At 46.0% G+C, this 60,948-nt stretch overlaps 4 protein-coding genes across 12 annotated transcripts; 2 read left to right on the top strand and 2 right to left on the bottom strand.

Annotated features, from left to right (window-relative positions):
* Window positions 1–5,701: 5,701 nt before the first annotated feature.
* On the bottom strand, window positions 5,702–11,588 carry PLPPR2 (phospholipid phosphatase related 2). Of its 5 annotated transcripts, none has more exons than XM_051971567.1 (9): window positions 11,267–11,576; window positions 10,419–10,520; window positions 9,960–10,148; window positions 9,755–9,877; window positions 9,333–9,607; window positions 8,997–9,173; window positions 8,675–8,797; window positions 7,819–7,870; window positions 5,702–7,427 (listed from the first exon to the last, which is right to left on the bottom strand). In XM_051971567.1, exons 1-9 carry the CDS (start codon window positions 11,559–11,561, stop codon window positions 7,093–7,095), a joined length of 1,671 nt encoding a protein of 556 aa, XP_051827527.1. In that variant the 5' UTR covers window positions 11,562–11,576; the 3' UTR covers window positions 5,702–7,092. The 5 variants fall into 5 exon arrangements, with proteins under 5 accessions (XP_051827527.1, XP_051827528.1, XP_051827529.1 ...); XM_051971568.1 differs by having other exon boundaries at window positions 9,960–10,073; XM_051971569.1 differs by having other exon boundaries at window positions 9,742–9,877; window positions 11,267–11,359.
* Window positions 11,589–12,068: 480 nt separating this feature from the next.
* Window positions 12,069–17,232, bottom strand: CCDC159 (coiled-coil domain containing 159). 3 transcript variants are annotated; one of them, XM_051971573.1, is made up of 15 exons: window positions 16,991–17,232; window positions 16,826–16,884; window positions 16,436–16,596; window positions 16,018–16,103; window positions 15,273–15,440; window positions 14,948–14,981; window positions 14,673–14,824; window positions 14,504–14,585; window positions 14,055–14,250; window positions 13,715–13,782; window positions 13,378–13,454; window positions 13,054–13,163; window positions 12,608–12,684; window positions 12,388–12,511; window positions 12,069–12,180 (listed from the first exon to the last, which is right to left on the bottom strand). In XM_051971573.1, the coding sequence occupies exons 1-14, from the start codon at window positions 17,012–17,014 to the stop codon at window positions 12,420–12,422; spliced, it is 1,386 nt and encodes a 461-aa protein (XP_051827533.1). In that variant the 5' UTR covers window positions 17,015–17,232; the 3' UTR covers window positions 12,069–12,180; window positions 12,388–12,419. The 3 variants fall into 3 exon arrangements, with proteins under 3 accessions (XP_051827533.1, XP_051827532.1, XP_051827534.1); XM_051971572.1 differs by having other exon boundaries at window positions 12,069–12,511; window positions 16,991–17,229; XM_051971574.1 differs by lacking the exon at window positions 16,826–16,884 and having other exon boundaries at window positions 12,069–12,511; window positions 16,991–17,226.
* Window positions 17,233–17,373: 141 nt separating this feature from the next.
* On the top strand, window positions 17,374–20,392 carry TMEM205 (transmembrane protein 205). Its single transcript, XM_051971578.1, has 4 exons — window positions 17,374–17,485; window positions 17,809–17,929; window positions 18,890–19,059; window positions 19,736–20,392. The coding sequence occupies exons 2-4, from the start codon at window positions 17,830–17,832 to the stop codon at window positions 20,045–20,047; spliced, it is 582 nt and encodes a 193-aa protein (XP_051827538.1). The 5' UTR covers window positions 17,374–17,485; window positions 17,809–17,829; the 3' UTR covers window positions 20,048–20,392.
* A 2,716-nt stretch (window positions 20,393–23,108) lies between these two features.
* Window positions 23,109–33,865, top strand: RAB3D (RAB3D, member RAS oncogene family). 3 transcript variants are annotated; one of them, XM_051971575.1, is made up of 5 exons: window positions 23,109–23,263; window positions 25,029–25,256; window positions 28,362–28,480; window positions 30,170–30,294; window positions 32,766–33,865. In XM_051971575.1, exons 2-5 carry the CDS (start codon window positions 25,029–25,031, stop codon window positions 32,951–32,953), a joined length of 660 nt encoding a protein of 219 aa, XP_051827535.1. In that variant the 5' UTR covers window positions 23,109–23,263; the 3' UTR covers window positions 32,954–33,865. The 3 variants fall into 3 exon arrangements, with proteins under 3 accessions (XP_051827535.1, XP_051827536.1, XP_051827537.1); XM_051971576.1 differs by having other exon boundaries at window positions 23,171–23,522; XM_051971577.1 differs by lacking the exon at window positions 23,109–23,263 and adding an exon at window positions 23,757–24,359.
* The last annotated feature ends 27,083 nt before the right edge of the window (window positions 33,866–60,948 follow it).

Below are 60,948 nucleotides of genomic sequence, written 5' to 3'. Positions count from 1 at the left end.
TGATATTTATTTAATCCAAGAGATTTCATATATAGATATGTAATTACTATTAGAAAATAGGTGTATTCAGTTCATTAAATATATAATGAACTTTGTTGGGGATTCTGAGCTTGGTTTATTATGTTGTAATTTTGTTAATTAGTGAGAACGTTTTCAAACATACCCCTAGATTAACCTAGAACTCAGGATGAATTCTATAAATTCTATGACTATAGTTATTTAATTGTACTACACTATTTTTAAAAATTTTTTAAATTTTTATTTAATAATTACTTTATATTGACATGTACTACACTATTTAAAAATATATCTTTCTTAGCAACATTTCACTTTTATAGTATGAATTTTGAATCCTATATGTGTATGTGTGTGTGTGTGTGTGTTTTAAGCTATTCTGAAGTCTCAAATGAAGCCTTACAGGCCTACTTAGGGGAGCCTCATTTCCCATGACCACTTGACTGTTGGCTAGAATAGTGTGCCATCTGGTGGGAAAACAACATACTACGTTCTCTCATTTGCTAATTAATAATACCCTGCCTTCCTATAGATTGCAACTAGGTGGCACAGTGGGCTAGAACAACCTGGAGTCAGGAATACCTGAGTTCAAATACAGTCTCAGACATTTACCTCTGGTTGCCTCAGTTCCCTCATCTGTAAAATCGGCATATTAATAGCTACCTAGCAGAGTTGTGATGAGGATCAAATTAGATAATTTATATTAAGTTCTTAGCACAGTCACTGGCACATAGTAGACACTAAATCAACGCTAGTAATAAGATATTATTAAGAAAGCAAAACAAGTGACTTGAGAATTGCTTTAGTACTTCAATGTCCTATGTTACATGGGATGATAACTATGTTCACCTGAGTTATAAAGTTATTAAAGCAATGATTGTGAGAAAGAGAAGCAATGATCATTAAGAGACAGCATAGCTTTATCAAACACAGGTCAAGCCAGACTAACCACATTTCTATTTTTGAGAGGGTTACTAAGCAAGCAGAAAAGGGGAATGCTGTATCTAGATTTCAAGCTGAGCATCTGACAATGTTTCATGCTGACTTTATGGACATAATGGAGAGTTATTGGCTAGAGACTTTTATAATTGGTTGGATTCAGAACTGGTTGAACAACCAGACCCAAAAAATAACCCTTAATGTATTTGTGTTCCAGGGTTCTGTCCTTGGTATTTTGTTATCCAATGCTTTAAATAGTGACTTGTATGAATTCAGAAAATATTTGTGCTGGTAGGGAAATTCCATGTTGGATAACAAAATTAGAATCTCAAAAGATCCCAACAAATTTGGACAAAAGAAATTTCATGTAAAGTCCTAGACTTGGATTTAAAAAATCAAATGCCCAAGAACTGGACAAAAGAAGTATACCTAGGCAACTGTAAAAAAGGAGCTCTATATTGTGAAGAACTAGTCATGAAATAAGACAAAAATATGTCCTACAGACCCCAACACTAAAACAATAGGAGAATGCATGCATAAAGACATAGTGTCTGGGGAAGTAGAGATCTGTTAGACCACATCTGCAGTATTGTTTCCAATTCTGGGATCAATGTACAAATTGAGAGGAGGTAAAGAGATTATAGATTACAACATATACAACTCAGTTGAAGCAACTGGGACTGTTTTGCCTGGAGAAGGAAGACTTGGAGATAATCAAAACTGAATGCAAGTACTTAATGAAAAAGGATTGGATTTATTCACCATTTTGGAATGACTGTCATAGAGAAAATTTCATGTGAGGAACGGATTGAATGAGGAGGTCTCTGAATTCCAACACTGAGTTTCTTCTCTTTTCTTCCTCCTTTTTGTCTTCCCATTCCTCTCTCTGCTCTCTCCCTTTTTTCTTTTCCTTTTCCCACCGGTGGACAAGAATGATTTCTGAGCAGAGTTCTGTCACCAGGGATTCCTTGGCCCATCAGTACCATGGACTGAATGACCTAAATTGGACCTGAGTTTTGCTACTTATTTCACTTCACACAGACACACATATACTTAGAAGCTATTATTTTACAGATGAGAAAACTAAGATCCATGAAGGGCCAGTGGGGCTTTCCCAAGGTCACAAGTAAAAACAGCAGAGCTGGGATTCATGATATGATTTTGAACATATTCTTTCCCTATTCAGTTTCCTCATCTGTAAAATGAGAGGGTGGGACTAGGTGACCCTTAAATTCTCTTCCAGATTCTAATCCTATCATACATGCTAGAGGAACTGTATGGTTTTAGAATTCTTCTGACTTGGGGCACACATATGCATATGTGTAGAGACATAAAAGGGTTTGTCCCAGATATTAATGGTCAGTAAGGCATGTGGGAATAAATGTTTGTGTGTGAGGGTGGTTTTCTAAAACACAAGTTGTTGTTTCAGGCACTGGGAGCAGATGGGAGGAATGTTTTATGTTCCAGAAATCCTAGAGACTGTAGACCACAGACTGGAACAGCACTCCAATGCCCCGGGGAGTGGGAGATGAAAGAGAGATAGGCGAATGGTTTTGGCTCAGCTTCTTTGCCCAGCATCATCCACAGCTTCAGCCTGTCCATCTTCCCTCTGTCAATCACTCCCCAACCCAGCACTATTGCCTGGCAACCACAGAGAGGCTGTTGCTAGGAGATCCCAGGTGGGTGGAGGCTTCTGAGACCAGGAAACAGCAGCGGCGGCGGCAGCAGCAGCAGAGCAGTGGCAACAAAGCACATAAACACATATTCTATCAGGACCCCTCCACAGCCTACAGGCTCAGTACCATTACCACCCCAGCTGCCACTCCATGGACCTTGAGACAGCCTCAGTCCAAAGGCTTTGCTCAGCCTCCCTCCTTCCAACTCCCCTTCACACATGCCCAGTCCTGGGCAACACCCTCAGCCTACAAGCTTAGCTCTCCTCCCCCACCCACATTCCCACAGATACACACCAGTAAAACACCCTTAGCTTCTCAGACATATGTGCTGGGTGGGTTAACAGGGATGTATTAGAGGAAGAAAGGCTCCTTCTCCCCCTTTCTTTCTCCTTTCCCAGAGACTGCTCTTTCTTGATTCATCCCCAGCCATTACAAGGGCTTTTACTCTGAATGGGTGGATAAAGAGGCTAGGATGTGACAGAGAATAATATGTGTGTTGGGAGTGGGAGATGGAAAATGGAAAAGGGGAGGGGGAAATGGAGAGGGAGATATAAAGATTTAGAGAGACATCCCAGCCCACCCCCTAAGTCCCCATTCCCTGACCAGATTCTGTCTTTTTTGGAACAGGTGGGAACTGGGGATTCAGGGGTCGGTGAAGACGCCTCCCCTCGACGACGTGTATTCTCCAGCAATAACAGCGCCATCGGTATTATCTACCAAGAATACCCGTCCTCGTGGGGGTCCGGCCAGGGGGGAGGGCCCAGGCAGGGAGTTCTTGGCCACACTGGTCAGTGGCAACGGCAATAGCAGCCTTGAGCTCCAGCAAGCTTGTGGTCACAAAGCAAGCTGGGTCTGGTCCAAGCCCAGTCTGACCTCAGAGCCCAGACCCCACCTTGGGATCCTCTCTTCTCAGGTGTACTTCAGAACCCTGGCCTCTTAGCCACATCCACAGGCCTCCTGGGTAGCCCAGGCTCACCCCCACCCCTTCCCACCCCCCACCCCCAAGCGATCAGCCAGTGGGGCACTTCGCCCTTGGAATGCTCTTCCAGGCCCCCAGGGACCAACCCCTTCCCTTCCAGTTCCTGAAGCCCCGAGATCCGGAATCTAAAAGTTGGAATGGCCCTCAGAGGAAAGTCAGCCCAACTCATGCCTGAACAGGACCGTCTTTCATCCCCAGAAGCCCTGCAGTGCATCGTTACCTAGTCCTGCTTTTCAGAGTCCCCCTGCCCTCTTCTATCGCCCAAGAGAACTTCTCCAGGACTCTCCAGATCCCCAGGCCCGGGACACCCTGGGGGCGGGGCTGTGAACAAGGGCGGGGCGGTCCCGCAACCCCCTACTCCAGCCTCGGGCCCGGCTTCAGAACCGCGGACAGCGCCCGGCTCCGGCTCCCGCTTCCTGGAGGATCCTGAGGGATCGGACCGGACAGGGGCAGCTGGCCACTGTTCCTGGGCAGGCCAGGCAGACTGGGACTAGTGAGGAGAGGGTAGGAAAGGAGTCCGGGTAATAACTGTGTGGGGGAAGGGAAAGGAGACACGGAGAGCCCCGAAACACTGAGAGGAAAACGGGGTGCAGATGGGGGGGGACAGGCACGGAGATGCGCTTCAGAATAGGGACAGCTTTCACTCCAGCCTTCCGCGGAGTAGGGGGCTCCAGCGGGAAGGCCCCAGCCAGGACCCTGAGGGATTCTGAAACTCCAGTGACTGGGAAGTTCTGAGTTTTGGGAGTCAAGGCCTGGAGGGGGGGTGGTTTCAGCGTTCTGGGGGGTCAAAGGGTCGGTACCTGTGCGAAAAGAGGCCCAAGCCATGGAAAATTGGGGATTCTGAGGGTCAAGGGCCAAGGTTCTGGGAGCGTGGGTCGTGGGTTGGGGTGAGTGGAGGGCCGGGGGCGGACTCACCCTTTGTCTGCGGATCCCGGGAGAATCCTGCGCAGCCCGTGACTCGCCCCTTCCCGGCCCGGCCCAGCTCCCCGCCCTCCCCTCCAGAAATCTCTGTTTCTGGAAAAGCCCCCCCAGGGCCCCCGCCCCGTAGTTGAGGGACTGGAACTGGTCCGGGCGCAGGTGAAGATCACCCAGAGGGCACCTCCCTGGACAGCCCCCATCTGCGGGAAGCCTCCAACCCCAACGGGTTTCTCCCTTCCTCATTCCCACCTCCCCCAAGTCAGCCTGCCCTTAATCATGCTAATCGCGTTCAAAGAAGGGGGCCCGGCCCAGAGCAGCATCAGGAACCCCGACATCACCCGGGCCTGGGGAGGCTACTCTGACCCTAGTTCCACTTATTCCCTCCACCTCCCACCCCTGCTGTGGCCACGCCCCCGCGCCCCCTTTCTGGGGGGGAGGGGGAGAGGAGAAAGGCGATGCACATGGTTTCTAGTTGCACCAGGGTGGCAGGTCAAAGCAACAGGGCCTCAGTCCCTTCCTGCTCCCATCCCAACCCCATCCCTGGGAATGTGGAGTGACCGGACCAAGCATCCCCCCAAAAACCCTGATTCTGTATCTATGACTGTGACCTTTGAGCATGCCCTGGTCTGCATGTGACTAAGAACGACACATACACAGACACAGTGAGACGGGGGCGGGGTGGGATTCCCAAAGGCAGAGACCCTTAACCTCCACCTAACAATCAGAGAGCTTCAGCCTTGGAAGGACCTTGGAGATGGGGCCATTCATTTACAGAAGCCCAGGGTGGTCTACGTCAGAATCTGTGAACAAGTGCGGGGGGCACATCAGTCCTGATGGCAGCCCACCTTAAAGCCCCCGAAGACCCCTACAGAAGCCTGGCTCATTCACTATGGGGACTTAGCTGTAAATTTTGCTTTTGGAGAGCTCCCAGGAAAGGCTGGAGGAGACAGACTCCCGGGCCAGGATAGCAGCGGGTTTCCACATGGCTGAGGGACTGGCTACCCCTGAGGAGTGGTGACGGTCAGGGGGCAGGGGGGCAGTCTCAGGGGCTCAGCTCTGCGTCCAGGCTCTTTGGTTCAGCCATATTCACACACCACATGGGCACCCCGTTGGTCAGAGAGAGAATAGTCACATGGATACTCTTGTAGGCACAGAGGACACAGATGCTGGGGTGTTTCTGATACAAACATCTTTATTAAAGGCTGTGGAACTGGAAGTGGAGGAGAGTCTCTCTGTGGCCCCCTTGGGCAGGGGCAGGCCCGCTGGGAGCACTGTGCTCTGGGACTGGCACAGCCAGTTCAGGAAGGGAAAAGGTCGCTTTTGTGTTTTGTGGGATTTTGATGGAGGCAGAAATGAGGAAGCAGGGCACAAAAGCTATAGTAGTGTGGAGGTCTCCAACACTACCTTCTCTCCCATCTCCATCACAAGACTATGACCTTAGGTCCAAAAAGTGAATCCCCTTCCCCTCAACCCTAACCCTCCAAATCTAGGACCAAGGGAGGGAGGGAGGGGCGCCTGGGACAGAGAAAACCCTGACCTCGGAGACTGCTCCACTACTCCCTTTTCCCCACTTTAGTCCCAGAGCACAGAGTAGAAACAATGGTGGCTAGAGAGGAACTCAGAGTTTAGGGTCACTGGGATGATGGGAATTGAGGGACTCTGGAGGGGAATAAGGTGAAGAACCCAGCCTGGCTGGGAGGATAAGGGAGACTATCAGGGTTGGGTGGGAACTGCCCCATCAAAGGACCTTGCAACGGGAAGAAAATGAGAAACGTGGCTTCAGCAGCAGGACCCTGACAATCCAGTGCCACCCCCCCAGGTCAGATTCCCCGCTTCCTTCCCTTCATCCTGCTGTCTAGAGAGGGCTGTAGTCTTAGAACAGTCAGAAGGGGCTCCCATGGGCTGAACCTGCCTTCCCGGTCCCCATCCCAGCCCCAAGAATGTTCAGATACCTAGGGTCCGTCACTAGGAATTATTACCCATTATTGGCTTCTGAGACATCTAGGGCTCCACCCTGGCAAGCACCAAGATTCCCTGTAATTCTTAGATACCAAGAACACTCAGTTGCCGGTGTCCTGCCTTCCTCCCCATGTCCCCCTTCCCCACTCCCAGGTCTCAGAAACATGGGCTTCCTCATTGGCCGGAATCACACTGTCCCAACCACCCTTCCAATTCTGAGACACGGAGGCCCTCAAGGTACAGTAAGAGGTCAAAGGTTATTTCTATGAACTTTTGTCTAAAAAGGAGAAGCTTCTGCCCCCCCCCAGACCTTGGGACAATGGAGGGTCTCCCGGCTCAGCTTTCCCAGTCCTGGCAATGGAGACACTCCTGGGGCCCAGCCAGCTGGAGGGGGTACCCACTCTGACCTGGACTTTCCTTAAATTCTCTGTCCATCCTCACGCCCATGTGGGACTGACCAGTGGGGACACACGCAGGCGGGCACGCACCCACACCCACACACGCATTCATACACAGGCACACGGGAGACACAAAGACACAGCCTGAGGACATCGGGCTCCAGGGGGTGTCTGGGGCCAGAAGCGCTCAGGACCCAGGAACCTGAGTTCACAGCAGGTGGTCCCGGCTGGCAAACAGGTAGGGGCTGAAGCTGTCCCGGTGGAAGGGGGAGGGATAGAGTCCGCTGAGGGTGTACAGGTCCCGCAGCAGAGGAGTGGGCAGCAGCAGCTTTCGGCCCCGGCCACCCCCACCTCCACCCCCGCCGGCCCCGGATGGTCCAGGGGATGGCGGAGGGCCCTGGCTGGGCCCAGGGGCCATGGCAGGCAATGTCGGCTCAGACCTCACTCGAGCGCGGGGAACACGAGGGGAAGAACACATCGGGGGGGCCCGGGAAGACACACAGCTGGGGATCAGGTGGCCCCGACGGGTACAGCTCTGCAGCTCTGGGAAAACAGGCAAGTACAAGGCTGGGGTAGGAATCTCCAAAGCACAGAAGGCTTAGGGAGCAGGGAATAGGGCTGGGGCTGGCAGCCACTCATAGAAAGAGCTCTAAGATGAGAGGGAGGGGGAATGGTACTTTTCCAGGCTGTTTTCTGACAATTCCTGAACCTATTCAGATTTTAAGCTGGAAAGTATTTTAGGGACCATCCAGAGTGATTCCCAAGTCAGTGCCCTTTGCACGCCATCATTTGAGCCAGTGGAGGCTGGAGGAGGGGGGCACAGAGAGGGAGGGGAGGCTGGTGGGAGGGGGTGGTCCCAGGGAGCAGTTAGGGGGACCAGATCAGCTGGGTGTGTTGGGTAGGTTCTGGGGGAGGGGGAGAGCAGTTCACTCACTGGGTGGGGTGAGTCGGGCAGGCTGCAGCGGGGGTGCAGTGGTCTTGGGCTCCTGAGACAGACAGGCAGAGGGAGCGGGCTAGTGGCCCGGCTGGCCCCAGCCCTGGCCCCTGGCCCTGTCCCGGCGGCTCCTGTTTCTGTTCCTGAGCTGACTGAGGGCCCCCCCCCAGTTAGGGTGGACACCAGGAGGGCAATAATGAAGGGGGTAGAATGGGAAAGGAGGGGGCACATGGAAGAGAAAGAGTTTCCAGCATTAACCATACTTCCCCCCCTTTACCATCCTTCTCAAGGATGGGATCCCAAGTTAGAGGTCACTGGTCATGACCTCCAAATGGGAGCAGGGGTGGGGGTGGGCAAGCAAAAGGCCTTAGAAATCATTCAGTCTAACCCCTTCATTTTACTGAGAGGGAAACCGAGGCCTGATGAGATGAAGTAATTTGCCTCTGGTCAGTTAATAAATAGCAAAGCCAGGATTTGAGTCTGGGACCTCTGACTCTCTCTCCACTATACTATGGCTGTTCCTCCATGGAGAACCCCCCTCCCCACCAGTTTTAGGAGGCTGTTTGGTTAGGACTTCCATAATATAGGAAACGCCCCTTTACCGGATGGAGCATTCCTGGGCCCCCCTCCTCCTACCGTGTTTGTGAGTGACTGGGTGGATGGGCCCATCTCTAGCCCCATCCCAAGCTTCCCTAATGTCACCTGGGGACCCCTACTCTCAAGACCCAGATACTGTCTGCCTCTAGCTTGCCCCTCACCAGGCACCAGGGAAGAAGTCCAAGGTTGTAGTTCACCGGCTGGGTAGAGAAATCAGGAACTGAGAAACGTGGGGGAGGCGCAGTCAGCTGCCCCTTACCTGGGCTGAATTTAACTTTTCAAGGGGGTTCTCGATGGCAGGTACTGTGGCCAGGCCCTCCCATCTGAATGTGCGCTGGCTTAGAGGCACGCGACTCTGGAACTTGTTGACAACACAGGTGACCTGAGGCAGGAATAAAGGGCGGCAGGAATCTTACCTGCCAGAGACCAAAGCCTGGCCCAGACCCACAACTGAAGCTGGGAAATGGGGGCGCTCCCGTCTCCCTCCCGAAGGCTGCATTTTCCCTCTTTTTCTAGGCAATCTACCCTCCTCCCACTTGCATCCCACAGGGGAGGGGGCGGCCCGGCTCGCAGAGACTAACCAGGAAGGTGGCGATGGCTGCCCCCGTCAGGAATCCGGCCAGCACATCGGACCAGTGGTTGCGGTACTCAGCCACACGGACCACCCCCACCAGGAAGGCCGGGCAGAGCAGGGCGAGGCAGAGCGAAGGCTTCACCAGCCTGGAGCCCTTTACCCTGAACACCAGGGTGACATACATCTGGAGGAGGAAAGGAAGAGCATCACGGGGGCACTTTACAGGCCCCTTGCTTTAGGGACTGGAAAATTGAGCCTAATTGAGGGGGCGACCTCCCGGTTTCAAATCCGGCCCAAGTCCGGGGCTTTGTCTCAGCTCCCTCGAGCTGCGGCTCAGACTCACCGCCGTGTAGGTGACCGCAAATGCGCACAGGGCCGCGTCCTTGCAGGGGAAGGCACGTCGCGCAGCTGCAACCAGGGCGGGGTTGCCGGCTGCACAGGCCCCTTGGTCTGTGACATACCGGTCCAGTCCAGGCTTGTCAGTGGCTGGCGGGGGGCAGCCCAGAGCTGTGTAGTTGGGGTGGCAGACCGAGAGGAAGTGCGGGGTGGGATTCCCTGTCACTACTTGCCCGGCGTTGGCAAAGATGGACGTGGTGAAGAGGCCAAAGGAATAGACGCCTGGAAGGGGAGGCGGGAGGGAGATGAGAGCCCAGAGGGGGCCCTGGAACCCTCGCCTCGTCCTTTCCCCCCAGGCCCCTCCAAACTGACCCCCACCTGCCCCCGCCCGCTAAGTGCCCACTCAGACCCCGCACCCAGGAAGCGGACCAGCCTTCGGAGGGCTGGGCTGAAGCGGCAGCAGTCCCCACACACAATGGTCTTCTCTCTCAGGGCCGGCACGGCGGAGGCCGGAGCCGGGAAGAAGGCCCTGGCCAGCTCTCCGAGCAGGATCTGGCAGGAGAGACCGGGGTTGGAGCGGGGGTCCTTCTCCTCCCTCCTCCATGACCCCCGCCCTCACGAGCCGGGGAGTTACCGTGATGGCGGGCCCCGCGGTGACCAGCGGGTAGATGAGAGCCGGCGGGACGCGGCTGGCGGCCTCCGGGCCCGGGTAGGGCTTGGCGTAGGCGCTGTCGTAGCAGAAGAAGCCCTGCAGGTGCACCGGGAACGTGTCTGTGTATTCCAGGCGGTAGGCGAGAAGTACCACAGCCCCCAGGAGCACTGACTGCCGGGCCGGGCCGGGGTCGGGGACAAAACAGCCAGGGGGCAGAGAGGGGCTCCAGGTAAGGGGATTGGGAGGGGGCCGGGGAAGAAAGGACGGACAAAGGGACGGAGGCCGGAAAAGGAAAGAGACGAGACAAAAAGAGAAGTTACAACAACAGAGATGGAGACGTCGCACCCAAGAAGAGAGAACAGAGTGAGTCAAAGGGAGAGCATCTTTTCCCCTTCCAGAAACCTCTCCCCAAACCTCCACGCTGCTCTGCGGGGTCCTCACCTCCACGAAGATGAAGCAGGGTATTATGGAGAAGCTCCTCTTCAGGTCTGGCCGCCCACTCGCCATGGCCGGATCGGGATGAGGGGGACAACTGGCGGGGGCCTGGGAGAGAGGCCCAGTCACGCAGGCCCCCAGACTGCAAGCCCCTAGGACCGCAGGCTCCTCTTCTCCCTCACCCCAAAGGTTTTTAAGGTTTTACTGGGTCTGTTATGTCTAACCAAGCCAGCCACTGGCCCGCTGCCTCAGCCTCTCCCTTAGCCTTCTGCTCGCGGGAAGGGAACCCTCGCGGCCACCGTCAGAACGTGCTCCCAGGAACCTAGCCCCCGCTCCGAACCGCCCCAGATTAAGGCCTGTGTGCTTGGAGAAGGCTGCTGCTAGCAGCTGGGTGCAAAGCCCGAAAAGACTGGGAAGGGCTGGGCCACTTGGCTTCTGTTTTCCCGTCCCAGCCTCTCCTTCCTCCAAGGGGCTGTGACCTGTCCATCCAAAGAGTCAGCACGCCAGGCCCCCTCCCCCGCAGCTCCCCCCGTCTGTACCGGTGGTTCCGGCAGAGTGTGCGCGCGCGCGTGTGTGTGTGCGCGTGTGTGTGTGCGCGTGTGCGCGTGTGTGTGTGTGTGTGTGTGTGTGCGCGTGTGGTTGGGAGGGGAAGCCGGAGCGAGTGGGCGAACACAGACTCGTAGCCTCGCACAGGCGGGCAGACACACACGGTGCCTCCCCCTCCCCCATCACTTCTCCCCAGCGTCACCCCGCGCTCCTAGGTGCCCTTCCCCCATCACCCCAGAGCACGGTTCTCCCGCTCCCGCCCCGCCCGCGGAGACCCCGCATCACGGTCCAATCCCCATCACCGCCACCTGGGTCACGGCCGCTCCATGGCCCGGATCCACGTCCCACGGCGGGGAAGGCCAGCCCCGGGCCCAGCCGGCGGCCTTGGTCCCGGATGTCCCGGTGTGGAGGGCCGAGGAGGGCACAGGCGGACGCGGAGGGCAGCCTAGCCCTGGCTCTGCAGGCGCCGCGGCTCGGGCGGCCGAAGCTCGGGAGCGGAGCCGGAGAGCGGCAGGGAGGATGGAGAGAGGATGGAGGGAGGGGCGGGAGTGCGCCAGCCGTGCGCCGGCTCATTAGCACCGGGCCAGCCCCGGGGCGGGGCATCTGCGAAAGCGCTCCCTGGCCCCCCGCCCCCATCCTGGCCTGGGAGCGCGCGTCCGGCCTCAGGACTGGCCCGGCGCAGGTAGCGGCCCCAGATTTCCTACAGCGGTTGTTTCCTTTGGCCAGGGCGTCCTCGCGCCTAGCCACGTCCCGGCACTAGCCTAAGGAGCGCTTGCGGAACGAAGGAGCGGGAGCTTTGGCTCGGCCGCTGGTTGGGGAAAGGAAGGGGCAGGGCCGTTGTTTTCTGGCCTGAGACGCTCGGCCCGGTGGAGCGGGGTCGGGACGCAGATAAGGCCGCATCTCGGAGCGTGGCTTGGGAACAGTTTGAGCCTGGGCCTGGGGCTCCCCGCGGCTGCGTTCTAACTTGACCAAGGTCACAGACTCACGCTCCCTTTAGCTCTGACTGGGCTATGAACTCATTCCCAAGGCTGGCCGCTGAGGCCAGACCGCCTGAGTTACCCTTTCTAGAGCCAGGAAGAAGGGGCAGGGGCAGCATGAACCCAGACGGTGTTGGGGAAGGGGCCATTCCTATTTTATTTTCTCTCTTAGGGGATTTTGGGGGGCTGAGGCCCCTTCAAGGAGGTCTCCCTTCCCTTGATCAGGCAGGTCCCAGCAGCTCAGCCTGTGGAGACAGATTGGTGAGGGGAAGGGTCAGCGCCTCATCAGGGTTACTCAGAGATGTAGGGGCAATGGCAGGGGCTGGGGTGGAGGCCGGGGCAGGAAGGGTTTGGTGAGAACAAGGGTTGAGGTCAGAGGTCCTGAAGAAGCCCCATCTAGGGCTGAGGGTCGGGGGGATGGTCCAGGGGTTGGAGTTTGTCAGGGTCCATACTGAAGGAGTCTTGCATGGGTCGGGGCTATCGGCTATGGACTGTGAGGTGGGTTGGCATCCGAATCCGAATCTGTTGCCCAGGCTGGTGGTGGCGGTGGAGTCACACATCGTCGTACCCTCCGGCCTGTGCCAGGGAATTCCAGAAGGGGTATTTGGAATGGAGTCTTGGGGGAAGGTATTTTTCTCTTCTCCAGAGTCTCTCCTCCCCCTGGGCACTCACTCCTGAGGACTCCACGGTGCTTCACTCCAGTCAGCGATAAACTCTCAATGGCATTCTGAAGCGTGTTCACAGCTGACCTAGTGAGGGAAAGGGCCGGAATGTGCACCCAGAATCTGGACGGGGCGAACAGGAAGGTGTGGGACCCAGGTCATAATAGAGTTCCAGCCATGGAGTCTTCATCATGTGACCTCCCAACAAGTCTTAGGCTCACAGGAATGTTTCAGAGTTGGAAAAGTTCTTGGCTATCATTTAGCCCAATTAATTCCCTCCGCCCATTTTAGAAATGAGGAAACTGAGACTTGGAGAGAGGGAGTAACTGGCCTTATTTAAAAGTTGGCATTAACTAGGGACTTGGAGGGGATCTGAAGGAATACAAGTCCCTGGAAACCTTATGAAAACCTGGGCTCAAGGAACGGGTCTCTGGACATCCTGAATTTCTTCCTTACCATATGTCATTCAGCTCCTCCTCCAACTCCTCCTGTCCCCACCAGTCCTTGGATTTAGTTTCATCCTCAGATACCACCATGCCCCCTTGCTGTTTCATCTTTGTTAGGACCTGAGGATAGGGCAGTGGGTAAGGGGCCCAGATAAGGCCCTTTCCTCACCTCCTCTCCCCCACAAACATCAGGAATTCTCAGCTCAGCCCTTAGACTTGGCCCAGCTGGAGATAGAAGGGAAATATCATTTCCCAAATAAAGATTTTTGGACATTCTGCTTTCTTCCTCCCTGGTCATCTTCCCTTCCCATCCTCAGAGCCACTTTTCTCTCACCTTTCGACATTTCACCTGATTCTTCTGCATTTTCTTGATATTCACCAGGTTTTTGGTGATTTCTTCTTCCTGTGATTCTGAATAAAGGGATGGGGACAAAAGGATGAAGGAGGCTTCAGGAAATAGTAGTAGGATTCTCCTCCCTCTGAGATCTTGAAGGTATAAGAAGAGAAAAACTGACCCAATATTAATTTCCATTCATTCCTCAGGGATGGAGGGGGGGTCTGAAGGGATGGCTCATCCCCAGAAACTAGAGCCCTCTGACAAAGGGGAGATGGGGATAAAGAGACAGAAGAAGGGGACAAGGGGGTGATAAGTCGGGGTAGGGGGGACATACTGAGTTTCTGTTGGATGTAGGTCACCTCTTCCTGCAGCATTTCTAGCTCCTCCCATAGGAACTTCTTGCTGAAGAGGGGGGGGGGGAGATTGGGGAGAGGGATCAAACAGAGTTACCAACTCAACCTCCCACAGCTTCCTCATCTCTTCCTTCCTTAGCTCTCCTGTTTACTCTAAGGTCTCTCTATTCTCAGAAATCTTTCAGCACACTTCTCTCTCTCTCTCTCTCTCTCTCTCTCTCTCTCTCTCTCTCTCTCTCTTTCTCTCTCTCTCACACACACACACACACACACACACACACACATTCTCTCTCTCTCTCTCTCTCTAGCCAGGATCCACACCTTTCCCGAATCTCCTGGCCCAGCTGTAGTAGAGAACGGGTGGTACGACCCCGCTGGACCTCCTCACTCCCCCGAAGATTTTCCTTCACCTCCTGCAAGCCCCGAGCCAGTGCCCGCCAGAGCTCCTGCCTCCCTAATTCTGCCCCTCGTCTCATGAGGTCATCCTGGGATGGACAGCAAGACAGGCTCATCACTTCTGCCAAGAGAAGGATGGAAAGTGTGATAACTGATCTTAACCTGACCCTTACCTCCTGACCGTAGCCTTCTCTCCGACTCTCCTCCTATAAAGCCCTCTGGGAAGAAAGGGGATCACCCTGTGAAATTCCCTTCAATCCCACACCTAGTTTCTGAAGGGATGGGTATGAAGCCCTGGAAACCCCTCCCCATCCTTAATCTTGAGTCTAAATCCTACAAATCTTAGAGATTTGACTCCTCAGACCCAACCTCACCTTCTAGCGCCTGAATTTTAACTCTCTGATGGCTGCTTTCTTTCTCCAGAAGGGTCACAGAGTGGTTCAAGAACTCAAAGGCCTAGAAACAGGAAGGGTCCAAAAACATGATCAGAAGGTTTAGGGTCAACATCAGAAAGGATAAAAGAGAAGGAGATGTGCTGCTCACCTTGGTCTGGGCTAGAAGCTGACTTTTCAGGCAATCCAAGTCTATCCTTAAGAGCTTTTGTGTGTCAGGAATCATGATGGTAGACACTTTGCTTGGGGGATCAGAGATCACAGTCCCTATTTTCCATCTCATCCCATCAGGCAAGGAAAGTTCTGGAAGGGGAGAGAGCAATCTGAATTTTCCTATTCCACAGGAAAAAAAAAGCCCTTGCTTCCTCCAGTTCTTTAGACTATTGCCCTCATTCTCCCTACTCCAACTGCCCCAGGTTAACTTACCTTGGGCCTTAGAATTGTCAGTTTCCAAGTTCCTCTGAGGACCAGCATGGTAGATCATGGGAGAAAAGGAGAAAAGGTATATTAGATCCTGGGCCCAATTACTCCCCAGGGCTCAACAACCTCTAGGGCCCAACTCTACCCCAATTTTGGTTTCTTCCCTCCCCTAAATCCTGTAAGGTCTCCCCATTCATTCAAGTCACAGGAGGGAAACTGAGGCATGGGGATAGAGAAACTAGGCTGCACTTGAAGAAGCCCATGAGCCATTTATTGGTGTACATATATGGGCACCCATTGGACTCATCCACATATAAAAACATGCATATACCTGGTCACTGGCTTCCATTGGGGGTCTAGGGTTTGGGCTCAGGCTCCTACTCCGACTCCGGTTTCTGTTCCCATTCCCATTCCCATTCCGGCTCCTGGTCGCATTCCCCTTTGAACTGCCATTCAGCTTCTGGTTTGAGGAAACAGTCTCCTCAGAGATCAGCCATTTCTGCAGGGTCAGGATGACACAATCACATCACAGGCCATCACAGCAGCCCCAGTCCTCAAGCCCTATGAAAGGGCCGTGATTTTGCAGGTGTGGGGATGTGCCTTTCCCCAAACAGATCAACAGCCTTTCCCTTCTATAATAGTAATTAAGTCCTAGGAAACTGTCTGAGGTTCATAGAGTGCACTGGCTCAATCAGGTTCAAATAGCTACTAAGAATCAGAGGCAGATTTGAATCCATATCTTTGTGACTCTAAGAGCCCCGATTCTCATCTACTGAATCACGCTGCTTCTAAAATAAGAGCTTTAAAAAAATAAAATAAATGAATAGCTTTGACTTCTCTAGCAGGTTAAAGGTACAAAATGCTTTCTCACAACCTTCTTCAAGGTTGGTCCACATCTCCACCAACCCATGTTACAGATAAAGAAACAGAATGAGCTGAGTGACCAAGGATCGGTCATCCAGATATCATATTAGAGCTGGGATATGAATCAAGCTGTCTCCTGATCTGTCCAGTGCTCCCCCCATTACACTACATGACATGGAAAGTTGGGGACTCTGAGAAAACAAAGGGGTGACCTTGAAACTGAGATGTCCATCCTTCAGGGAGTCCTTCTTATCATTTTTCAGCTTCTGGGAATCTGAGTTGATGTTATGAACCACACCTGTCATGGAGAGATTGGGTTATATCAATGACACTTTAGGGATCACGCCCCTCCTCATCCTTAAGTCAAAGTCAACTCCATAAAGGGGGCCTCAATCATTCTTCCTGAGTCATTGGGAGAAATTGGGCTCCTTCTTTCAAGATGACTCTAAGCCGCCAAGACCTCCATCATTCCAGGCCGCTGGGTGACTCAGCCCCAGCTCCCTGTGCTCCTACCGGCCCACCCCCAAAGTCCTGCCCAGGACATCTCCGCTCTAGTCCCTCAGGCCCAGGGGCCCCATCCCCCGGCTTCGGTCCCCAGGCCTCCAAACTACCGCCTCACCCCCCACTTACCCAAACCCCAAGGCTTCTGAGGGGGAAAGCCAACAACACCCAGCTTATCAGGCTTGGAATGAATCTGCAATGCACATTCCCTTGAGGAGGATGAGCATGGAGAGTGACTGGACACGCCAGAGTTGTCAGGATCCCGAGGAATTCCAGCCAGGACACAATCACTTGGGTGGAGGAGGAGAATACTCAGTGGTGGGTAAGGAGGGTGCCCAAGGCGCCCCCCACCTGCTCTGCCCCCCTTCCCATCCCCCACCAGCCCTACTGACTACATCTGGAAGCACCCCTGGACCCCACAACAGGAATTCTGTCCCCTCCCGCTCTTCCCCGCCCCCGCCCGACCCAGCCATTAAAATGGAACTCGATGCTAGGGATGCCAAGGCCAGATGTTTGCACCTGGGAGAGAACATCTGGAGGGGAGTCGGGTCCATAGAGTCCTCATTGCGTGGCCCCTGCTGGGGGGGGAGTTGGGGGTAAGGCAAAACTGCCCTGGGTTCCTCCTGCTGGGGGCCTAGAACACAGCAGGCACTCAATAAATATTCATAGAATTGAAATACCTACCAGTTGCTCATACTCTAAGCCCATCAGGGACCGCGAAAAAAGTCCCTTGCTGGAGCGATGAAGTTTGATCCAGTGGAGACACCATACAGAGATAAGGTAGGGGTAGACTCTGGTAGAGTCAAGAGTCACAGAGGAGGGGCGGAGCCTTTGTGTGTAGCTCTACCCCCACGGAGGCGATTCCGAAATCCTATTGGTTGCGTTCTTCATCAGTACCTGAGGCGAAAAGTGATTGGATCATCCCTGAGTCGTAGAAGAGATAAGAGGAGGGGCCGTGGGGTAGGAAACAAGGTGGGTGGGTCTTGTATAGATATTCTTCTTACTGATTGGTTAAAAAACAAAGGGGTGGGGTAAACGCTACAGAACTCGCAATGGGACTGGTCCGAAGCTCAGCGAGGAGGCGGGGCGGGAATGCTTGGGCTGAAGCATTAAGGTGGTGGGGAAGGAAGGGCTGCTGCTGCTGAGGCTTGGGGTCCGCTGGGCAGGAGCGGAGCTTAGGTACCGCCTCTCCCGGGACTGGGCGCCCCTCGTGGGGAAGGCGGGGAACATAGAATACAGAACCTGGCTTCGAGCAGCCCGGGACGTCCCAGGTCCCTGCACGCGCAAAACTGGGGAAGGGGCTCCCCGGACCCCAGGCCGGGAGCTCTCTCCTTGTGTCCCACTCGCCAGTCGGCCCGGCTTTTTCCCTTCCCTTTCTCTCGGTACAGGGAGCCGGCCCGCTTGCGTTCTTCCGCCCTGGGATGCCGGGTGCGCCGGCTCTTTCCTGGGAAGGGGGGGCGGGTGGCCTCGGAGCCCAGTTCTTTCTTCTCCCTCCCCCCCAGGTGCGGAGCCAGGGCGGCAGGATGGCTTCCGAGGTGGAGCCGGGAGGCTTGGCCAAGGTGGCCCAGGTGTTGATCCTGTCCGGTGCGTGGGGCATGCAGGTTTGGGTTACCTTCATCTCAGGTACGTACCCCTCCCCCAGAGACCTGGACTCTGCTCTTTGCTGAGGGCCGAGGGCGGGGAGGGAGGAGGAAACTCCGGAGTTCGTGGGATCCCCGCTTAGAGCTGGAAGGGACCGTGGGCATTTGTTAACAGATCTTAATTCCAGTTAGGGAAGAGTCCAAGCGAGGGAAAAGACAACAAAACTTTCCGACCTTGGTAAGGCAGCCTCAGGCCTCCTAGTCCCAACCTAACATTCTGCATTAGAAAGAAAGCAGGTTTTTAAAAAGACGTTAAAAAAAAGTTTAAAAAGAAAAAAAAAGGCAGTTTCCACGGAGGTGTTTAAGTAGTACCTGGATGTGTGATCGTCTACTCGGGATGCTCAAAAGGTCATTAACCCCTGAGGAATCTTTTCCCCTTCTCCCCCCCCTCCTCCCAGGTTCCCTTCTAACTGGAATTTTCCAACAGTTAATCAACTAGAATTTCTTAAGTGCTTACTGGGTGCCAGGTACTATGCTAAGCATCTGGACCACCTTGGTTTTATTCTAATCGGTTCCTTTCATTTATACCTCAGTTGTTTCTGAATATACCCAGCCCTAGTGAGCCTTCCCTTATAATAAAAAGAGCTGTTCAGCAAAAGCTACTGCCTCGGTCTCCTCTGACATTGTTGGCAATAATTCATATCCATGATCCCCCAGCAACCTGAGGCCCAGAGCCTCTGGGATTTTTACCTGTTACCTGCCTAACCTTTCCCTATCCTTGTCTTTCCTGTTTGAGAGCCTGGGTTCTGTGCAAAAGAGCATAATTTCCAGGAATTGAGGCTGATCTGTTCCCTTGTCCAATCCCTTCAATTTAAAGAGGAGGATATGGTCTCAGAGAAAATGACTTGTCCCAATCGCACAAGAACCAAGTTGCAAAGTCAGGATATGTTCGTTATTCTCTCCGACTAGCCTCCTCTGCACTCTTCTCCCCCTCTACCGCTAGGTTTTGTGTTGTTCCGGGGGCTGCCTCGCCACACCTTTGGACTGGTCCAGAGCAAACTCTTCCCCTTCTACTTCCACGTCTCCCTGGTCTGTGCCGCCATCAGCCTGGGTATCTTCCTGTTCCATCACCCATTGGTGAAGCTCAGCTTTACCCTGGCAGAAGCTGGTCAGGTACCAACCAGGAGGCTGTAGGTGGGGCTGGAGACCCGGGAGGCTGAAGATTAGCAAACATGGGCTTGGAGAGACCCCAGGACATTGCAGCCTTTCAAGACATTTGGCTCCCACTTTATGTAGCTTTTATTTCTTGGAGTTGGTCCTGATGACTGAGCCTCGTTTTTGGCTTCTGTTTTTCACTCAGTTCATTGTTCTGAAACCTGCCTGGCTGGGGACTTAAGTCTTTGCAGGAGGGTTTAGGCCTCTCCCTGGGGTAGTGGGTCCCACCCACTGGCTCCTCATTCTCAAGCGCGATGGGAGTGAGGGGGAAATCTGGCTGCTTCCTCTTACGCCTTCTCGATGCCCCAGATATGGGGTGTGCAGAGTGGGAGCCCATCCAAGATAGTACTCCAAATTCCTTTTTGCCGAAGTTACTGTATTTACCTTGCCAGGTATAGGGCACATATTCTCTTAACTTTGCCCCTGGATAATATAATGCTTCTGGAGTGCATAACTAAAATTATGTAAATAATGGCGGTTGGCAGGAACGAGGATTTCACCCTCTCTCTCCTGTCCTGCTGTTTTGAAATCCCCGGAAGACAGCTATTGATCCCCAAGCCTGTCCTCGGCTCCGACCTTGGGCCTTGGCCAGTGTCCCAGGGCCAGCCCCCCACTAACTGTACTTCCCTTCCAGCTGGGCCTGCTGGCTTTGAGCCTGTCTCTGTCGGGCCTGAATGCTCGGTGGCTGGAGCCCAAGACTACAGCTGCTATGTGGGCCCTGCAGGCAATGGAGAAGGAGCGAGGTCTAGGTGGGGAACCCCCAGGACCTCCCCAGGCCCAAGGCCAAGACCCCTATCGGCGGCTCCGAGAGCAAGATCCCAAGTATCGAGCCCTTCGGCAGACCTTCTTCCACTATCATGGCCTCTCCTCCCTCTGCAACTTGGGGAATCTGCTTAGCAATGGCATCTGTCTTGCCTTCCTGGCATTGCACCTCCAAAGCCTGTAGGAAGTAGGACCTCTTCTCGCTGCCCAGAGGAGGGTTCCGGCTCCTTGTGGGCCCAAATCTAACCACATAGACCACATTCACTTGGACTCTGCTCAGCTGACTGTGGATCACACAGCCAAGAAGTAGAGGAGGTCCTGCCTCCTCCCGTATCCTTTGTCTTTCCAGGGCCATGGCTTCGAATTCCTGCCATGCTGCTATTTGCCTTTTCTGATCCAGGACACTCTTCCTCCTTCCCTGGCTGTTCCAGGTGTTGGATGGGGCTCTCGCTACCTGGGCCAGACCGGAGACTTTCTGCCACTGTGATTCTGTATCATGTATTTCCTATTAAACAAGGGTTTCTCACAATTGCCTGTGGTGTGACTAAGATTAGAATTAGGGAAGACAATTGTACCTACAACATCCTCTCCCCTGCAGCAGAACAGCATCTTCTCGCTATCTAATCTGGGTCAGTTGTCCTGGTTGGGATAGAATATGACCAAGCACTAGCCTCACAGAGAGATGGCTCCAATTGACCTAGTCTCTTGATCGTAAGATTTTAGAGCTTAAAGGGATCTTGAAAAAAAGAGTTACAGCTAGAAAGGACTTTAGAGGTCATGTAAGTCCAATCCCCTCATTTTATAGTTAAAGAAACTAAGACACAAAGATACCTAAGTGATTTGTTTGAGGTTACGCGTAGGAAATCTCAAAGGTGGAATCTGAACCCAGGACTTCTGACTTGGCATCTCAAATTATTATTTAAGCCAAGATTCTTTCCACTGGATCAAATCCTATTCATCCTTCAAATTCACTTCCCATTCTTCTGAAGCCTCCAAATATTCAGATACACATTTAATCCAAATGCATTCATTTAACAACTAGACAGACTTGAGGCCTAATTCTCTTCAACCAGCATTTATTAAATGCCTACTCTATGCCAAACACTAAAGCACTGCCTAAGGCTATGGAAAAATTATCTATCCTCAAGGAGATGACATTCTAATAGGGAAAGTGGTACAGTAACTTGTGCACAGATTAATAGAAAAGAGAGATGATTTTGATTTTGGAAAATATGGTGAAGCTCTAACTGGGTGAATTTTTTAAAAGTCCCCATGTAGGACTTTGCACAAATTGAGCTTTGAAGGGAACTTGGGATTCCTAGAGGAGGTGGTGAAGAGAATTGAAGGTAGAAAATCAAAAGGTCATGCATGAGTTTAGGACTGGGAGGGACCCCTTTTCTCTTAAAGAAGTTGTTGAGTCTGTCCCTTTCAGTTGTAGATAAGGAAACTTTAGCTGGGAAAGGTGGTGACTTGCTCAAAAGTTTCACAGCTACAAGTGACAGAAGCAGTATTTGAACCCAGGTCAACAAGAATTTTTTTTAACACCTATTTTATGCCAAGCAGAGAGCGAGAAGGTGGGGATATAAGGGGAAAAAAGCACATGGAGCTTAGATTCTAAGGAAGAGATTGTAGACAAAACATAAAAGATGAACTGGGAGTGGGAGGTAAGGCACTAGCAGCTGGAGGACAGAAGTTCTGAAGGAAGCCAAGGACTCCAAGAGTTAGAGAAGCGCTTATTTCAGACATGGAATAATGGGAGGATGGATAGAGATGGGAGATGAAGTGTACGTTCAGCAAAGACAATCTGACCAAAGAGTTTGTACAAGGAACACAGCATGAATGTGGAAAGGTAAAGGGTTTTGAGCTGTACAAGAAAGAATGAACTAGTGAAGTCTGCTGAGTAGGGGAGATAGGGATAGGGCCAGATCTGCAAGCTCTCCAGGGGATGGTAGGGATAGACAAGGCAGAGAGGTGGACTGTTGTAGGAGTCCCAGTGAGGATGATGGAGGGATGGGCAGAGAGAAGGGAGAATATTCAAGAGATGGGGCAGTAGAAACAGGATTTGGCAACTGGCTGGATATGTTGGGTGAGATTCTCCTAACAGAAATGGGGAAGGGAGGCAGAGAGGATGACAATGAGATCCATTTTTAATTTGAGATGCCAAGATTTGAAGTGTCCAGTAGATTGCTGATGATGACCAAAGCTCAGGAAAGCAAAAAGATACATAAAGCACATATCGAGGATCCACTGATTGGATGCTAAGTACTGAGAATACAACCACGAGCAAGACAGAGTTTCTTTTCTCAAGAAACTTAACATTCTAATATTAGACAAAACAGGATATTGGAAAGGGAGAGGAGGGCAGGGAAGAGCTTTGGGAGAAGATGGGGGAACGTGACTTGGAGGCCTGGTTCTGGGCAAAGTAAAGAAAACCCCACTTATTGGGTCTGGATCCCAGGGCCAGATCCCCCTCAATGAGGGGAGATAAAAGCGGGGGCAGGGATGTAGACAAGATGGCCCAGCTAGACAGCTCTTGACTCGTGGGCACAGAGCAGATGAAGGCTGTAAGGACCACAAGTGAGATTGTGTGGAGAGAAGAGGTTGGGGAATGGGGCCTGGGGCACACCCCAATGACACGGGAGGAGGTCTGGCTGAGGAACCTTACAAGTGGTCAGGACGGACGGACGCGAGTAGCCGGCGGAGAAGGGGACAACGCCGAGGTCCTTGGGCCGAGTCGGTCCGGGCAGAGCGGGGATTAAGGATGGTGCGGATGGGATGCGCAGGGATGAACCGCTTCCCAGGGTCAGGTGAGCGGTAAGGGTGAGGCGGGACAAATCCAGACTGAAGGCCAGAAAGGAAGCTGGGCAGGGTGGTGGAAAAGGAGGCGCCGACTTTTCAGAAGCCCGGGTTCTGGTTCTGGTTTCTGGCTGGGCGTTTAGGCGAGTCACAGCTCTGCGGACCTCAATTTGCTTACCTGTTTATAAAAAAAAAAAAAAAAACTAATAATATTTGTATCCCCCATTTCTTAGTTGTTGTGAACACAATTTCTTGGAAATCTCACCGGGCTTTAGAGCTCACCTAATTACAGTCGGTAGAAATGGATCGGGCCGAGAGCCGGGGAGGCCGGCGCAAGTCACCCCCATCTTGGGGGCCCTTGTGCTTGGCCACCAGGGGGCCTGTCCGGGAGGGCCCTCCCCCGTTCCCCGCCCCCGGCCTCCCCGGCCACCTCTTTCCCGTTTGGGTTGGGTCGGGGCTAGGCGGGGCGGGGCCGGGCCGGGAGCACAGCCGGGATCCGGGAGCAGGCGGCGGCTGCGGAGCTTGGGCTGGCCAGACCGCGCTCCGAGGAGGCGGAGGGAGCGCCCCTAGCCCCGACCCGAGCCCCGACCCGGCCCCCGGAGAGGTGAGGACCCCGCGCCTCCCGCCCCTGCGGTGCCGAGAAACTTTCCGGACTTTCCCCGACAGCCAGCCGGACCGCCGCTAGAACTTGCGGGCGGAGGGGGAGAGGGCAGTTAGACCCTGTGCAAGGTGCCTGGGGCAGGGTCTTCCTCCGCCTGCAGCCGCGCAGAGGGCCGCCAACTGAAACGTCCCGGGGAGAAGGGGCGCGGGGCCGAGGCTCCCTCTTTTCCAGCTCCGCTTGCGCGGGGTACCACCCAGGGATGGTGAGTGGGGGAACCCGGGAACCGGACCGTCTCCGCCCCCGGACTAATGCTAGGGAACCCCCCAGGGCCGCGGCGCAGGCAGGGGGACGAGGACCACGTCTGGAGCGGACACGCTAGTTTCGGGGCGCAGCTGAGGCTGTGAGGCGGGGGCAGGAAGGGTCTGCTCTGGGGGGGCAGGGGAAGGGCAGGAGACGCACTGACTCCAGCCAGACTCTCGGAGCTTTCCTTCTTCCTTCCATCCCCTCCTTTCTCTCTACAAACTGGTTCTTCCAGATGAGAGCAGGTCCTGCCTGGCCCCGGCGGGGCTTGGGCCTGGAGTATTAGTGGCGGGGCCAGGGAGTGGGATGAAGGGCTACAGCTAGCCTCCCTGCCCCGCAGGCTCCCTCGGGACACCCCCCATCTCCACCGCGCAAACAAGCAGCATTTTATTAAGCATCCACGTCCGAGCTTGGGCTGTGCACTGGAGAGGGGAAGACAAAAAAGGAAACCGTCCCTGTCCTCCAGGAGCTTCCATTCCACCCGGGGGAGGGGGATATGTCCACGGCTGCATCGTAATCACTAGGAACTGTACATCACCTGGCCGTCCTTTCATGGCCCAAGAAAAAGTCACCATCCCTCTTTTAAGAACAAGTTCGTCAGGAGCCTCACCTTCTAACCTGGGGAAGAATGGAGCGAAACTTCGGGGAAACTCAGAAATCTTCTTGCCTCCCCCCAAGTTCCCAGCCCCCAACCCAAACCTAGTGCCGGTGGGCAGAGGGGCGGGGGGAAGGGCTTGGACTGGGGAACCCGGCAATCTCCATAACCATGGGTGCCTGGAAGTGCGGTCTCTTCTGAATGGTTAGTAGTGGGCGCTAGCCTTAGCCTTCCCTCGGAGGAGAGAGCTTCTCTAGCTCTGAGAATTCTCCGGGGAAATGAGGGGCTTCTAAAGGAAGTCCTCGTGTCTTCCAGGAAGTCGGAGATGAAAAGGAACAAGCAGCCAGTCTCTGACAAATCCAAGTTGGAGAGTTGGGAAACATGGCTGAGTATGATGCCAGGAAGGACATAGAAAAGGGGGTTTTCAGCAGGAAAAGTAGGGCAAGATAGTGGGGAGGACGGCTGGTGGTGGGGAAGGGGTTAAAGCCCTGGAGAATTTTACCTGGCTGAGGATGGAGAGGCCGGAAGGGCTGCCTAGAACATCGTGGCAGGAGGAGGTGCCAAAGTCAATACTAAGTCTGGCTGCTGACTGGGGGAGACGAGTAGGGGGGAGGGATGGTGAAAGCCAGGTGGCTGGTTCCCTTCCCTTCTCTACACCTTTCCCAGGTAGCAACATCCGGGTCTCTGGGGGCAAAGTCCACGCTGGTCACACCCCCTCCGGGTCCTCTTGTTCCCTGGCCCTCACTGTCCAGATGGGTGCATCTCCCCACTGACCCCGGGGAAAAATCACTCCATGTGAAAATTCTCCTAGGGGTTGGAATATAGATCTGTGCTAGGGGTCCCTGGGCTCAAAAGAAGCCTTCTCCTTCCCAGATGGCCTCAGCTGGAGACCCCCACGTTGCCCAGAAAGATGCTGCCGACCAGAATTTCGACTACATGTTCAAGCTGCTCATCATTGGGAACAGCAGCGTGGGGAAGACCTCCTTCTTGTTCCGATATGCCGATGATTCTTTCACCTCGGCCTTTGTCAGCACGGTGGGCATTGACTTCAAAGTTAAGACTGTCTACCGAAATGAAAAGCGGGTCAAGCTGCAGATCTGGGTGAGTGCCCGCGGCGACCGGACTCCGTGGAAGCCGCCATGGCAGGGAGATGGGACCTACCCCTGGGTAGTACAGGGGTGTGTGTGTGGGGGTGACTGACCTGTATCCCCGAGGAGAGAGTAGCAAAGATAGGGCCCCGGGCACTGGGCCTGGCCTGGTGACCACTAGGAGGGCATATCACCTCCTGCCACCGCTCCGCCCCATCACAGGAAGTTGCTATGGAAATGGAAGGCTGAAGTGGAATTAGCCAGGTGACTGCTGAGTCAGAGTATGCCTTTGGGGTGTGGTGGATGGGGCTATAAGGCCCATAGGTAGGCCCTGTCCTCATGGGGCCCCTAATCTGAGTGGGGAGAGACCTGCCCTCAGGGAGCCCCATGTCTGACAAAGGGACTTGGAGGCCCTATTTCTCAGTACAGCTAATTTGCTTTGCCAGCAATACCCAGAAGCAGAGCTGAAACCTGGAATCGAGTCGATAAAAGGCAGTCCCATGCCCTCACTGGCTCTCCTGTTTCCCAGGCAGGAGCTGGGGCAGCGGTCCTGGGCTCCCAGGTCTCTGTCACCCTGGCCTGGTCACCGTGGTAACAGCACCAGCCGTGCCAGATGGCTATTGTCAGAGACGTGTGTGTTCTAGGGCTGCGGGTGATGTCCAGGTGACTCACACATTAACAGAGCTCTGGGGACCACTGGGAGACGCCAGCAGCGGGGACTGGGCTCTGTTTGGAACGAGACTCCCTGCCCCTCCCGGAGGGCCTTTCCCTCCTCCTCCTCCTCCTCCTTTTGTTTGATGTGCGACCTCCGCTCAGGCTGCCCTTTTTTCCTCAGCAGCCATGGCCTGAAAAGGCAGAAAGGACTCTGGGCCACAGTCCTAAGTGGGGTCTGAAAAAGGGCACCGAGACTTCCTTTGTTCTCATCCCAGGCTCAGACAGGGACTGTAAAATCAGGCTCACGTCCTTCCCTTCCTCGAGAAAGGACCCATCCTCCTCTCCCATCTGGGGGGGTACCTCGGAGCCCAGCTCTGGGGCTGGCAGGGGTTGCCACAGTAACCCAGAGCTTCCTGAGCTCAGTCTGCTCAAATAGCAGGGCTGTGGGTGTGTGGTAGGTGCTGGGAGGGGACCTGGCTCGCTGGGTGTGTGTGTGCATGGGGGTGGGGGAGGCTAAGTACCCAGGAATCAGTGCTTTCCTGGAATAAACATAAGCTGAAGTCGGAAGCATTCTCCCTTCCTGCTCCAATTCCCAGAGTGTCTCTGGGCATCCTTTACATTTGGGCTTGTTGATGTTGTGAAAGGCTTTTAAGGTTTGTACATCTCGAGTTTCCCCTAGATCTAAAGGGACATGACTTTGCAACTGGTGCTTGAAGCTGTCTCTACCCTCAGACAGGGAATTTAGGGAGCCTCTTTCTCCTCCAAGTTCAGGGATCTAGAAAAGAGAAGGGCAGGAGGGAGCAGGACAGCGGTTTTCAGGTACTGAAAGCGCTGTCATGTGTGCGATCCCAAGGGCTAATTGAATTAGGCCTAATAAGTGAAGGCTGCAAAGAGACAATTTTAAGTTCTGTTCCAGGAAAAGGTTCGTAACAATTATAGCTGAACGTATTTAACCTATATCAGATTGTTTGCTGTCTTGGGTAGGGGGGAGGTAAGGGAGAGAGGGAGAAAGATTTGGAACACAAAGTCTTACAAAATAAATGCTAAAAACTATTTTTACATGTACTTGGAAAAATAAAATATTGTTGAGAAAAAACAAACAAAAGCAATTAGAGATGAGCCAAAGGGAGGTGGGCTGCCTCAGGAGGTTCACAGAATTGTAGAGCTCTAGCTGGGAGGGGGTGAGATTCATGGAGAATCCTTTCCATCTGAGGGTTGGGCTAGAAATCCCTGCGTTCTGTGATTCCTTGGGGTTGCTGAGGGGTATAGAGGGCCATGTTTACCCTTCCCACAACAGGAGATTTCCCAGAACCTTGGCCACCCCCTTTACTGGGCATCCCCTGGGAAGGTGGACTTTGTCAGCCCCCAAACTAGGGGGTCCAGTATTTTCGATCACATCTCCCCAAGACCAGGGCTCTCTAAGCTCAAAGTTCCATCACAAAACTCAAGATTTTGAAGGGACCTCAGCAGCCATCATGTATCCAAAAGAAATTCCATAACATACCTGTTCAGGCTCTTCTTAGAGATCTCAAAGGACAGGACCCACCACTTCTTGGGTCTGGGTCATTCCATTTTGAACAACTGTAATCATTAGTTCTTTCTAATGTCAAGCCTGCATTTGCCTAAATTTTTGCCATTTCACCTGTTTTTCCTGATTCGGCTATTCTCTAAAGCCAAACAGAACAAGATGAATTCCTCTTCCATGTGACAGTCCTTTGATTACTTGAAAATAGCCATCAACAATGAGAGGATCCAAATCAGTTCCAATTGATCAATAATGAACAGAACCAGCTACACCCAGAGAAAGAACACTGGGAAATGAGTGTGGCCCACAACATAGCATTTACACTCTTTCTGTAATTGTTTGCTTGTATTTTTGTTTTTTCTTCTCAGGTTATTTTTTACCTTCTTTCTAAATCTGATCTTTCTTGTGCAGCAAGATAACTATAAATATGTGTATGTGTGTGTGTGTGCATATGTGTGTGTGTGTATAGTATTTAACATATACTTTAACATATTTAACATGTATTGGACTACCTGCCATCTGGGGGAGGGGGTGGGGGGAAGGAGGGGAAAAGTTGGAACAGAAGTTTTTGCAAGGGTCAGTGCTGAAAAATTACCCATTCATATGTTTTGTATATAAAAAGCTATAATTAAAAAAAAGAAAAAGGGGAAAAAAATGAAAATAGCTATCAAGTTCCCTCTAAGGCTGCTCTGTAGGCTGTGTGAGCAGTTCATTTAACTGATCCTCACCTGGCCCGAGTTTAAGCCTTCCCGAGGATAGATGCAAGGAGGCTTTTACATTAGACAAGGCTCTTATTTGCAAAGCATTTGTCTGATGTGGAGCCATCTCTGAAACCCCCGATGTGAGGGAATCTTGGGATGCTGGTAGCATTGGAGCTAGAGGCTTGGGAATTTTGGCAGGGGTGAGGATGAGGAGTTACCTCATTTCTGTGTTTTGCAGGACACTGCAGGGCAGGAACGCTATCGGACCATCACCACTGCCTATTACCGGGGTGCCATGGGCTTCCTGCTGATGTATGATGTCTCAAACCAGGAATCCTTCAATGCTGTCCAGGACTGGTGAGTCACCCTGCCCTTCACTCCCTGCAATGCCAGATGCCAGGCCCTAGACCCACACGTCCTATTCCTTGCTAGGGTGTCTGTTAGTAGATGGGAATGTCTTCCTCCAAGGGGGACTCAATCTAGCCTCACAGAGAATGGCTTCTTTAATTTTAGGTACTTTTTCTTAAACCATGTAGGCCACCGGACTTTTCCTCATTTTTTTCTAACCTCTACAATATAATTTGTGAATGATATTGAAATGTTTGTTTTATTCTTTAGGATGCTTTATTCATATTTAACTTTTTTGGTTTTTCATTTTCAAATGCTGATGAAAGATTTTAAGATTTTTTTTCCCAATTTCCATTGTTTTAGGTGCTTTTTTTCCTTTTTGAAGCATTTTATTAATATTCTTTTTTAATAACAGCTTTTTATTTTCAAAATATACACAAAGATAGTTTTCAACATTCACCCTTGCAAAACCTTGTGTTCCAAATTTTTCTTCGTCCCTTCTCCCACCCCCTCCCCAGATATCAAGTAATTCAATATATGTTAAACATGTGCAGTTCTTCTCATATTTCCACATTTATCATCCTGCACAAGAAAGTTGATATTTTTTAAAACAAAACAAAACACAAGATTGTTGCCATTTTGCAATGACTCTGTCCAATCCCAAAGAATCTTCCCTTGCAGCAAAATTAAACCAACTCAAAACATCATCCAAGCTAGCATATGCCTCATTCCATACCTATAAATCACTATCCCTCTGCCAAAAGAGGAAGGAGTCTCATCTTCAAAAAAAAAAAGTTTTTAAATGTCTTTTTTTTTTCAATTAACAATCTGCTTTCTCCCCCCACCCCATCCAGCCTCTTCCCTACCCCCAAATCAGAAAAAGGAAAAAGAAAAACAAAGCTTGCTTAAGCAAACAGAATGATTTCCCTCATTGGCCCTGTCCTAAATATATATACAGCTCAATCTGCACCCTGAGTCCGTCATCTGCCTTTGTGGAGGCAGGTAGCAGTATTTATCACGGCCTCAGAATCAAGCTTTGATCAAAGTTCTTACGTCTTTCAGAGCTGTTTGCTTTAACACTAGTGCTATTGTTTTAGCTTTTACAAAGGAATATTTACTTCAAAGGTACAAGAAGAATATATTTGCTCCCAACACATAGAAGGCTTAATCCCTCCTACCCCAAGTCTGGGGAGGAGAGAAGGATTAAATTCACAATTTTAGCTCAAATCCTACACAGCCGTTGGTTTCCCCAGGTTCCCCGTCCAAAGCCCTGCCCGCTTGCCTCCTCTGGTCCCGTCTCCTTGCCTGTGGGACAGGTAACAACATTTGGCTCGGATCTTGGACTCCAAGGTTCCCGTGGCTCAAGCTGTCCTGTCCAAGACTCCTTCCCTTGCATCCGGTGCTGACCAGGACAAATGAAGCAAGCCCAAAGCCCCCAGAACCCTTGGGAAGGGGAAGGGGGTCCTTTCCCATCCAGCTTAAGGCATGAGCCGTGGCTGTGAGTGAGTGCTGCGGAAAGTGAACTACACTGTTAAACTTTGTCGCTCCTTTCTTCAGTCCACTCATGAGTGTCCCCTAACCCACTTTTGACTAGACTGAGCAGGCTGACCGGGAGAGACATTCAGAACCAGGCTGGCTTGTCCTGGGGCAGACACGGTCACTGAGAAGAAACATTTTTTGCTTCCCTTTCCTCTCCAGGGCCACACAGATTAAGACATACTCCTGGGATAATGCCCAGGTCATCCTCATTGGGAACAAGTGCGATTTGGAAGATGAGCGGGTCGTGTCCACAGAAGATGGCAAGCACCTCGCTGATGACCTAGGTCAGTGATGGTTGGAGGGACAAATGACCCATCCCTGCCCCCCAAAACTGACTTGACTGATCTCTGGGCCAAGCCTGACTAGAGAAACAAGCCCGTACAACTAATTAGATCTCTTGGTTTTTCCTTCAATACAAATCCATAGTAATTTCTCTGGGATAAGAATTCTATCTGCCCCCTAAAACTTTGGGAATTTTTGGAAATTGAGAATAATATAGAGAAAGATAATATCTTTCATGTTCCCTGTGTTCTAATCATTCCATGAACATTTTTTTCTTTTAACTAGCATTCTATTTTCTCTCTTTTTAATTAAAGCCTTTTATTTACAAGATATCTGCATAGTTAATTTTTCAACATTGACCCTTGCAAAACTTTCTGTTCCAAATTTTTCCCTCCTTCCCCCCATCTCCTCGCCTAGATGGCAGGTTGACCAATACATGTTAAATATATTAAAATATATTTAACTAGTATTCTTAATTTCATTCTACTCAGGTAAATATTACCACTGAGTTTAAGATTGACATAATAGGTAGAGGGCTTGCCCTGGCTTCCTGCCTCTGACACATACATGGGTGAGTCCCTTCACTTCTCAACATATGCCTCGGGCAACTCCCTGTCTGACTGTCAGGTTTGATTCAATCCTATTTTTGTCACTTTCTTTTGTCTTTACATCCCTTTTGCTTCTGAATTTCTTTCTCCCTCCTCGCCTCCCTTGCCCAATGAATTCTTTTGTAACAACATGTTTTTTTAAAAGATATGTCTGTATATATACATATGTGTGTGTGTGTGTGTGTGTGTGTGTGGAGAGAGAGACAGACAGACGGGGAGAGAGACACAGAGACAGGAGAGAGACAGAGAGAGACAGAGACAGGAGAGAGAGAAAGAGACAGAGAGAGAGAGAGAGAGAGAGAGAGAGAGAGAGACAGAGAGAGAGAGACAGAGAGAGAGGCAGACAGGGAGACAGAGAGACAGAAACAGACAGAGAGACACAGAGACAGGAGAGAGACAGAGACAGAGAGAGAGAGAGAGAGAAACAGAGAGAGAGACACAGAGAGAGGCAGAGATAGAGACAGACCGAGACAGACAGAGATATGGTGGAGGGAATTCTCAACCCTGATCAAGTGATAAAACTGGACAGCATGTCCTTCCCCTCCACTCCCATATTAACATTAACATTCAACAATATGGTGAATAAGGAATGAGATAAGCCCCAAGGGTGGAGGTGGAGGAGGAGGAGCTAGCCAGTTAGTCATTGACATCTGGGTAAATAAATGTTGGAATAATGACCATAATTCATACATTCATTCAGTTTCTAAATGGGAAGGGACCTCTAGTCGCCTAGTCTGACCCACAACCAAGTGGTAACCTCTTCTACAATATATCTGACAATTCATACATGAATAGCATTCTGGGGTCAGGAAGACCTGATTTCAAATCCAGCCTCAGACACTTAACTAGCTGTGTGACCCTGTTTGCCTCAGTTTCCCCAACTGTAAAATGAGCCGGAGAAGGCGATGGCAAACCAGTATCTCTGCCGAGAAAAACCCAAATGGGGACATGAAGAGCTGACCATGACTGAAGAGTGACATGTAGAAGATTGGGGGGTTACAAAGATAAAATAGGGAATATCCCTGGCCTTCCCCAGTCCTGCTGTCTCCCCTTCCCTTATCTAGACTAATGGGCTCTTTCTGCTGATCCCCTCCCGCCGCTGGCTCTCCCTCTTCTCGCATTCAGGCCTCTCTCTCCGGCCATGCTTCTGCTTGTCCACATTCTTCCTAAAACTTGCTGGCCGCCATTGCCTGTGTGACCCCAGTGTGATCTGACCGGGGCTCAGAGACTGTGCCCCCCCCAAAGCATTAGTCAGAACTAACCTTTACATAGTGCTTTCCACTGTCATTTCATTTGGTTTTCATGACAACCCTGAGAGGCAAATGCTACTGCCATTCCACAGATGAGAAAACTGAGGCAAACAGAAATGAAATGACTAACAGAGAGAGCACGGGCCTGAGGTCTGAGCCTGGTTTGGGGTCTTTCTGAGCCCCTGTAGAACACCTCCCTATGGCTAATGATCGATTGTCGGGCCGTAACTGGGGTGGACTAGCTGGGGCTTTGTCCGGGGCTTCAGGGGCACCTCTTATAGAAGTTAGTGACCATGGTTGTCCTCCTGAAGTGTAGAAAGGGCAGAGTGTGGCCCCTGCTCAGTTAGTTAAAAGAGGAAGTTGCCACATGATGGGCTTTTCCCCCCTCACCCTAGGGAAGGCCCTCTCTGGTCCAGTCTGCCCTGCCTCCACCGGAGGCTCAGAGGACGGGTCCAGAGTCGTAGCCGGAGGTGGGGTATCTGTCTCCCCCGGAACAGCATTCCGTCCCCTGCTGCTCCCCCCAGAACTGTCCCGGGAGTGCTCCCCCCAGAGCTGGGGGAGGGGGTGGTGCCCCTGCCCAGGGGTCTCACCCCGGCCTTCTCTGGCTCGCTGCAGGTTTTGAGTTCTTCGAAGCCAGTGCCAAGGACAACATCAACGTGAAGCAGGTCTTTGAACGCCTGGTGGACATCATCTGCGAGAAGATGAACGAGAGCTTGGAAGCGGGGCCGGGAGCCGTGGGCAACAGCAAGGGCGCGACGCTCGGCGAGGGGCCCCCTGCCCAGGCCGGCAGCTGCAGCTGCTAACGCTGGGCCCCCGCCCCTCTTCCTGCCGGGTTTTACGGCTGCCAGAAGTCAGGAGCAGCGAGAGCCAGTCCCGGGGCACCCCCTTTCTCCCCCCGCGGGGACTGCGGCCCACTCAGGGCCTCCGCTTCTGCCCCCCGTGCCTGTGGAACTCTGCTCCTCATTTCTCCCTCGGAGCCTGCCTGCCCACTCCCCCAGAGAGCCCGGCCCTCCCGGATCCACCCGGAGCCCGTGGAGAGCAGGCCTTGGTGCTGGCTGGGCCTGGTGTTGACTGAAGGCCCGGGAGATCGGATGCGCCCCCGACATTTCCCTGTTTGGGGGAGTGGTGGGATGGAGGTGGGCATTTAATAGGCTGCGGCCCCAGCCAGTTGGATGAACAACTAGCGAGGAAGAAGGGAGGAAAGGCCCCACTCATTACAGCATCAATCAGGAGCATTTCCTAAATCTACCAGAAAGTCCACGGATGGCAGGTGGGCCTCCCCTCGGAGTTTCAAAGGGGTCCCTGTGAGGGGTAAGCCCCACTGACCAGAAGGGGCAGCCAGTGTCCCCCGCAGAGGAGCTGACGGGAGCATGTGTTCCTAGGCCTTCGCCCCCTCTTGTCCCACACATCCTCCCTACTGCCTGGGAAAATACAGAGCAACAAAGTCAATTTTTTTAGTTCCACTAAAACATTGGAAACCCAAAAGGGAAAAGTTAGTCCAGTGGTTTCTTCTCACTTCGGAGACATGAAAAGTGCCTTTCAAGCGACACAATTGTCAGTTGTTTTCATTTATCCCCATTATGGTCCTGCTTTCATTCCATCCCATCTCCCCAATCCCCGTGAAGATTTCATTATAGAACCGTGGATAGCGGGAATGGGTGGAAAATCACATTTTTAACACAAAAGTCTTGAGTTTAATAAAATAATGGACATTTTGACAGACTGTGAAGTTATAGAGGCAAGATGGAGACCCGGGGCCTGCCTTGGAGGCCCCAGAAAGTTTGGTTCCAGCACAGTTGGGCGTTGTAAACCTTTACTTCCTGCCAGGAAAGGAAATTGAGCAAAGGTCTGGCAGTTCCCTTTGGTCCCTGGGTAAATTAGGTTTATGAAGAACACACAGGAGCTCTTCTGAGCCATTGAGAGAGAGTTGTCCTGGCTATCCATCAGCACCTGAGGATTAGTAAAAGCCAGACGTAACCCCCTTTGTAGGTCCAGTGGAAGGCTGAGGCGAGGTGCCTGCTTTTAATCAACTCATTTCACAATCATTTTATCAAATGCCTACTTTTTGTAAGGGATTGTGCCAGGCCCTAGGATAGGGAGACAAAAAAATCTCCTAAAACATTGTTTCTCTTCAAGGAGCTTCTAAACAGATATACTTTCAGGAGGGAGAATACACTGTGCAGACTTGCAAAGGCTAAGGTGTGTTTTGGAGGGTGGGTGGAAGAAAAGTCCTAGTTATTTTCCCCCCAGTAAAAATGTCAGGCCCATCAAAGAGTATGCTGGTAAATGTTTAATGACCAGTTCTCCAGGGGGTGGGGGGAAGGAGGGAATAATTTGGAACAGAAGACTTTGCAAGGGTCAATGCTGAAAAATGACCCATGCATATATTTTGTAAATAAAAAGCTTTAATTAAAAAAAAAAGAGATTAGACCAAAAAAATTAACTAGTTCTTTAGAAGAAAAAAAAGTTTACACAGCATACTTTGTGCAATCTGAATTATTAATATTTTCATCATTGCTTTAAGTCTAGATTATCCAAAAAAAAAAAAAAATGAACCAAACTCTGATTTGGAGCATTTGCCAGTTTTTGAGGTATAAATGCTCATGCTGAGAATTTAACAGCTAGCTCTTGCAAATCAGGTCCAGCTGTCTCCAGCACACACCTGGTTCAGTCTCTAATTTCAGATATGATCTAATTGTGTCTCAGACCCATTAGGACAATTGCCTTCCACCGCTAGATTATAAGAACAGGTGTCCCACTAGTTGTCCGCACATCTCTCAGGAGCATCCCCAGACTAGTAGGAAGAAACACCAGATTCAACATCAAAAAAACCTGAATTCAAATTCCAGTACTGCCATTTAATTACCTGTGGGACGTTTGGTGAGTCACAAAGCCTAGAAAGACCTTAGTTTTTTCACCTGTAAAATGAAAGGGTTCGATAAAATTAACTCTAAGGACCATTCCAGCCCCAAATCTATGATCCATGGGGGGAAAATTAGGCTTTATACAAGGAGGGTGTGGGAATCACAGCTTCCTGTTGGGAACACCCCGAGTTCCTCCTTGCAGAAAGAGACTTGATTTTTTCTGCCATCTCAGCCGGAAACGGCATCCTTTTCTCATTCCAAGTGGGGAGGGGAGAAGGGAAGAGGTCATTTATAAACATCCATCACTTTGCTTCCTAAATCTGCTTGGGCAAAGGGACAGAACCACACCTCTTTCTGGAGAGGACCTCAAGTTGATTTTCTTAGGGTATGGTTTTTATTTGGGACATTTTAAAGAAATGGGCAATAACCTAAAGAGGAGAAGCCTTCTAAAAAGTGAGAATTTTCATGTTCATTATTCATTTGAAAGAGGACCAGGGACGTCATGATCTTCACTTGACATAAATCAGATTTAAATGAGGCAGAATTGCACCAAGTTGTCAGCCTTGCCCTGTCTTCCAGAGCTATCAAGTCAAAGGAAGGACAAAATTCAGGACAGCTGGTGATGGCCCAGGATGCAGTGTCTTTGGTACCTGAGAAAGCTCCAAGTGTTCATAGCACCTGATGTGTGGACATAGGAGCAAATTGTTCTCCCCTGCCAATTCCTCTAGGGGAAGTCTCCCCATCCTAGGGGTAGACATCCTCCCAATTTATCAATGGGTTTGAGGCTTTCAAACAGTCGTTGAATATGTCTGGAAAAAGAAGAGATTGCAGAAAACCTCGTGTTGGATGATTCTTCTTGGACACCCATTGTTGGCTTTACAAATGCTCCATTTGGGGAGATGGAGGTGTTTCTTCCTGTTCATAGCAGATGTTGGAGAGTGTGGTTAAAATCATAATAGAGTTTATGGGCTAAAAATTTTTTAACCTAAGGTTCACAACCCTCCAAGGGCTCAGTGACCTTGGGTGGGAAAATTGCATCTTTGATTTTCCATGAATCTCTAATGGTAATTGAGCAATTATTTAATTCAATTATTTAAAAATATTATTTTGAGAGAGTTTATCATTATCAAGCTATCTAAGGGATCTAATTCCAGAAAAGGGTGAAGAATTTCAAGCTTAAATTTAGGCTCCCATTGAAAATGGCCTTGGAGTCTTTTCTGAGCTCCTTGTCTCCACTCTTAAACCCCAGCTGCTAATGACCAACAGTGACATGATAGATGGACCTCTAACCTGCTGTCAGAAAAACTTGGATTCAAATCCAGTTTAAAATACCAGCTGTGGATTAACCACTTAATTTATATCTGCGAAAATGTCCTCATCCTTAAAATAGTGACAATAGTACCTACTTCTTGGAGTTTTGAAAGGATAAAAGGAGATAGTGTATGTAAAATTCTTTGCAAGGCTCCCTCCAAATTACTTTGTATGGAACTACATAAAGTTGCCTTTTTGGGCTGGATAATAAGATCCTCAAGGGCTGAGACTTGTTTTGTTTTCTCCTTCCTCCCCACCCCTCCTCCCCCCAACCTAGCATGGTGCCTTGAACATTGCTGCTGCTATTGTGGTGGTTATTATTCAGTTATTTTTCAGTTGCATCCGGCTTTTCAAGTCCCCATTTGAGGTTTTCTTGGCAAAGATACTGGAGTGGTTGGCCATTTCCTTCTCCAGCTCATTTTACAGATAGGGAAACTGAGGCAAACAGTGCAAGGTCACCCAGATAGTAAGTGTTGGAGGCCAAATTTTTATCTCTGTCTTAGACCCAGCTCTAGACCCAGCACTCTCTCCTACTGTGCCACCCAATTGACCCTAGCATATAGTAGGTGCTCAATAAATGCATAAGGATCAATCGATGTACTTGGTATAGACCTATGTGATGTGCCAGGGTCTGCTGTTAATTTGATTTGATTCAGCCAACTTAAAATTAAGTATCTCCTATGCACAACAGCCCTATGCTGGAAAGTGGCAATGTTCCTGCCCTGAAAAAGCTTCTAATTTTCTAGGAAAGTTACAGCATGTCCACAAATAATTATACTACAAACATAAGGCACAAACTGCAGTTTATGGGATGGAGCAAAGAGACCCCAGAGCTGGTCCTAGAAAGGAGAGAAAGACTTCAGTAGGAAGGTGGGAGGTATTATTGTCCCCCAGGCACATGAGGAGCCCACTTGTAGATGTTGAGAAAAGGAAAATTAAATTAGGAAAAGGCTAGTGGTGTCTTTTAGCCTTTTTTTTTTTTTTAGCCAAAATATAGAGGATGTTGAGATGCAAACTCTGAGATAGGCCGGAAAAAAAACAAGAGGGTATCAGATTGTGCAAGGCTTTAAATATCAAGCTAATCAAGGCCTTTTTTTTTTTTAATCCTAGAAGCAACAGACACCGTCTTTAGTCTCTGCGGACTTACAGTTCTTACAGTTAAGGTCAGGTCAGTCAGTGAAAACATTTAGTGGAATTATTAACAGCTTCCTCCTGGGTCTGTAATGAGAACTATTGAACCAGGGAGGCCCATTTTCTCTGCAGGAAGAGCCATTGGGACTGAAAGGAAAAGGAGGCTAGGGTGGTCTGGGGAGCTTGCAGACTGAAGGAGACATGTTTACCCCAAGGCTGTTTGCAGCTTCCTTTATGCAGAAAAACAGCATTGTCAGAACAGGCCCCGTTGCCTCAGCTCTGCCAGCTGGTTACAACAGGCTGTCTTTTACCCGTCCAATTGGTGTTTCTTGGGAACTAGCCTAACAATCACATCCATCAAGGCTGTAAACTCTACAGAAACCTTTTTCTTACCCCTCTCCCCATCAAAATAAACTTTTATCTTTTCACTTGGGCGGAGGCAAAATATGATTACAACATCAAAAAATATTTTCAGTATTTGATATATTCTTAAATACATCCGACAGGAAGTGTCTTCATCAAGTTTACATTCAAAGAAATCCACAAGAAAAATATCTGTTTCCCCACAATCAGAGGAAAGAAAAACCCATGAGCAGATTCCTTCCCTCCTTGTAACATCTGCTGGCTGCCATGTTTACAAATTCATTTGGGGGAATTGGGGTGGACAAGGATGCTTGGATCAGAGTAAAGATATGAGTTCATACATGTAATGAGTTCCTCCTCATACGTGTAATAGCTGTATGACATCTGGGCAAGTCATTTTTCCTTCCTCAATCTGAGTTTCCTCATCTTTTAAATGCGTTGGATTGGAGAGCATCTCTGAGACCCTTTCTACTTCAAAAATCTACATGATCTCAAAAAAAAAGTAACATAGGGATCACAGATTGAGACCTAGAAGGAACCTGGATGAGACCAACCCCCTCAGATCCAGGCTTGCTCAAAGTTACACAGGCAGTAAATGTAGTTTTTGTCAGTTATGTCTTATGACCCTATTTGGGGTTTTTGTGGCAGAGATACTGAGGTAGGGAAAGGGGAAAGGCAGAGGGAGAGGGAAGGGAAGAGAGATAAAACAAAGTTACAGTAGTGCAGTAGGTGGTAAGAGCAAATCAATGCGTATGGGCGCCAAAAATACCAAAAAGAAGGAAAAAAGAAAAGAAAACCAATGGCAGAGGATTTTGAGTAGTGAGAGTCTGCATGGCACAGCTGAAAGGCAACAATCAAAGCCCTAATCAAGGATGGATGTACTATCCACAGAAATTGGGGACGTGATAATGCATCAGAGGGAGTGGACTGAGAGGGGGTGGCCAAATGTTGACGCTGCTACTTAGAATATGACTGTGGGTTTTTATCATGTAGTAGGGAGCATCCCCTTCTTGAACTGTTTTAAAGATATCTGCAAGGACACGGATGAGAAATTGTGTGTGTGTGTACCCAGCAGAGAACCAGATTCTGAACTGTGACTTACATTTAGAGCACCGGGTGGGGCTGCTACCCACTTAAATCTGACACTACATGGTAGCAGTCTGCAGCTGTTATTTTTAATTTGCTGGAATTTCTTTTCTTTTTCTTTTTCTTTTTTTTTTTTTAAATCAATTTTATATCATGAGGCAGGAATTGCTTAAATGATCTTTTCCTTAGAGCACTAGATCTGAAATCAGGAAAATCTGACCTCATAATTCTGCCCCAGACTTTCATTAGCTATAGAACCCTGGCCAAATTTCCTAACTCCTGTTTGCCTCAGTTTCTTCATCTGTAAAATGGGAATAATAATAGCATCTACATCCCAGGATTGTTGTAAGGATTGAATGAGATAATTTTTAAGTACTTAGCACAGTTCCTGGCACATTGCAAGTGTTATGCAAATGTTAGCTGTTGTTTTTCCTTTTTCCTTTGTTGAAAAGATTTATTTAAAAAATACTAACCATTACTAAGGGAGGTTGATGGTACTTCGGCTAGTGCACCTTAGTTCCTGATCCCAGATACTGGTAATGGGTGATTACATTTGAGTTGAAATCATTTTATCTAAGTATCCATCTATCTGTCTATCTATAGACCCACATCATCTGTGTACCCAAACACACCCACACATAAGTTTATATACACATACATGTACTTCTATCCTTTGTGATTCCTGGGGGCTTCACATCAGCCCAAGGAAGTGGTAAACAGCTAAGGACAGTATCATAAAGAGAAAGAGAAAAGTTGCAACTTTTATTTACTTTTAATTTTTTTAAATGAAACAAGAATTAGTTTTTGAAAATAACAATTCTGGGTAAATTAAGTTCCTCTGATGATTTTGCCACTGTTTGTATCTTGTATATTAGACCTTTATCAAAAATATTTGATATTTGACATCCTCCCAGATGTTCTGCTGGCACATGGTAATACTCTCTTTTGTTTTATTTCTTGGTATTTCTTTTCTGTTTTTCTTTTTGCTTATTCTGTTTCTTCAAATAAAATACATTTGGAAAATTTAAAAATTGATGCAAAAATCTGTCTTCCTAATTAATCTCCTTCCTTCTTCTATATTTTGTTACTGGTTCTGCATCAGAGGGTAAGGTCATGCTCTTACTGTGTTCTAGCTATGTAAAACCTTAATGAGATCCTTAATGGGGGTTAGGAAGAATGTACTTTTTATTTCTCCAGTGCCAAGTATTCACTCAGTCAATAAATATTTGTTAAGCATCTACTACGAGTTAGTCATTGATAAGTGTTGTAGTTTATTAGAGCTGGGGTCAATTAAAGGACCAAACTGCATCCATAAGGCAAAGAAAAATAGAGATGAAATAGATTTTTTATTTCTAAGTAAAAGTATAACTTTTTTGCATCAATTCATGTACTTGGCATTTCTAGTATTAAACATCTGGAGGAAGGGAAGAGCCAAGTTGGCCCAATAAGTTTCCTGTATCCTCTAATTTAGAAACTATTTTCTTCAAGCCTTCTATTGTGAAGAGAACTACAACTCATGAAGCAATAATCAGTTTGGACATTCATATTTGACAATCTTGCACTCCAGTGAGAATGTGAAGAAAAACTGGGTCAGGAGCAGAGGATAGGGAGGAACGATTCATGAGTGGGAAGGGCTTTTAGAATAGTTGTTATTACCCATATATGAAAAATTCTCCTTTTAAAAATACACTTATTGGGGATCTGCTTGGTGTTCTCTTTGCTTTGACTACGAACGGTCTTGAAAAGCATGGCACTGAATTTATCAAAAAGTTATCAAACTGTGCGTACCCTTAGATCCAGCAGAGTTTCTACTGGGCTTATACCCCAAAGAGATCTTAAAGGAGGGAAAGGGATCCACATGTCCAAAAATGTTTGTGGCAAGAAACTGGAAACTGAGTGGATGCCCATAAGTTGGAGAATGGTTGGGTAAATTGTGGTATATGAATGTATATAAATGTGTGGTAATGAATGAATGGAATATTATTGTTCTGTAAGAAATGACCAAAGGGATGATTTCAGAAAGGCCTGGAGAGACTTACATGAACTGATGCTGAGTGAAATGAGCAGAACCAGGAGATCATCATATATGGCAACAAGAAGATTATATGATGATCAATTCTGATGGATGTGGCTCTCTTCAACAATGAGATGATTCAGGAGAGTTTTAATGATCTTGTGAAAAGAGCCTTCTGCACCCAGAGAGAGGATGGTGGGAACTGAATGTAGATCACAACATAGTATTTTCAGTTTTTTTTTTTGTTGTTGTTGTTGTTGTTTACTTGCTTGCATTGTTTTCTTTCTTATTTTTTTCCTTTTTGATCTGATTTTTCTTGTGCAGCATGATATTTGTGGAAATATGTATATAAGAATTGCACATGTTTAACATATATTGGATTACTTGCTGTCTAGGGAAGAGGGTGGGGATAAGAGAAGGAAAAATTTAGAACACAAGATTTTGTTGTTTAATGTTGCAATTTACCCATGAAAATTATCCATGTATCTATTTTGAAAATAAAAAGCTTTAATTAAAAAACTCTATTAAAATTTTTTTTAAAAACCTCTGTTTTTTTGGAAGCCTCTCCTCTCTCTGTTTCTGTGTGTGTGTGTGTGTGTGTGCCTCTGTCTCTGTCTCTCTGTCTCTCTTTGTGTGTATCTCTGTCTCTCTCTGTCTCTGTCTCTGTCTATTTCTATCTCTCTCTGTCCGTTTCTATCTCTCTCTATCCCTCTGCCTCTGTCTCTCTTTCTGTCCTTTCCCTCATCACCCACTACCACCACCCTCTTACAGCACCACTGGCTCCTTTTAGAGCTGGGAACTTTCTGGGAATAGAATCCTAGATTTAGGACTGGGGAGACTTGTTGTTCAATTGTATCCAACTCTTCATGATCCATTCAGGGTTTTCTTAGCAAAGATACTGGACTGGTTTTTCACTTCCTTCTCCAGCTCATTTTACAGATTAGGAAACTGAGACAAGTAAAGAGCCCACGGTCACACAGTTAGTAAGTGTCTGAGGCCAGATTTGAAAAAAGGAAGATGAGCTTTCCTGATTTCAAGTCCAATGCTCTACCCACTGGGCTGTCCAGTGTATTAGGGATCATCTAGTACAATTTCTTGTGAAACCTGGACTTTTCCCAAGGTCACACAGGGAGAAACAGAGGGGAGAAAACCCAGGTCCATCATTTTTTCTACCACATCCAAAGAACTAAACAAAGAACTAAACCAGAACTTGGGCTAGAAGATAGTTTCTCAGGCATTCTATTATCAAGAGGAGAATCTGGCATACTTCCGGGGTCCTCAAACTCCGGCCCGTGGGCCAGATGCAGCAGCTGAGGACATTTATCCCCCTCACCCAGGGCTATGAAGTTTATTTAAAGGCCCACAAAACAAAGTTTTTGTTTTTACTATAGTCTGGCCCTCCAACAGTCTGAGGGACAGTGAACTGGCCCCCTATTTAGAAAGTTTGAGGACCCCTGCACTGTGAAGTCCTTGAGGACAAAGACTAGAAGGTAGGTAAGTAAGGTAAGGAGGGGTAAGAAGGTAGGAGGTGGAAGGAATGTATGGATGGGAGTATGGTGGACATATTTCTTCTTTCTTTGTTTCTTTCTTTTCTCCTCCTCCTCCTCCTTCTCCTTCTGTTCCCTGCATAAGTACAGCTCCTGAAACACCATAGTTTTTCTAGGTTAAATATGAACAATTCTTTTAAACATGTTTTCATATTTGTCGTGTACAAGAAAAATCAGACCAAAAAGAAAAAAATCACAAGAAAGAAAAAACAAAAAAACAAAGAAAAGGTGAAAATACTATCCTTCAATCCACATTCAGTCCCTATAGTTCTCTCACTGGATGTGGATGACATTTTCCATCCTAAGTCTACTGGAACTGCAAAACAGCATAGGTTCTTCATAAATACTAGTTGATTGACTAGATTTTCAGTGTGCAGATGTTGTCTGAACGCATGAGGACCACTGATTTATCGAATAAGCCCTAGGAAATGATGATGCTCACTGTATTGATTTCTTCTTTGTCTAAGGTCCATCAGAAATTCTTGCACAGGGTGAGTGCCATATACCACTGGGGCGAGTAGCAGGAAGCATGTCTTCCATCAGAATATGGCCAGTCAGACCCAGCCTTTGGGGGGAGAAAGAGGGACCACCCCTTGCCAGAGAAGTGGCCACATGGGGATGGAAGGAATGGAAGAAGAGTCCACTCTTCTTCCTCAGTCTGGCCACTTCCTATTTCAGCTAATTGTTCTTGATAATTTGATGCTGAACTTTATATCACTGAAGGCTTCACAGCTAAACGTGGTGCCCCAAGGCACCAAGGTGTAACCTGCTTCAGTTTTTGCCCTGGTTAAGTGGAGGAGTGGGGGGAAGCCACCAATGATATTATGACTCAGAAAAAAGGGCATGGGATAGGAATTTGGGGGAGAAGGAACCTGGGCTCAAGTCTTGCTTATGACAACCAGAGCCTACGCCACTTAATCTCTCTGAGCTTGAATGACCTCATTTGTAAAACGGAATAGTAGTACCTGCAGTATTTAGTTCATAGGATTGACCTGAGGCTTAAGTGACTAATATCATTTAGATAATAGATTAATATCATTGATTATCATTATCACTGACTTTTCAGTCTTCTGAAAGAAAAGCTCCTCTCCATAAAAGCTAAGGGGCTTCTCTGATGAGACTTCCTGTAATGCAGTTGCTCCCAGAATTCTCTCTAACAAATAGTAATGGCCCTTAGCTTACTTAGGGTAAAAAGCTTGAACCAAACAGCCCCCAAAATGAAAATGAATGGCAGTGAGAATGAGATTTAAGCAGATTCACTTAAATATTATTAGGATTCTGCCTTCTTTCCTAGAGACCAGCTGCAGGACACAGATTCTTTGGATAATCAATCTTTAGTTTACATTTCATCAAAATGTCTCAGATGGGTGGATGCCCATCAGTTAAAGAATGGCTGGATAAGTTATGGTACATGAATATTATGGAATATTATTGTTCTATAAGAAACGATCAGGAGGATGATTTCAGAGAGAACTGGAGAGACTTATGTGACCTGATGCTGAGTGAAATGGGCAGAACCAGGAGATCATTGTACATGATGACAACATTGATGAATGTGACTCTTTCCAACAATGAGATGATTGAGGCCCGTTCCAACAATCTTGTGATGAAGAGAGCTATCTACACCCAGAGAGAGGACTGTGGGAATTGAATGTGGATCACAATGTAACATTCTCACTCTTTTTGTTGTTGTTTGATTGCCTTTTGTTTTCTTACTCATTTACTTTCTTTTTTTTTTTATCTGATTTCTCTTGTGCAGCAAGAGAATTATATAAATATGTTCATACATATTGAATTTAACATGTATTTTAACATGTTTAGCATATATTGAATTGTCATCCAGGGGAGGGAGTAAAGGGAAGGAGGGGAAAATTTGGAACACAAGGCTATGCAAGGGTCAATGTTGTCAAATTATCCATGCATATGTTTTGAAAATAAAAAGCTTTAATAAAAAAAATGTCTCAGATGGGCGGATGCCCCTATTGTTTTAGCTGGATCCTGAAGTAGTATGAGAAGTATTATTTTCATTTCAATTTGCAAATTGCAAAGAAAATGCAAGCAAACAACAATAAAAAATTTTATATTATATTATATTATAATTATATATTATAAAATATTATATTATGATCTACACTAAGTCCCCACAGTTTTTTCTCTGGGTGTTCAATTCCATTTTCAACAAAAAGGTGATCACTAACCTTCAGCTCCCTGGAAGTAGCTTTCCACTGGGAAACATTCTAAAATTTTGAGATCATAGTTTTTCCTGCTCCCCAGGGAAACCTTCCTAGCCCCAGGAAGTGAACCAGAATGCTTTGACAACCTTGAATTTGTTGGGGGGACAGATAGCCCTGGGATATAAAAGTGTGTTTTGGAGGGTTGGTGGATAAAAAATAGGAATAATAGGATTATAAGTTTTGAGGTTCCCTAACCCTTTCTAAAGAAAATTAGCAACACTCTCATTTTATAGATGAGGAAGGGAGGCTTAATGACTTGCCCGACATCCCACAAATACTAAATGTTAGAGATGGGATTGGAACTCCAGTCTTCTAACCCCTAAACTGAAAATCATATCTAGATATTAATTTTTGGACTCAATCCTCTTTTGCTTCTGCTATTCTCAAATCTGAGCACAGTTGGTGAAAGTTTCACAATTGAGCTAAATGAGCCCATTACAAATTTATGTTATTCATCTTCCACTAGGCATTCACTGGTTTGATTTCTCCCTAATTGATTCCTTATCTCATTCTCTCTCAGCTGATTTTACTGAGAAAACTGAGATTATTCTACATGAATTTTTTCACCTCCCTTTTTCTTCATCTTAAAACTTCTTGACACAATCTTCTACTGTTTCCTTCTTTCCTTGGGTTTTTTGTCAAAAAGGTGGCCCTTCTCCTTTCCAAGGCATGTACATTTGATTTCATCTCTTCCCATCTTCTCCAGTAGATTGTACCTTAAATATCATTCTCCTTATCTACTGGTTCCTTCCCTACTATCTTTAAAGATATCCAAGTGTCTCCCATCCTACAATTAAAAACAGAAACATTTTTAATTAAGGCTTTTTATTTTCAAAACATATAATTTTTCAACATTAAGCCTTGCAAAACTTTGTGTTCCAAATTTCCCCCTTCCCCCCACCTCTTCCCTAGATGGCAGGTAATTCAATATATGTTAAACATGTTAAAAATATGTTATCCAATATATATATACATAGTTATACAATTATTTTGCTGCACAAGAAAAATCAGATCAAAAAGGAAAAAATAACAAACAAAACAAAATGCAAGCAAACAACAACAAAAAGAGTGAAAATGCTATGTTGTGATCCACCCTCAGTTCCCATAATCCTCTCTCTGGGTGTAAATGGCTCTCTTCCTCACAAGATCATTGGAGCTGGCCTGGATCATCTCATTGTTGAAAAGGATCACATTCATCAGAATTAATCATCATATAATCTTGCTGTTGCCATGTACAGTGATTTCCTGAGTTTGCTCATTTCATTTAGCATCAGTTCATGCAAATCTCTCCAGCTCTCTCTGAAATCATCCTTCTGATCACAGAAACAAATGTTTTTAAAATACCCTTCACTGGCCCCTACCATCCTCTTTAGTTATCCTCTTCTATCTTTTTTCTCAGCCAAGATCCTTGAAAAGACTGGCTACATTCCCTTTCTCTATTTCCTCTTCTCTCATTCACTCTTAAATCTTTGCAATCTCGTTGATGACTTCATCACTCAATGGAAACTGCTCTTTCCATAGTTACCACTGATCTCTTAATTGTTATTTTGGAGAATACTTTCTTCTCAGAATTTTCTTGACATTAGGTTACCCTGATTTTCCTCCTACAAATATAGCTGCTCATTATCAGTTTCTTTTGCTGACGATATAGATACTAGGACCTGGAGGAGGTAGGTTCTCACATAGACATCCCAGAAAAGCTCTGGAAATGTGCCAGAAAGAACAATGAAAATGCAAACCAAAGAGAATCACTTATTAATTCCTCCATCCAATCTAAGACTACTATACAAAAAATACATCTAGTATCCTGCAGGAGGCAGAGCCATTTAATTCTTTCAGAAGCTAGAGCATACACTCCCAACCTAGAAAAATAAATAAATGGGGAAAACCCCACGAAATACAACGAACAAAATCCTTGAACCGAGAAAATCCTAGGTGAAAAACCCAGAATGGGAGCAAATCCACAATAAATAAGTAGATCCTCAAAAAAAAGAATTGCCAAAACTAGAAAATAAATGATCAAAGAAGCCACAGAAGTTATGGAGCAAACCCTAAAAAATTCAAAGAGTTCACAGAGGTTTTATGCCAACTGTTAACTTTGAAAAATAAAATATTCCATTAAGAGAGGAAAACTGGACACCGGGGTCCGCTCTGGAATTAAGGAGACCCTCTGCGGTAAGACTAAGTCTTGGTACATGTAGCAGTGGCTAGACGGTTACTCAATGAACTGCACTGTGGCAATGAGGGTGTAACAGCAAAAATGATGCAAGTTTGATTCATTAACAGGATTTCGTGGCTAGAACATGATCAGGACAAGCAGATGCTTGTTGGAGCTCAGGAAGCACTTCAGGGAGCTTAGGGAAATAATTCTGGGATTTTGCTGCAATAGTTACCCAGAGGATGAATACAAAATTTCTTAAACTATGGGTCTCAATCCCACATGGGATCACATAAGTGAATGGGGGAAGGGTCATGAAAAATTTGGTAATAGTAAAAGGTATCAAATATTTGTCCAAGACTTAATTATGTCAAAATAAATAAGTGCATCCATCACATTAGTGTGCAATTTTGCTTTTATCTTTAATAAATGGTAAAATGATATGTTTACCAATTCTTTAAAAATAAATTCCTTTGTAATTTATTATCAGTAAGTGCTTGATTTTTATACCTGTTTTATATACCTATATACCTAATATCAAGTAAAAATTTCTTGGACAAAAAGGGATGGCGAGTGGGAAAAGTTTAAGAAGTCCTGATCTAAAATAATCCCTCCCCTCTGACCAAGAAAGGAGCTGGTATAAGCCAAAGTGCCACAAGAAGCCAGTTGGGCCAGGGTGAGATGATAGTTGAGGCTGGTGAACTTGGGGAGTAAGGTGACAATCCAGCAATTTTTGAGCCTCTCTCCCTTAGCAATGATGGAGGATAGAGGAAAAATGGCATCCCCCCAAGTTAGTTCCTTGAACATGAATATTGGGAAATATATATCATTGCAAACTCTCAAAAGGAAGAGCAAAAGCAGACAGAGCAATAGTTCTTGTCTAGCCATTGTCTGTTACAAGCAGAAAAAAGAAGGGAAAAGCCAAGAATGTGGAGGAGGAAATGTTAATGTACACATAAGTCAGGGACTTGGTGATTGGGCACACAAAATGGAAGAGAAAAAAATACTTCTTCCCTATGCCTCATTTCTCCCTTTTCCCCCATATATATACACACCAAGAAAAAAAAAGTAATTAAAAAAAGGCGTGGACACTATATTTCAAGAAACCACAAATGAAAATTTGCTATCATTTTTTAGAACCAGAGGACAAAGTGAAAATAGAAAGAATACACTGTTTATCTTCTGAAAACAACCCAATATAAAACACTCCTAGAAATGTCAAGGTGGAACAGTGGAACAATCCAAGCTATGGGCTTGGAGCAGGAAAACCTGAGTGCAAATCCAGCCTCAGACTGTTACTAGCTATAGGACTTCAGGCAAGTCACTTAATCCTGTCCTCACTTTCTGCCCCCTACCTATCTATGGGTGTTTTTCAGAGTTCTGTTTTGAGCTCTATTCTCTTTTGATCATCTTAACAGCTCCTTTGGGTATGAGTATCATCTTTGTGCAGATGACTATATCACCAGTTCCAGATTCTTTCCTTGTTCAGTCTAATTTCATCATTGTGCCTAGTGAACATTCTTGGATGTCCCAGAGACATCTCAAATATCATATGTTTAAACCAGAATTCAGCTGCTTCTTTTTTATAATAATAGCTTTTTATTTTTCAAAATATATGCAAAGATAGTTTTCAGCATTCACCTTGCAAAACTTCGTGTTCCAAATTTTTCTCTCTCTTCACTTCTCCCCTTCCCTGGACAGCAAATAATCCAATATAGGTTAAGCATGTGTAATTCATCTAAGTATATCTCCACATTTATCATGCTGCACAAGAAAAATCAGACCCAAAGGGGGAAAAATTAGAAAGAAAAAGCAAGCAAGCAAACAGCAACAAAAAGGTGAAAATACTATTAGAATCTAACTTCTTTATCTCCAAATTCTTACCTCTTACAAACTTTTTGGTTTCTGTCAAAAATGGCACATGAAATCACCAGTCTCCCAGGTCTATCCCTCAACATCCTGGGACTTTCACTCTCTCTTACCCCACATATCCAACTAATCAATTGCCAAATCTTTCTCTTTTAGCTTTCACAATTTCTCCTTCTCTCTACTCATACATCCACCACCAACTTTATTCCCTCATGATCTCTTGCTTAGATTAGTACAACAGTTTTCTAATAGATCTCCCTACTTCAAATCTCTTCCCCTCTTCTATACAACGTCTATTCTATACAATGGCTTCCAGAGTAAGTTTCCATAGCCACAGATACAATAACAACTAACATTTATATAGCACTTTTTTTGCTGAGCACTTTACAATTATCTTATTTGATCCTTATAGCAACCCTGAGAGATTATTATTAATTATTTAGGTTATTATTAATAGATGGTATTGTTAGCCTCATTTTATAGATGGAGAAACTGAGGCAAACCAGAAATTGAGTGGCTTGCCTAAGATCACATAACTAATTAGTGCCTGAAGTCCTCTTGACTCCAGGTCCATATCTCTGTACTGTCTACCTACCTATAACCATGTGTTCTTATTTCTCATTTAATTCCAGTGATTCCTAGGGTGAAATATAAACTCCTTTGTTTACCTTTTCAATAAATCCCATTATAACTATCTAACCTCCAATTTTCTAGTAGAAGACTTGCAAATGGACAATAATTGGGCCTGAAATTAGATAAAAAGATGAGAACAGGTTAGTTTTCAATTGGGTAATTGTGACAAAATCCCAAAAATTCAGAGTGGAAAGGGACTTCAGAAACTACCTAATCAAACCCATAACTGAACAGGAATCCCCTCTACCACATAACAGACAAGTGTTCACCTAACCTTCTCCTGACAACCTCTAACAAGAGAGAAATCCATTTCCTTCTGAAGCAGTGGGTTCTGCTTCTACATAACTCTAATCATTGGGAAGTGTTTCCTTATTGTTTAGTTGTGTCCTACTCTTCTGTGGCCCCATTTTGGGTTTTATTTGCAAAAAGATACAGTGGTTTGCCATTTCCTTCGCCAACTCATTTTACAGATGAGGAAACTGAGCAAACAGGATTAAATGACTTGCCCAGGGTCGCACAGCTAATAAGTCTTTGGGAGTCAGAACTGAACTCAGCAATGTGAGTCCCCCAGACTCCAGTCCCAGGGCTTTGTGCGCTATGGCAGCCCCAAGGGATTCCTTCCTTTGAGAGTAAATTGGTCTAGTTCTTCCTTTGCTAGATCTACCTTTGAGTGCTGGGAGAACAAGTCTATTGCCTCCTTCCTGTGACATTCCTTTAAATATTTGAAAGTAGTTATCACACTCCTCCTTCCTAAGTCTTCTCTCTTCCAAGCTAAAAAGCCCTAGTTCTTATAGTAGACCCTTGTATGGCATAGTGTCCAGGCCCCTCATCCTTCTCTGCAGCCTCTCTCTGCTCATTCCAAGTTGTACACATTCTTCCTAAAATATAATGCCTAAAACTGAATTTGATTTCCCTGTAGAATTTGGTCAGAACAGAAAACAGTGAGACTGTCACATCCTTCATTTGGGTACCCTTCTCCTTCTATTTATATGGGGCAGCTAGGTAGTGCTGCCGGGGATAAAGTGCGAGGTCTAAGTCAGGAAAATTCATCTTCTTGAGTTCAAATCTGGCCTCAACATTTACTTGTTTTGTGACTCTGGGCAAAAGTCACTCAAGCCTCAATTTCCTCATTTGTGAAATGAGCTAATGAAAGAAACTCTGATATCCTTGCCAAGAAAACCCCACATGGGGTCATGAAGAGTCAGACCCAATTGAACAACAATTATTCAGGTAACCCATGATTATGTTAGAATTTTTTTTTTCTGGATGCGAGACCATCATTTCACCTTGTGGATACAATGACATTGTTGTCACATTTCTAATGCCCCCTGTAACAATATACTGGATCTTTTTTTTTCCTTCATAGCCTTTTTTTTAAAGCAATCTCAACCTTCTCCTTGCCACCCAATGAGTACCTTAGAGCTATGATTCACACACAACCCTAGAAGAATTATAAGCATCTCCGTTTTTTTTTATCTCAAAGATTTTGTGTGCCTTCAGCTTATTTATACAAAGTAAAGAGTTAGACCTTGATCACCTTTGTGAATATGACAGCATTTGATATGTTGTAACTCTCATACATCCTATTTCTGCTAAATTTGAAGCAGCTTTGTGGATAAACCAAGTCAGTACTCTTTTCAAAATCAGAGATAAAAAAAAAAAATCAGTGAGGTTATGAGAGCCATACCACTTTAACTACAGGAAGGAAAGAACAGTGTTGACTCAAAAACTTATCATTTCTGAATAGGAGTTTGGGATGTTTCTAATCCTTATTGTCATTTTTGTGACTTTTTTGGGGAACAAACACAAAAACTAACTCCTCCAAACTTTTTAAAATTCAATTTTATTTTTATTTCCAAATAATTTCCCTCCCCTTTCCCTTTTCCTTTCCTATCTATTGGGAAGGCAAGAAAAACAAAGCCTATGACATAAATGTTTAGTCATGCAAAATACATTCTCATATTAGCCATATCAGAAAAAAAAAAAGAAAGAGAAGAGAAAAAAGAAGAAACTATACTTCATCTTGCAATCTGAGTCAATCAGCTTTCTGGAAGCAGATAACATGTTGTATCATGAATGCCTTAAGATTATAGTTAATCATTGTATTGTTCAGTCTCTGAACCTTTTTTGGATGATGAATGGGGACATTGACTCCAGTGTCCACCAATTAAACTGGCCCCAATCTGTTTCCAGCCTTTTATGTGACTCCCAGACAAACTGGTCTTTTTCCTATTCCCCAAATAATGAATCTCCTTCTCCTGCTTCTGGACTTTGTCTCCAGTTCATCTCTACCTGTTAAAATCCCTTGTTTTTTTCAAGGCTCAATCCAAGTGGCAGCATTTTACATGAAGCTTTCCTCGATAACCCCTTTTGCTACTAATGCCTTTCTCAGAAAAGTATCTTTTATCTATTGGAGATATAACTATATATAAAATAATATATCTCTATAATTCCCTATGTATGCACATATGTATACGTATGTATATATTTGTATATATTTACACAAACATATTGTCTACTCCATCTAGGTCTAGATCATAAGCTCCTTGAGGGCAGAGATTGGTTTTTGTTTTTGTATTGCCAGTACCTAGCCTAGTCCTTGGCACAAAACAGGCACTTAATAAGTGCTTAATGATCAATTAAGCCACTCAAAGAACAAAAACAGCCTTACTAAAATTTTTGTTTAAAATATCATTATGGGGCAGCTAGTTGATGTAGTGGATAGATACCAGCCCTGAAATCAGGAGGACCTGAGGTCAAATCTGGTCTCAGACATTTAACACTTGCTAGCTGTGTGACCCTGGGCAAGTCACTTAACCCCAATTGCCTCAGCAAAAAATAAAATAAAATATCATTAATAAAAATATAATAACATCAAAGTCTAGAACATTTTAGAGATACTAGAACTCTGAGAAATCATTGTGTCCCAAAATGACTATTCTGGACATGTGTTTTGTGTGACTGCACATGTATGATCTATTTCAGATTGCCTTCTCAATGAGGTGGAAGAATGGAGAAGGAGAGAATTTAAAACTCAAAACTAAAAAACAAAGTTAAAATTTTGGGGGGGAAATAAAATGTTAAATAACAAGAAATCATTATGTCCAACTCCATCATTTAGGAGAGAAGGAAAGCTGAGGCCTCTCAGAAAGGGGAAATAGCTTGCCCAGAGAGTTGTGAAAGCCAGGTGTTGAGTTCCTAACAAGAAACTGCAGTTAGCACACGCCAGTATGTGTGGGGTCAGAGAACCAGATACCACCCAGAGAGAAAAAGACTAGCCTTGTGGTCCATATAAAACCTGTGCTGTGCTTTCGTGCCCTAGTTGGTGAAAAGCTGAAAAAGACCAGATGTGCTCTTTCTACAGGAAAGCTTTGGTATTAATAACTATGTTTATGTATCATTTTAAGGCTTGCAAAGTGCTTTAAAAACATTATCTCACTTTATTCTCAGGCATCCCTGAGAGCGAGGTACTATTATTCCTATTTTATAGATGAGGAAACTAAGGGTAATCATTTATTTATTTATTTATGCCTTGCTCAAGATCACAAAACTAGTCTGAGGATTTATTTTGAACTCTGGTCTTCCTGATTCTGGTCTGGGGGTCTCTCCATTGAGCCACCTAGTGTTCTAATTCTAGGAACCCAGTCAATTTCAAGGACAAGTAGAATTTCAAATATTTCTTGATTGTGTAAAAAAAAAAAAAATCAAGTCAGAAATCATTTATTAAGCTAAGACACTGCAAAGTACTCAAGCCATGAGTGAATCTGATTTCCTCATCTGATAGAGATTCTGGGAGAAAGGGAAAATGATCTGCCCAAAATAGCACGGTTTACAGAACTGGCTAGTTTTAATTCTAGCATTGAGCCTTTTCAAAGGAAGCTCTCTACATACAAACAAGCCTGATTGCCTTATCTTTGAGTTACTGAAAGGAAAATCACTTCCAGCTTGGAACCCAACAAAAGAACAGGGTGCCCTTTGTGAGGGAAAGTCTTGTTCATCTGTTTCTGGTTGGCCCGTGGACCACTTGCTCTGTCTCCTGGACTCTCAGTTCACCAGACCTCCTTCCCTTGGCACCCTGGTCTAGTATTTAGAGAGCTGACCTGGGAGTCAGCTTCAAATTCTAGCTTCAAATCCTCTCTGACTTTTAGCTCTGAAACCACAAAAAAGTCACTGAACTCTCCTGGTTTTAATGTCCTCATCTGTAAAATGGGGATTATAATAGCTTTATATAAGGCATTTTACAAACCCTGAAGTCTTTTTGTGTATAAATGTCAGTTGGTGAGGTAGCACAATGGAGAGCGTTTGGAGACTGGAGTCAAGAAGATTCCTCTTTTTGAGTTCACTCTGGCCTCAGACACTAGTTATGTGATCCTGAGCAAGTCACTTAACCCCATGTGCCTCATTTTCCTTATCTGCAAAATGAGCTGGAGAAGGAAATGGCAAACCATTCCTGTATCTTTGCCAAGAAAACCCCAGATGGGGTCACAGAGACATGATAAGGCTAAAAAATGACTCAACAACAATGTAAATGTCAGTTGTTATTTATGTCATATATAAAAATTATGTTAATGTAAATAGAATGTATAATATTAAACTAATTCAGAGGGGGGAAATGTTTCTCAAACAGAGTAGAAGCCAAAAGGCCATTTGGATTGGGGATAGAGGACAAGGTCTACTAAAGGTTAGATCTCAATCTAGCACTAGACTTGCTAGCTCTCATTAATAAATAACAACAAAAGGACTGGAGTCTCTTCAGTTCTCCACATCCAGCTCTTGCCTGTCCCATCTTACTACTTGGAGATCTGGGCTCCCTCTCAGCCCCAATCCTCTTTCCTGTTGAAGTTCATCTTCCCAATTCAGATGCAACCTCCCCAGAACACTCTCTGATTGTCTTCCCCATCTTTGTCCCAACTCCAGGTAGAATTCTCCCTCCTCCCATTTCCAGGAATTTTCTTCTTCCCTTTTCTTTCTTTTCTCTCTTTTTCCTCTCACCAAATTCACTGAGATACTTGACCTTCCTCCTGTTAGGAAAGTCCTTGGGAGCCGGGTCTATGCCCCAGAATTCTTTGTAAAGCCAGCAGTTACATGAGACTTTAGAGGGTGCAAAGCACTTTACAGAAGATGTCTCCAACTACTTGGATACCTACATGCCTTTAGGTACCCAGATCCTGAAGTCTCATATGTAGTACATATTGAATAAATATTTATTGAATTGAATTGAACCTCACTGAATCTTCCTTTCCTTCTCTATAAAGTGAAGATATTGGGATAACTGATCACTAAGATTTCTTGCCAAGATAATACTGGTCGTTCAGTCTTTTCACTCATGTCAGACTCTTCATGACTCCATTTGGGGTTTTCTTGGTACAAATACTGGAGTGGTTTGCCATTCCCTTCCCAAATGAGGAAACTGAGGCAGACAGGATTGAATGATTTATATGGGAACTGAAGGTGGATCACAACAAAGTATTTTCACTTTCTGTTGTTGTTTGCTTGCTTTTTGTTTTCTTTCTTTTTTTTTCCTTTTTGATCTGATTTTTCTTGTGCAACATGATAAATATGAAAATAAATCTAGAAGAATTGCATGTGTTTAACATTTATTGGATTGCTTGCTGTCTAGGGGAGGGAGTAGGGGGGAAGGGAAGGAGAAAAATTTAATAACAGGGTTTTGCAGGGGTGAATGTTGAAACTGTCTTTGCATGTATTTTGGAAATAAAAAACTATTATTTAAAAAATAAATAAATAAGTACATGTCAAAAAAAATTGGGAATAATAACAGCACCTGCCTCAGAGGGATGTTGTGAGGATCAATTGAGATAACACTTGTAAACCACTCAAAACAGTGCCTGGTACATAGTAAGTGCTGTATAAACACTTATTCCCTTTCTTTTCCTTCTCAATGGAATTCCCCCACTCTACATATAACATAGAATTTAAGATCATAAACTTAGAACTATATGGGAACTTAGAGGCCACTAAGCTCAACATTCTCATTTTAGAGATATTGGAATTGAAACCCAGAAATATTAAACAAGGTAGTCACACAGCTAACAAGTGTTAATGGTAGGATTTGAACTCAGGTCTTCATGATCCTAACTGCAGCAATCTAGACTACAGGTGGGAGGGAGGTTTCCTTTTTAGGTATGGGTTGGATTAAATGACTGCTAAAATTTCTTCCTACTCAGCAGGACTTTTGTGGGGTCTTTTCTGTGGAGTCCCATTCTTCCCTAGACTCTAGGAAGCTTTGGTATCTTTGGCACATTCACCAAACTTGGCAAGTAAATCACATTACAGCAAATATCAGTGTCTCATCACAGCTCTTGTTATTTTTAAAAATCACTTGAATATCAATTGATCAAGGATGGACAGAAGCAGCTACACCCAAAGAAAGAACACTGGGAAATGAATATAAACTGCTTGCATTTTGTTTTTCTTCCCAGGTTATTTATGCCTTCTGAATCCAATTCTCCCTGTGCAACAAGAGAACTGTTCGGTTCTGCACACATGTATTGTATCTAGGATATACTGTAACCTATTCAACATGTAAAGGACTCTTGCCATCTGAGGGAGGGGAAAAATCGGAACAGAAGTGAGTGCAAGGGATAATGTTGTAAAAAATTACCCTGGCATGGGTTCTGTCAATAAAAAGTTATTTTAAAAAAATTACCTGAATATGAATCTGTCTTTAGAGAAAAGGATGTAAATTGTATAAACAGGATAAAAATTAACAAGTTATATACACGAGAGTAGTTGGCATAGAGGGATACATAGAAACATCAAGGTGGTATAATAGTAGAGGGATATGGGAATACCTGAGTCCGAATCTCATTTCAGACATTCTGCTTGCTTTAGTTACCTTATCTGTAAAATGGGGATAACAATAACTCATCTTTCTCTCTGAGTTATTTTGAGGATAAACTGAGATAATATACATAAAATGGTTTGTAAACCTTGAAGCACTATATAAATACTATTATTGTTATTATTATTATTAGGCAGATAGGTCGTATAGCAGGTAGAGAACTGGGCTTGGAATCAAGAAAATGCAACTTCTTGAATTCAAATAGCTGTGTGCGTCCAGGTAAGTCACTTAACTCTGTTCACTTCAGTTCCTCATCTATAAAATGAGCTAGAGAAGAAAAAGGCAAATCATTCCATTAGCTTTGCCAACAAACCCCAAATGGAGTCAGGAAGGTTAGCCAAGATCGAACAACTATTATTATTGTTACTAAGTCAGGACCACCGGAGTCAAATCCTACTTCTGATACCTTCTCTGTGCCTCAGGTGATTACTTAGAATTTGGTTCCTAAGCCATGACAAGGTATTCTCTCTCTTGGTGGGGGAAGTTTCCATATGGTAGCTCCCCTTCAGTTCTTGAAATCACAGATTCTGCCCATATTTACATTGGCTTGGCAAAACTCTTGGAAACATTTCAATTGTGTACTTATGATAGGCAAGAAAGATGATCAAAACAAGAGTAACCTCAATGACTTCCATGATGAAGATGATTAGAATGAATAGGAAACACTGAAAAACAGAAAGGCAGATGGCAGAACTCACTGCCAGGCCATCTAAACCTTAAGCCCAGCAGTGTGTGATTTCTCAGTTACGAAATATCAGGTTCCTATACCAATCAGATATGATTCACTGACCTTTAGAGGTTTCTGTTTGAGACTATGTTATTATAATGACCAAATGTGAATCAAAATAAAAGAAAAGAAAACATACTTCCCTCCCTCTTCTCAGAGTGGATGACTAAGGGTGTGAAATACTGTCAGATTTAATTTTTAAGTGGAACCATTTTGTTCCTTTTGCTTTTTTTTTTTAATTGTTTAGAACAAGGGATGACTTCTTGGGGAGTGGAGAGGCCACATTTGCAAATAAAGATGATATAAAATCAAAAGATATCCATAAAAAAATTCTAATGGAGTTTCCATTTGAAAGATAATAGAGTAGAGAAGCCATTTCTCATTGCTTTTTTCAAAAAAAAAATTAAGTTTTTTCCCCAATTACATGTAAAGACAATTTTTACCATTCATTTTTAAAATAATATTTTATTTTTCTAGTTACATATTAAACCAATTTTTAACATCTGAGGTTTTAAAAAAATTTTTGAGTCCTAAATTCTATCTATTTCTTCTTCCCTCTCCCTTCTCTGAGACAGTAAACAATCCAATATAAATTATACGTATATAATCATTAACACTGGTGGTTTTTAAAATTGTCAATTCCAAATTCTATCCCTTTCTTCCTCCTCTCTCCCTTCCCTGAAATAGTAAACAATGCAATATAGGTTATACCTATGTAATCATTAATATTCTTTTAAAAAATATTGAGTTCCAAATTCTCTCTCTTCCTCTTTTTCCCCCTTCTTGAGATAATAAGAAATTCGATATAAATTACACATATTCGATCATGCAAACCATATTCCCAGATTGGTCATATCGTGAAAGAAAACACAGACCAAAAGAAACACACACACACACACACACACACACACACAGACACACACATATACACAAAGAAGTGAAAATCTAAAAAAAAAAATTTTCTAGAGGTAGATAGCATTTTTTCATCATGAGTTCTTTGGAATCATCTTGGATCACTGGATTGCTGAGAATAGTCATTGCTTTTTGATTAGTTCATCTTTGTTTCATTGAAGCCCCATAAAAACACAAGGAGCTGGACTGCCTGCCTAGTCATTCTCCTTCCCCAGCAGGAGGAGGAGGGCATTCAGAGTTGACTATGTGTTGAAGATCAGGAGATGATTTTGCAGATGGGAAGTGGGAGGCTGTTCCAGAGAACATAAGAAAGCATAAAAAAGGGACAGGGTTTGTGGTGGGAGTGGATGAAAACAAGGTGGGACCACAACGGGACTAGGAGGAAGAAGTAAGAGCAACGTGGGGAGAATTTTGAGCATTTCCTTGGCAAGACATTGAGTCTGAAAAATAAAAGGTGTTAGAGAGAGTGGTTCATGACCTCCAAGTTTCCTCCCAGCTCCCAGAACTCTAAGAAAAGAAGGAAATGAGTGGGAGCGGCAAGGAGTGGAGGATGTTACAAGAAGCTTTGGGAATGGAAAGAAAAAGAGGCTGGCAGCAGAGAGGAAGAAGGTGGGAACTGCCTGTCCCGAACTAAGATGTGTAGAAAGAGATTCTGCGGGCGAATTCAAGAAGGCACAGAGCTTCCTGATGCAGTGGGGGAAGTCATGAAAGCAGATGATGACAGATGGAATTTGGAATCTGTCATTAATCGAAGGTGGAATGGATCCAACTCTTTAAGATTCCCAAGAAGTTGTGAGAGAGGGGATTTGAGAAGGTGACAATGGGCACTAAGAGGGATAGAGAGAGAGACAAGAATCATGGGTTTGGAGCTGGAAGGAACTTTAGGGACAATTTAATCCAACCCCCTCATTTTGCAAGTGAGGAAACCGAGGTTCAACAAGACTAAATGACTTGCTCAGTAGTGAATATTAGGACTAGGATTTGAACTCAGAGTCTGTAACTCCAAATCTAGCATTTTATTTCATTCATTTATTTATTTATTTTTGCTGAAGCTGGGTTAAGTGACTTGCCCACAGTCACACAGCTAGGAAGTATTTGAGGTCACATTTGAATTCAGGTCCTCCTGACTTCAGAGCTGATGCTCTATTCACTGCACCACCTAGCTGCCGCTGGTCACAGCCATAAAAGGTGACAGAATCAAATCATCAGAAATCTGTGATTGCTTACAGAACAATAATATTCCAAATATTCATATACCACAATTTATTCAGCCATTCTCCAACTGATGGGCATCCACTCAGTTTCTGCTAACTGCCTATTTTTGCATACATGTTCCTATAGTATATATCTGGTTCTTCCCCTACTTCCTGCATTCTACAATCCAGTCAAATGGCTCTTCTCATTATCTCCTATGTCCTCCTTACCTCTACCTCATAAAACCCCTTTCTTTCTTTAACATGAAACTCAAGTATCATTTACATGGAATCTTTTCCAATTTCTCCCACTTCCCATGCCCTCCCTCCCAGACTATCTTGCACTTAACTACTTTGTTTATATTCTCTTTATTTATTGTCCTCTCCGTGAGAATGTAAGCTCCCTGTGGACAGGGATGGTTTCATTCATTATATTAGCGTTCTCAGCACTTGGAAAAGTTCTTGGTTCATAGGAGATGCAACAAATGCCTGTGGATTGCTTGACAGAGTTGTAGACTGTCAGAGCTGAGGACCTTAGTCAAGTCAGTTCATTGGTCAAGAACACTTTACATGTTATGATTTATAAAGAGTTTGGAGCATTTATTAACCCTTTTATTAATGATTGCTAGGGGACAATTAATAAAAGGGGTCAAATGCCAAAGATACCTCATGAAACCTACTCAATGCCCTTGGAAGAGAGGGTGTTCCCTTCATGGAAATCAACTTTGACCAGAGAATGAATATTATAATAAGAAGTAGGTCTATTCTAATGAGGGGCTGGAGGACATAATTCTGCTCACTCAGACCTGTCTAGAACATAAAGGGCTGGATTTCACCCAGATTAGATTGTTTTGGTAAGGTTTTTCCAGTAGGGTGGGCAGCAGCTCTACCTAGATCAGATGGTCTAGATGGGGGTAAATTTTTGGATAAGGTTAGATATTTCCTTGAAAGACTAAACTTTGGAATAGGCAAAAGGGGAAAAAACTCTGAATATCCTCAGTAATTAGTTGTCTTTTGTAAGAGAGAAATATCAATATGAAATAAAAACTGGTGTATAAACTGTATTATTAAAAATAATTACTTTATATCCCATTGGTCAGAGGATATATTTGGAGCAGTTGAGGACACTTTTTCCTAAATCAATTTATAGTTTTAACATAGAACTAATCAAGCACCAATGGATTATCTTATAGAATTATACAAAGCTGCAACAAAATGCATGTGGAAAATAAGAAAAGTGACAGTATCAAGAAAAACCACGAACAGAGAATTGATAAAAATGGATTTACCCTGCCAGGTGAATTATAACATTATAACATTACAAAGGTTTAATTCTAGTCAAAAATAGAAAATTCAACCAATTTGTTGAGATTGATATATGTTTCAGCTAAGAGAACTGAAGAAATTAATCATCTGTCAATAAATAATGTTGGAAGATCTAAAAAGCTGAATAAAAAAGAGAAAATGGTTTAAATTCATACCTTTCACAAAATATTACAATAAACTTTTGTTGTTCAGTTGTTGTTTATTCATGTTCAACTCTTCATGACCCCAATTAGGGTTTTCTTAGCAAAAATACTGAAGTGGTTTGTCATTTCCTTTTCTAGTTCATATTACAGAGGAAATTGAGGCAAACAGAGTTAAGTAATTCATCCAAGGTCACAGAGCTAGGAAGTGTCTGAGCTTGCGATGGACTATCAAACATCAAAAGAATGTAGTTTTGACAAATATAGAAATACATTTAGAAGAATTGCACATATTTAACCTATATCACATTTTTTTGCTGTCTTGGTGAGGTGAAAGGGGAGGAAAGGAAGAAAAATGTGGAATACAAGATTTTGCAAAGGTGAATGTTGAAATATATCTTTGCATGTATTTAGAAACATAAAATACT

This window comes from Antechinus flavipes, chromosome 1 (genome assembly GCF_016432865.1).
Source record: "Antechinus flavipes isolate AdamAnt ecotype Samford, QLD, Australia chromosome 1, AdamAnt_v2, whole genome shotgun sequence".
NCBI classification, from domain to species: Eukaryota; Metazoa; Chordata; class Mammalia; order Dasyuromorphia; family Dasyuridae; genus Antechinus; species Antechinus flavipes.
Note: the sequence above shows the minus strand (reverse complement) of the source record. Positions and strands in the feature narration are given on the sequence as shown.

Coding starts and splice junctions, on each gene's coding strand:
- RAB3D (XM_051971576.1), top strand. Junction 25,257..28,361: donor GGGTCAAGCTGCAGATCTGG/GTGAGTGCCCGC, acceptor TGTGTTTTGCAG/GACACTGCAGGGCAGGAACG. Junction 28,481..30,169: donor TTCAATGCTGTCCAGGACTG/GTGAGTCACCCT, acceptor TTTCCTCTCCAG/GGCCACACAGATTAAGACAT.
- CCDC159 (XM_051971573.1), bottom strand. CDS start 17,014: ATGGGCTTAGAGTATGAGCAACTG. Junction 14,825..14,947: donor TGACAATTCTAAGGCCCAAG/GTAAGTTAACCT, acceptor CTCCCCTTCCAG/AACTTTCCTTGCCTGATGGG. Junction 13,164..13,377: donor ATCAGGTGAAATGTCGAAAG/GTGAGAGAAAAG, acceptor CCCTATCCTCAG/GTCCTAACAAAGATGAAACA.
- TMEM205 (XM_051971578.1), top strand. CDS start 17,830: ATGGCTTCCGAGGTGGAGCCGGGAGGCTTGGCCAAGGTGGCCCAGGTG. Junction 17,930..18,889: donor TTGGGTTACCTTCATCTCAG/GTACGTACCCCT, acceptor CTCTACCGCTAG/GTTTTGTGTTGTTCCGGGGG. Junction 19,060..19,735: donor CCCTGGCAGAAGCTGGTCAG/GTACCAACCAGG, acceptor CTTCCCTTCCAG/CTGGGCCTGCTGGCTTTGAG.
- PLPPR2 (XM_051971567.1), bottom strand. CDS start 11,561: ATGCCCCGCCCCGGGGCTGGCCCGGTGCTAATGAGCCGGCGCACGGCT. Junction 10,521..11,266: donor ATGGAGCGGCCGTGACCCAG/GTGGCGGTGATG, acceptor CCTCTCTCCCAG/GCCCCCGCCAGTTGTCCCCC. Junction 9,878..9,959: donor CCGCGGGGCCCGCCATCACG/GTAACTCCCCGG, acceptor CTCTCCTGCCAG/ATCCTGCTCGGAGAGCTGGC.